At 29.9% G+C, this 70,491-nt stretch overlaps 12 protein-coding genes and 1 long non-coding RNA gene across 13 annotated transcripts; 4 read left to right on the top strand and 9 right to left on the bottom strand.

The window, feature by feature from the left end:
• Positions 1-1,250: 1,250 nt before the first annotated feature.
• LOC113386749 (transmembrane protein 267) lies at positions 1,251-2,371 on the bottom strand. Its single transcript, XM_026624507.1, has 3 exons — positions 2,174-2,371; positions 1,711-2,008; positions 1,251-1,647 (listed from the first exon to the last, which is right to left on the bottom strand). The coding sequence occupies exons 1-3, from the start codon at positions 2,179-2,181 to the stop codon at positions 1,294-1,296; spliced, it is 660 nt and encodes a 219-aa protein (XP_026480292.1). The 5' UTR covers positions 2,182-2,371; the 3' UTR covers positions 1,251-1,293.
• A 1,471-nt stretch (positions 2,372-3,842) lies between these two features.
• LOC113386475 (tubulin-specific chaperone E) lies at positions 3,843-7,905 on the bottom strand. Its single transcript, XM_026624255.1, has 8 exons — positions 7,559-7,905; positions 7,299-7,496; positions 7,030-7,215; positions 6,676-6,962; positions 4,635-4,759; positions 4,442-4,573; positions 4,207-4,363; positions 3,843-4,144 (listed from the first exon to the last, which is right to left on the bottom strand). Exons 1-8 carry the CDS (start codon positions 7,738-7,740, stop codon positions 3,843-3,845), a joined length of 1,569 nt encoding a protein of 522 aa, XP_026480040.1. The 5' UTR covers positions 7,741-7,905.
• A 614-nt stretch (positions 7,906-8,519) lies between these two features.
• On the bottom strand, positions 8,520-28,289 carry LOC113386474 (general transcription and DNA repair factor IIH helicase subunit XPD-like). Its single transcript, XM_026624254.1, is given in 18 exon segments — positions 8,520-8,660; positions 9,297-9,435; positions 9,688-9,758; positions 9,864-10,040; positions 11,854-12,033; positions 12,367-12,465; positions 12,545-12,716; positions 17,518-17,758; positions 17,830-17,898; positions 17,901-17,945; positions 23,219-23,352; positions 23,765-23,861; positions 24,100-24,223; positions 25,370-25,500; positions 25,795-25,897; positions 26,522-26,776; positions 27,807-27,906; positions 28,200-28,289. Coding segments are annotated over 18 exon segments (2,283 nt in total). The 5' UTR covers positions 28,205-28,289.
• LOC113384744 (digestive organ expansion factor homolog) lies at positions 19,327-21,650 on the top strand. Its single transcript, XM_026622506.1, has one exon. It carries the CDS (start codon positions 19,374-19,376, stop codon positions 21,648-21,650), a length of 2,277 nt encoding a protein of 758 aa, XP_026478291.1. The 5' UTR covers positions 19,327-19,373.
• Positions 28,290-28,591: 302 nt separating the features above from the next.
• LOC113384745 (protoporphyrinogen oxidase-like) lies at positions 28,592-30,162 on the bottom strand. The gene is made up of 2 exons (XM_026622507.1): positions 29,968-30,162; positions 28,592-29,895 (listed from the first exon to the last, which is right to left on the bottom strand). The coding sequence occupies exons 1-2, from the start codon at positions 30,119-30,121 to the stop codon at positions 28,634-28,636; spliced, it is 1,416 nt and encodes a 471-aa protein (XP_026478292.1). The 5' UTR covers positions 30,122-30,162; the 3' UTR covers positions 28,592-28,633.
• A 7,317-nt stretch (positions 30,163-37,479) lies between these two features.
• On the bottom strand, positions 37,480-43,643 carry LOC113387009 (protein-glutamate O-methyltransferase-like). Its single transcript, XM_026624769.1, has 8 exons — positions 43,513-43,643; positions 43,279-43,384; positions 43,113-43,209; positions 42,919-43,045; positions 42,671-42,833; positions 39,314-39,503; positions 37,751-38,176; positions 37,480-37,688 (listed from the first exon to the last, which is right to left on the bottom strand). Exons 1-8 carry the CDS (start codon positions 43,584-43,586, stop codon positions 37,531-37,533), a joined length of 1,341 nt encoding a protein of 446 aa, XP_026480554.1. The 5' UTR covers positions 43,587-43,643; the 3' UTR covers positions 37,480-37,530.
• Positions 43,644-43,913: 270 nt separating this feature from the next.
• Positions 43,914-44,710, top strand: LOC113387018 (mitochondrial import receptor subunit TOM7 homolog). The gene is made up of 3 exons (XM_026624777.1): positions 43,914-44,084; positions 44,368-44,416; positions 44,662-44,710. Exons 1-3 carry the CDS (start codon positions 43,985-43,987, stop codon positions 44,675-44,677), a joined length of 165 nt encoding a protein of 54 aa, XP_026480562.1. The 5' UTR covers positions 43,914-43,984; the 3' UTR covers positions 44,678-44,710.
• A 1,849-nt stretch (positions 44,711-46,559) lies between these two features.
• On the bottom strand, positions 46,560-46,858 carry LOC113387015. Its single transcript, XM_026624775.1, has one exon. The coding sequence runs from the start codon at positions 46,844-46,846 to the stop codon at positions 46,673-46,675; it is 174 nt and encodes a 57-aa protein (XP_026480560.1). The 5' UTR covers positions 46,847-46,858; the 3' UTR covers positions 46,560-46,672.
• Positions 46,859-46,884: 26 nt separating this feature from the next.
• On the bottom strand, positions 46,885-49,470 carry LOC113387011. Its single transcript, XM_026624771.1, has 2 exons — positions 49,246-49,470; positions 46,885-47,091 (listed from the first exon to the last, which is right to left on the bottom strand). Exons 1-2 carry the CDS (start codon positions 49,433-49,435, stop codon positions 46,916-46,918), a joined length of 366 nt encoding a protein of 121 aa, XP_026480556.1. The 5' UTR covers positions 49,436-49,470; the 3' UTR covers positions 46,885-46,915.
• A 6,143-nt stretch (positions 49,471-55,613) lies between these two features.
• Positions 55,614-56,296, top strand: LOC113387013 (cytochrome c oxidase assembly protein COX19-like). Its single transcript, XM_026624773.1, has one exon. It carries the CDS (start codon positions 55,951-55,953, stop codon positions 56,200-56,202), a length of 252 nt encoding a protein of 83 aa, XP_026480558.1. The 5' UTR covers positions 55,614-55,950; the 3' UTR covers positions 56,203-56,296.
• Positions 56,297-56,331: 35 nt separating this feature from the next.
• Positions 56,332-57,093, top strand: LOC113386473 (phosphopantothenoylcysteine decarboxylase-like). Its single transcript, XM_026624252.1, has 3 exons — positions 56,332-56,503; positions 56,567-56,770; positions 56,833-57,093. The coding sequence occupies exons 1-3, from the start codon at positions 56,363-56,365 to the stop codon at positions 57,091-57,093; spliced, it is 606 nt and encodes a 201-aa protein (XP_026480037.1). The 5' UTR covers positions 56,332-56,362.
• A 1,676-nt stretch (positions 57,094-58,769) lies between these two features.
• LOC113386472 (odorant receptor 4-like) lies at positions 58,770-61,229 on the bottom strand. Its single transcript, XM_026624251.1, has 5 exons — positions 61,045-61,229; positions 60,754-60,978; positions 59,377-59,575; positions 58,901-59,056; positions 58,770-58,835 (listed from the first exon to the last, which is right to left on the bottom strand). Exons 1-5 carry the CDS (start codon positions 61,227-61,229, stop codon positions 58,770-58,772), a joined length of 831 nt encoding a protein of 276 aa, XP_026480036.1.
• A 5,223-nt stretch (positions 61,230-66,452) lies between these two features.
• LOC113387019 lies at positions 66,453-68,464 on the bottom strand. Its single transcript, XR_003368037.1, has 3 exons — positions 68,387-68,464; positions 68,237-68,314; positions 66,453-66,812 (listed from the first exon to the last, which is right to left on the bottom strand). It is a non-coding gene; the product is annotated as an uncharacterized LOC113387019 (long non-coding RNA).
• Positions 68,465-70,491: the final 2,027 nt, after the last annotated feature.

Genomic DNA, 70,491 nt, shown 5'->3' with positions numbered 1-70,491 from the left:
TATATAAAGTTATTTCTATATCTTATATATATAAAATTGTTCTGTAATGATGTATGTAAAGAGTAAAGACACTCCTCCTAAACGGTTATTCGGATTTTGATAAATATTTCTGAAGTTTAGTAAGGAAATTTTTTAGGACGTATGTGATTATAAAAATATAGTAACATTGTACCAATAAATGGAAAAAATTGCGAAAAACGGCATGTCGTTGTTTGACATTGAAAATAGTTCGACAAATGAGAACCGTCACCTGCTAGAAATTTCAATTCACTTATGAGCCTAGATAATATTAGAATATAATATACAAGAAAAATGTAATGTCTACATTATTATTGCCGAAAAGCAGCTGAGATGTGCCAGAAATTAATATAAGATACAGTATGTACTTGGCAGGTAAAATCATATAATTCAATTTGACAGATTTTTTTTTTTTAACTAATGCAGTCGTGTTTAGCCTTACTTTACTAAAACACAATACAAAAAAATGTACTTATTCAAAAAATTATTTAGAATTTTGTTTCATGTGTCAAAAATTCATTTGTTTGGCAACTAAAAAATATACGTTATCTTTGGAGGGAAGGGGGTTTATTTTGAATATCACCACATATTACTAAGAATGGGATTCAAAAATTCTCAAAAAATCAGTCACGTGATTTAAGGACGCCTCCTAAGGGTAATCGAGTTTCAGGAATTTTTTGGAGCCCCCTTCCCCGTTGGTGATATGTCGTGATATTTAAAATTACCCTCCCATCCCCATTAAACATTACGTGTATTTTTAGTTAAGAAAAAAGTGAAATTTTTGATTTTTTTTGGTAAACGTTCGGATTTTTTAAAAAAATACAGGTAAAAAATAAATACACATGATATCTTGCTATACCCACCCCTCCCTTCCAAAAGTGTTATTTCGGGATTTTTTGTCAAAACCTCCATACTCCAAAAAGCCTCATGTAATCAATGAACGCGACCTTATATATAAATATATATATATATATATATATATATATATATATATATATATATATTTTCATTTTCGGTGTCAAACGATTCAGAACGACTTGGAACGTCGAAAAAACAAAATTAGCATATCGGATTTCTTGACAAAAATATAAATAAACTTCTCTTAGTTAATAAATGCTAGATAAAAATATTATTTATCATATAAAATATGCACCTATTTAAAAATTTAAAAAAATATCAAACTCAGTAATATATTTAATAAATTCTATTAAAATTCAAAACAATCTCATTCCTCGTCAAAATATACATTTAAAATCAATATTCCAATCACAGCCATCAAACGTCACCATCATCCAAAATCAAAATCTTGAACTCATTATGAACCGACTTAAAAAGTGGTTTAATCTCCTTCAAATGTTTGCTGTACCCGATAATCACCGAAGGCACCAAAGCCAACACAACCACATACAGCCAATAAGGAACAGGTTCAGTGCTTCCAAACGGACAAAACCACATCCCCCGTCTGATGGAATCCCTTATATGGTGCGTGAAAATAGACACAAAAATCATCCATGAAACCGTGTGCATCCATTCTACCCGTCCAAACAAACTCAGTAAATAAATGACGACTGGCACCAGCAGTATTGTGGAACAATGGAAGTACGGTCGAGACATGAGATGTGTAGCATCCTGAGAGAAATAATAATATACATTGTGTACTGGGTACAGCAACTTAATATTATTATTACTTACATATAAGCTTGAGGAGTGTGCCATTATGAAATGGTCAACATCGATAATAGAAGATAAGGCAGCACATAACATGAATTCAAATAAGACGACAGCCAAAGCGTTTCTTTTACGTTTGAACAAAATCACAATGAGCCAAGTCATGGAACCGATGGCACTGTGAATGAAATTATCGATAATTGCACGAAGAACGTCACTTGAGGCTTTCATCGTGAAGAAATCTCCAAAAATTGCTACAGTCAACAGGGACAGTATGCAGAAAGTGAACATTATTGTTTGCATCGTGATGAACTTTGTGGAACTAGAAATAATAAGTTGACTCAGTTTTAATCATCCAGACAAGAAACTGTCATATATCTGAGATTGTTTATACATACATAACCTTCAAAATTTCATGAACAAATCTAGTAACAAACAAAAATAGACAAAGACATTATAAATATAATACATAAAATGTATCACTTACTTTTCCATCTTGTGTAGCACAAATTATTTCAATTTCACCAAATCTTGTAATGTACGCACAATTTGCACAAATTGTTTTAGGTTATCTTTTGTTTTCAAATGCGATTTTAAACTTTTTACAAAACAAATGCTTCTTATCAACGACATGTTATTTAAATATATACGTGTATATTAAAATTAGCTTTTAAATACTAAATATTAGTTGAATTTTAAAGAAATACTGAAACCGACATTTTGCTGTGTCAACTGTTGAAGTAACTAACTTGAAGTTAACGCAAAATTGTGGTTCGCGGTTTTTTTGAAATTTTACAATTTTAAAAGAATTTTTTCAAATTAAATTATTAAAATTAATAGATATTATAATAAAATAAACAGCTTTAATAGAATTTTATAATTTACCAAGCTTTAAATCCTTTAATAATATAATTTTAAAGAAATACTAAACCGAAACACACCTGAAGTTAATGCAAAATGGAGGATAACAGTATTTTTGAAATTTCACAATTTAAAAGTATTTTTTTAAATTGAATTATTAAAATTAATAGACATATAAATGAATTAAACAGCTTAAATATAATTTTACAATTTAATTAGCTTTAAATACTTTAATAATTAAATTTTGAAAAAATACTAAAACCGATATCACAACTGAAGTTAACACAAAATGGAGGATAACAGTATTTTTGAAATTTCACAATTTAAAAGTATTTTTTTAAATTAAATCATTAAAATTAATAGATATTAAAATAGAATAAACAGCTTTAATATAATTTTACAATTTAAGGAGTTTACATTTAAGGACTTTAATAATTAAATTTTGAAAAAATACTAAACCCGATATCACAACTGAAGTTAACCCAAAATGGAGGTTGACAGTATTTTTGAAATTCTACAATTTTAAAAGTGTTTCTTTAATAAATTATTAAAATTAATAGATTTATATATATAAATAGACAGATTTAATATAATTTTATAATTTAACAAGCTTTAAATACATTAATAATTTAATTTAAAGAAATATTAAACCGACACACATCTGAAGTTAACGCAAAATGGAGGTTGACAGTATTTTTGAAATTTTACAATTTAAAAGTATTTTTTTAAATTAAATTATTAAAATTAATAAACATATAAATGAATTAAATAGCTAAAATATAATTTTACAATTTAACGAGCTTTAAATACGTTAATAATTTAATTTTAAAGGAATGTTAAACCGACATAGCACTTGAAGTTAACGCAAAATGGCCGTTGACAGTTTTTTTTTTTGAAATTTTACAATTTTAAAAGTGTTTCTTTAATAGAATATTAGAATTAAATTATAATTAGAATACATAAATAAAATAAATAGCTTTAAAATAATATTTCAATTTAACGAGTTTACTTCAATAATTTAATTTGAAAGAAATACTAAACCGAATACTGAAGTTAACACAAAATGGCGGTTGACAGCTTATTTGAATTTAAAACTTTTTCCAAAAAGTTTTTTTTAATAAAATATTAAGCTTATTAAACGATTCAGAATGACTTGAAACTATTTAATTACCAAGTCGGATTTTCTGTTAATGACGAAAATCAATCCATTATCACTTTAAAAATATATTTCATTAGTTAACCATAATAAGCATTTGCATTAAAATTAATTTAATAAATAATATCAGTTTTTCACTTCACCATTCCGCAACAATAGTGTCGTTATCTTGCAAAGAAAAATAATTTAAATTCTTCGTAACATTATCTAGTTGAATTTTACTCCCTGGATTACTAGGGCTGATGTAGTACAAAGTCGGCACATTGTTTCCTGTGTCAAAGCATTTTTGTATCAACCCAAGAAGACTTTGTACAGTCATTTTAACAGGTAGTTTTTTGATAATCTTCTTGGAGTCTCTTGTGTTTGTGATGGTTACGGTTAGGAGTTTTGATTTTGGCAAGGTAGGCTTTTCGCAAAGACTTGTTTCAGGAGCCCCATATCCTGGTAAAGAACAAAAAGCAATATTATTTCATGTTGGTCTGGAATTTTGATTTGTAACTCACTTGTAATCAATGCTGGATAGCTATTAATCTCATCCACAAACTTCTTCCTCAATATCGGGTCATCACAGCTTTGAGCCCATGCCATACCGTGTTGCTTCAGTAAATCATATTCAGCACCTCTTCGTTCTTCATAAAATATTTCAGCATGGTCGAGATGCTACAACAAAAATAATAATCCGTAAAAATCCATAATACATAAAGAATAATCAACAATGAAATTATAATCTTTATTTACCGTCAAACCTAGCACCCTTGACACAACCTGGCTCCATCGTTCTAAATAACTAATACCTTCACTAACAGCATTACCCAAAAAGCCTAACGATTTGAGACTTTTTAATTTGTTTAATTCGCTTATCGACCTCCACTGAAAAAAAAAAAATTATAATAATAGATACATAACACTTTGTAACAACAAAAATACTTACATTGTCTATTTCATTGTAACTTATACTTAAATGTCTCAAATTGACAAAAATATCACATTTTTCATTCTCCTTGCATTCAGGCAATGAGATCTCCTTTAATTTTATCTCGCTTATTAATAATATTTCTGAAAAAAAAAATGAAAAAAATCAATATATATATATATATATATATATATATATATATATAAACTTTCGTACTTCATTGTATTAAATTTACTGTGTTGTCTTGTACTTTGTTTTTTAGTGTGGTTTTTACATAAAAATTTTTATATCTCAAAAATTTCTTAAGAAACATATTAATTATAGTATTTGTTGTTATAGTAGACATATTAAAGTATAACATACTGAAATTACAAGATTCTGCAACAACTTAAACTATTTTTAAAAAATTTACAAAATTCGAGTATTTTCAAAAATTGGCAACTTTACTACTTTATAGAGTTTTTTGAGTACGTTTTTTGTAAAAATGTATATATCTTAAAAATTTCTTAGAAAACTTATCGATTTTAGTATTTGCCCTTATAGTAGACGTATTAAAGTATAATATACTAAAATTACAACATTCCACAATAAACAAAAGTATTTTAAAAAAAATTACAACATATGAGTATTTTCGAAAATTTACAACTTTTCTGTTTTATCGACTTTTTCGGGTACTTTTCTCATAAAAGCGCAAGTATCTCAAAAATTTCTTAACAAACTTATCGATTTTAGTATTTGCTGTTATAGTAAACATATTAAAGTACTGCATACAACAATAACAACATTCTACAACAAAGAAAATATTTCTAAAAAATTTACAACATGGGAAACTTTACAAATATAATCAGTTTTTTTAGTGTAGTTCGTTTATAAAAACGTAAATATCTTAAAAATTTCTGAAGCAACTCATCGGTTTTAGTATTTGTTTTTATTTAAGACGCATTAAAGTATAAGAAACTTAAATTTCAACATTCTGCAACGAACGAAAGTATTTTTTAAAAAATTACAACTATATTAATTTTTCAGTGTTCTATATTGTTCAGGTACTTTTTTCATATAAATGCACATATCTTAAAAATTTCTAAAGAAACTTATCAGTTTTAGTATTTGTTGTTATAATAGACATATTGACATACAACATACTAAAATTACAAGATTCTGCAACAAAAGGAAGTATTTTTAAACATTGACAACTTTTCTATTTTCCGAAATTTTTGAAGTACTTTTTTCGTAAAAAATGTATTTATTTCAAAAGTTTCCTAGAAAACTTATTAATTTTAGTATGTGTTGTTATAGTAAACGTATCAAAGTATAAAATACTGAAATTACAATATTCTACAATATTCAAAAGTTTTTTAAAGAAAGTACAACAAATCTATATTAAATCATTAATTATTCATGTTTTTCGGGTACATTTCTCACAAAATTAAATATATCTTGAAAATTTCTCAAGAAACTTATCAATTTTAGTATTTGTTGTTATAATAGACATATTAAAGTATAATATGCTAAAATTAGAATAATCTACAACAAACGAAAGTATTTTTATAAAATTTACAATTATACTATTTTAATTTATCAAGTTTCTTTGGTGTAGTTTTTACATAAAAATGTAAATATCTTAGAAATTTCTAAAGAAACTCACCGATTTTAGTATTTATTTTCATAGTAAATATATCAAAGTATAACATACTAAAATAACAACATTCTACAACAAACAAAAGTATTTTTAAAAAATTGATGCCAAAAAAGATGCCATAGTATTTTAAGAAATGGCAACTCTACTACTTAACTTTATCATGTTTTTTTGGGTACTTTTCTTATATAAACGCAAATATCTCAAAAATTTCTTAGAAAACTTATTGATTTTAGTAGTTGTTATTATAATAGACGTATTAAAGTAAAACATAATGAAATTACAACCCTCCAGAACAAACAAAAGTATTTTTAAAAATTCAGTACATGCAAAAGTTTGAAAAAATCATTACTCTACTACTGTATATATATATATATATATATATATATATATATAAATAAATAATAAATCTATTATCATCACCTAAATTTTTCAAATGTCCCAACTTTTCCACCTCCTTCCAATCGCATATGTCATTAGCATCCAAATTGAGTTCTTTAATATTTGCAAATAAATTATCGTCTAGTGTTCTCAATGATGTAATATTATTTTTTGCTAATTTTAATTCAATCAGTCCCGGCATCATTTTTGATATACTTATAGCATTGTCAAATGTTAAGTTTCCAAAGCATAAAGCAAATGATTTTAATGATTTGAATTTACCTTCAAATTGTGATAAATCTTTTTCATTGAAATCTAGTATGTTTTTACTAAAAGGATAAAAGAAATATGTGAATATGGTGGTAAATGTATTTAGTAATTATTATAAATTATTACCTCAAGTCTAATAATCTAAGGCAAGGCATAGCTTCAATAATATCAGCTACGGTTCTCCAATTGCTGATTAAATTATGATTCAAACTTAATTCTTCAGCACTCGGGCACAGCCCGTTTAATTTCTTGGTGTTCACATATGAGATTTTTTCACCCGGTAGGCATATGTTAACCAGCTTATCTAGATTACTACAAAAATACATCCATTTTATATAATTTGTTTACAATTATATATTATTATATATTATATTATATATATTTAGGTTACTAACCTTTGTTTTTTTCCAACTTTATTCAACCCGACGACTTCAAAACTAACAGTGTTCAAAACTTTTCTGCACTCTTCTAAAAGTACAGGGTTTAAATACTCGGCATCAGTTTTGTGCAAATATCGTCTTCCTAGAGCATCCACAAACTCTACCCCAACATTTATTTTGTTACGTCTTACTAAAGAACCGGACTTAGGATACCTAAAACAATATAAAGAATTAGTACAAAGTTAATAATGTTTATATACTATGTTTTCTTTTACCTTGTTGTAAAGTATTGTTTTCCATTAACAACTCCATTATGTTTTCCCCGTTCAGCATCATCCCAGTCCATACCGATCCATTCCCCATCGTAGCCTTCGACTTGTCCAATGTATTTAACAGTTCCTACATAATTCTGGCATAAAACTCTAGAGCCCACACTAATATTATAATCTTCTTTCATTGTACAAGAATTCCCTCAACATTTATAGACAATTAGGATATTGACATAACCAAGTTATGAAGTACAAAAATAAATTTTATTACAATACAATACTGTTAGTTAAACTCGTTAAAACGTTGTTTTAGAAAAATACATAAATATTTATAGAAATTGAATCATGTGTGTTGTTTTTGGCAAATTTGATTTGACAGTTTGCACTTGAAAACAAAATGTAGTATTTTTTGTAGTACTGTATGTAGTATTTTGTACAGTATTAGTTGTATAAATACTTTTTACACTATCACAAATAAATATAAACATATATGTTAATAAATAATTGTTATAATTTATGTTTTAAGTGTTTAAGTAAAACATGATGTCATTTGAAGTTGACAGGTGCAAAATGTCGCGGTTGACAGTTGACGCCATTGTGGATTTTACGAATTCAACAAAAATGGCGCAAAATTTAAATTTGTTTTCATAAATTTTAATATAATTAAATGCTTAAAATTATAATATACTAGGTGTGAGTAGCTTTTTGTCTTAAGGAAAATATAAACGCAATAAAATTGTCAACATATCTATATTACTATACAGCACTTAATAGCTTTTCATACAAAATTAAATAAAAAACATAAGTTAAATTTAAAATTCTATATGTACTATTTGTGGATTTTATTGATTCCATTTTTTTTAAATTATTATTAAATCGGATTTTTGGATGAAAAGCATTCTGTTTCATTTTCAATATAGTTTATTATATAAATAAAAAAAATACTCAAAACAAATTGACCTTAATATTAAATAGCATCACGTAGTACTCTCTTTTCTAACTTTTCTCGTTCCATATTTTGTAGTTGTTCCAATGTTAGCAATGATACTCCTAATTGATCACCTTTGGGAAACGGTTGGGCCATTTGTCTTAGCCATCGTCTTGCCAACTAGAAAAAACAGTCAATAATAAAAAAAATTATCTATATATATATATATATATATATATATATATATATATATATATATATATATATATATATATATATAAAGGGAGAGGTTTTTCTTCAGATGGTGAAATAATATGATAAAATTGTTTGTTAGGCATCCATCCAGTAATTAAAAAAGTTTTATAGAAAAAAAAAGTTTTTATTCAGAGAACATACGTTTCGGGTCTAGATTTGACCCATCTTCAGTGCTACAATTAAATATTTCAGGGTTACAATTTAAAACAATATAAAAAATACATAATTACAGACAAAAATAAATAAAAACATGTAAAAAAACATAAATCTAACCAATTTAATAAATTAGTTTCAAAACAAATATATATTGTGAAAGAATATATGAAAAACAACCATAAAATAAACAAATGTAAAGAAACTCACCATACAAATAAATTTGAAAAAAAAAATACAAAAACGCACGAAATTGCAACGAAAAAATAATATAAAACAAAAAATTGATAAAATAACGTCGAGTTATGATAAATTTATCATAAATAAAACTGTTTTTTAATTACTGGATGGATGCCCGAGAAACAATTATATATATATATATATATATATATATATAATGATATTTACCTGAATACATTCTTCCGTACTCAAATTACAATAATTATCAGTCAAATGTTCTTGAATCCATTTAGGTAACTTTGTTCGTTTATCAGATCTTGAAAATCTTTTATCAGCAAATATCATAATACCATAGTCGGTTTTACCACTAAAAAAATAAATATTTAAATGCAACATCAACCACAAATTATTAAAAATATAGATCTATATATTAGGTTGTCAAATATCTCCCTTCCGCTTTTTTGCTCTTGGTTTATAATACAAAAAGGCGGAAGGGAGATATTTGACAACCTTATATAAAAAATATTAATTAACAAAATAAAGAATTAAATCTAAATATGTATTGTTCTATAAATCTTTCAACTACAACTAATATTATTATTATTATTATTATTATTACCGTATAGCTCTCCCCACGCATTGTGCAGCATGCCTCATTGCATCGAATGTTAGAAAATCATTTTCTCGTATCTGTAAATTTAATAATAAAAAAATAAAGAAAATCACTTTTAATTTGACCGTCGTCAATAATATTATTACTACTAGTACTAGTTAAAAATGATTTATAATTTTTACCTGAAACTGATCCCTCAAATACTCCAAACGTGCCTTCAATATCCTAGATTGAGTATAAACATAAGGAATGCCAAACATGAGCACAGCCCTTCCGTAATGATGGTCAAAATCGACTCCTTCGGAAACTTTTCCACGGGCTACTGCTAATAATACAGCACCTCGGCCACTATCACAAGCCTGAGATAATAGAAATATATTAAATTAATATATATATATATATATATATATATATATATATATATATTAACAAAGTCTAATAATCGGGCATAACATCAATAAAAAACATGAATTTCTTTCAAAAATTTATTTTAAATCCATACGTTTCGGCTATAATCCTAGCCTTCATTCAGTGGAAACTAAAAATAAAATTAAAAACTAAAAACAATTGAATTGGAGTGAAAAGAAAAAAATAAAATAGTAATTAGTACTTACAATTAGTTAATCTTAGTGTTAAATTGGAAAATTTTAATAATCCATGGTATCAGGATATGGTAATGCACTACACTATGTATTATAAACATTAACTTGAAATTACACAATATTTTCACAAAATACTAATTTTAAAAAATCACAAATGGATAGTGTGTTATTCGTAGACTAGTTGAAGATATAATGGAGAAAGACATTTTTAAAAAATATTTTTATCAAGATTCTACACATGTGTGGAACGAATTGCGAATCCTTTGCGCGTCGTTTTTATTGTTTGTGAGAAATTTGGAAATGTTTTTTAAATAGAAGAGATTTGTGTCGCACAGCGTGTTGAGTTCATTCCGTTTATTTATTGTCTTATTGTTATAAATAGTTGAAAAAGATCCTTCTATAATTCTTCGTTTAAATAAATTTTGTTCGAATTGCAGTACAGTCGGGTTAGAAAAGTCCATATTGTGTTTTAAAGTGTAAATATGGTCTGCAAGTACAGCTTTGTATTGTTTCGGGCTTTTTGAATTGTTCTTATGTTGTTGTAACCGTTTATTAAAGTTCTGGCTAGTTTCTCCTATGTAAATTAAGTTACAATCTAAACAATTTATTTGATAGACGAGATTTTTGCATAAGCCTCGGAACGCGCAAAGTACAGAAGTCGTGGCAGAAATTACATAATTTTACTTACATTTTTGTTTAAATAAAACTATCATTTTTCTGTTTACATCATACAAAAAATTATAAAAAATGCTTGGTGTTGACAAGTTAGTTGTATAAATGTTAGTGCCAATTTCTAGTGTTGTGTACACTTCTCTAGATGTAACCTACCAACGTTAATATCCACTGATGATGACATTAAATTGAATGTAGAAACGTTTGGAATCAAAGATTATTTTATAAATCTTTGCCTTTTCTTTGTTTGATGTATCGCCCTCAAGAACTCCTTCATATATATATATATATATATATATATATATATATATATATATATATGTATATACGAGGTCTGTTCAAAAAGTACCCGAAATTTTCGTTTTTTCAAAAAAATATTTATTTATTCGTCTACATTAATGTGGTCCCCTTCAAAGTAGTCCCCCCCAGATATAATACACTTATGCCAGCGTTTTTTCCAATTTTCGAAACACCCTTGATATTCACTTTTTGATATGTCCTTGAGCACTCTCAGCGATTTTCTTCAATCGAGGAAAACCGCCGTCCTTTCATGGGTCTCTTCAACTTTGGGAATAGGAAAAAGTCACACGGAGCCATATCTGGTGAATTTTTGCACTTTGCAACACTTTATTTCATTTTTTACGCAAAATTTAATACAAATTCTTTGACTTTTTCAATTCTTCCATTGTAAAAATCGCCGAGCTCAGAAAAACACGTCGAACCTTAGCGACTACCACAGACAAAGTAAACAGTGAATATAGCTGAAAATTTCATCATACTTTAGGGGCATGTATACCAACACAATAAAAAAAAAATTTTGACAATCAGACACTCCAGACCCGCGAAATTTAATTATTAGTAATTCCGGGTACTTTTTGAACACACCACGTATACTTACCTTGACATAATACATGAGAGCATAACTAGTTTCAGCACTGTCTTGTGTTTCTATAAACAATAATTTGTATCTATACAAAGTATCGATAATTCCTTGATCGTACCAAGAAGCCACGACTGATTCCAGATATAAATACGATGGAAAGAAACACACAACACCATCGGGTACATTTTTGGCAACCTGGAACAAAAATGGGAATTGATACAAAAAATAGAAACTTTACCTTTGACCACGTATAGTAATTATTTATACATATAAATAAAAATTTGAACAAGAATGCGATTCTGCTACATCTAGTTATCAAGATGGGAAATAGCGCACGTATAGTGTATTAGATGCATCATCGAGTAAAACATTCCATTCAGCATCGCAATTAATGTGCTTAAGAGCATAAAAGGCACGGTAGACATACATCAATTTATATATATATATATATATATATATATATATATATATGGATATGTTATTTTATATCTTAGTTATAATATTATTTCTATAACTATTTAGACTAACCTCGACTAATAATTGTCCATAATTCCTAATAACAGCTGCATCTTCACGTGTCTCATACCGACTCGATATAGCAACTTGGTCATTGCCTTTTGAAACTATCTAAAAAATAAAATAAAATAATATATATATATATATATATATATATATATTTATATTTAATATTTTATATATTTTTTACCATTGGTAATAGGCAAGGCCTTGCCAAAGTCATCGTAAACGATGACATTATCACAGGTTGAAAATCCAAAATCTTTGGATACATATCCAAAGGTGACAAAGTTCCTGATGTGATGACAACTGATTGAAATCTTGAGAAAACTGGCCTCATGGCTAATGATGAATCTAAACAACTGAAAATAGAATTAAAAATCAATGAAAATTATTAATCAATATGATATAAAAATCTATGGGATCCTAAATTTTCACACATGTACTGCAAACTCTTATTTCATCATTTGAAATATCTACATCGAATTTAAAAATATTACATCAATTATTATTAATGCTCAGACATATGTTCAGGTGTTCCCCAGGGATCCATTTTAGGGCCAATACTATCTATTATTTTTATTAATGCCATATCTGAAATTATTAGCTGTCCACATTTATTATTTGCAGATGATCTCAAACTATATCTCAAAATAAATTCTATTGATGACTGCTTATTATTACAGTCTCAACTTGACTCTTTCCACTCTTGGTGTGTCTATAACAAATTACATTTAAATATATCAAAGTGCAAGATTCTTAGTTTTTCACATAAGCGCGCTACAATACATTTTGATTATAAAAGCATTGATAGATGTAATAAAATTTCAGATTTAGGAGTTCTATTTGATTTTGGTTTGTTTTTCACGGATCATATAACTGAAATTTGTAATAGGGCACACAAATCTTTAGGTTTGATACTGAGAAATTGTTAACAATTCAATTCTAACAATGCACTTTTTTGCATGTACTATTCTATTGTAAGTTCAAAATTAGAATATGGTTCGATTATTTGGTATCCTCATCAAATCAACAACTCTGATGCGATAGAGAAGGTTCAGCGAAAATTTCTGAAATATCTTTATTTTAAAAGATATAAAATTTACCCTGAACGTGGCTTTGACCATAACACTTTACTAAAAGAATTTGGTATTCCTTCCCTTGCCTCACGTCGATTTATCTGTACAATTATGTTCTTATTCAAACTTTGCCATAATACTATAGACCGTCCTATTATTCTTAACCAACTATCCTTCAATGTTCTAAGGCTATCTAAGCGTTCACAATTATTTTTCAATTATCCTACTCCTAAATCTAATATTCTCTTAAATTCGCCTATTCTACTTATGTCCTCTAACTTTAACTTAATTAATAATGAAATAGATATTCACAACAACACTTCACCTAATCAAATAATCTCCATCTGCACAAGTTAACCTTTTTATTTTCTTTCCAAATATCTCATTATTTTATATTATTCTGTAAATAATTAATATTGTTACATTCCGTATTATATGTAATTTTACGTTATGCATTTTATGTTAATAACTATATGTTGTAATTTTGTATATATGTTATTTTATATTCATTGTGTAAAATAATTGTATTTTTGAGTCTTCTTGGAAGAAATCTGTGGGCTATATATTTAACTAGTGGGGTGTATGGCATCGTGCTTTAAGGCAAATTGCTAGAACTTCCCGTACCGTAACAAAATGTTCGAGAAATACTGAATGTTTTCAAATAGATTATTATTAATATTGTAACATTGTCTAATATTTATAAGAGTTACATAAACTAAATTGCAAAGTTGAAATTATTCGTTTAAAGTATATTAGAACTATAGTCAGAATTAAAAATAAAATCTAAATTATTTTCGATATACCAAAAAAAAAAATGAAACAAATTTTTTTTTCCAAAACCAATTATTTTGTTAAGACAAGCAGAAAGTTCTTTGAATCATTTAAATAGGACGCTTAGTTCTCTCAAAAACTGTCATTTTTGCACATTTAGCTCCGTATCTTCGAAATGGCTGGGCCTGCCTTTGCCAAAAACTAATAAACACTTCTCCCAATCATTACTAATTGAATGTTTTTTAGATCATTCAAATCGGATACTCCGTTCTCTCAAAAATTCGATTTCTATTTTCTGCACTCTTTGCTCCGTATCTCCGAAACGGCTGGACCTGCCTTTGCCAAAAACTAATCAGCTCTTTTCACTATCAATAGGAATCGAATGTTTTTTGAACCATTCAAATCGGTTGATCCGTACGCCCAAAAACGTGGGCAAAAATTTGTATCCATACACACACACACACACACACACACATCCATTTTTTCTGAAGTATGCCAAAATGTTCAGAAACCTTCAAAACGTCGAGAAATGTAAAAATTTTCAATTCCGATTTTCGGCCCATTACAATAACTTACCCTACGGGAAGTTAATAATATTGTTACATTCTGCATTATATGTAATTTTATGTTAAGCACATTATGAATTTTACTATTTGTATGTATGTTATTTTATATTCATTGTGTAAAATAATTGTATTTTTGAGTCCTCTTGGAAGAAATCTATGGACCATATATTTAAAAATAAATAAATAAATAAATAAATATATAATAATAGCAATCTGGTTCATTGTTTTTTCGTAATTAAACATTATATGCCCTAACTTTCACCCTCCTACCACAAACCTCTATTTAGTGATTTCGTGATTTTATTCATCGATATTATTATATATCGACAAATCAATCTCAGCGTCCACAAATTAAAACAAGTGCTTGTCAGAAACAAAAATTGTTAATAAAATTTCAATATCAATTACCACAATGGCTGTTCAGAGGGACGATAAAGCCCTAACGATTACAAAAGGATTAAAAAACTACGGAACAGATGAGATGAGTGTGAAGATTTCCAATAATAACATAGTTATCGAGGGGGCTCATCATGATGAAACTGGAAAAGTCGTCGACAAGTTCGTCAGTCAGTACAGTCTGCCACCAGGCCATAGACCAGAAAACGTCGTTGCTGAATATTCGAAGTCTAACCAGACGTTGACGGTCACTTCTAGACCTTCACATGGACCTGATATTAGTGTACCGATTAGAATTGTCGATTAGATAAAGGAATCTTTGGAATATACGATGATTTTGAGCAAACTGTGTTTTATTTTCATAGATGTAAAGCTCTCTTACCCAGCATTCTATGCAAAAATTGACGTTTGTTGACTTTTAAAGTTACCACAATTTAAACTATCGAGTTTGGCTGATTATCTGACCATTTATTTCGTTTTTGCAAATAAGATAAATGATCTTTTGACCATAAAATCCAAAATTTATCTAGCATGGCAGTTAATTGCTTATACATCGTTGAAGAATTTAATTTTTCAAAATTTGGTTCTGGAATTGTAGTTAAAAAATATCCAATCAAAAAATGACTAGGCGATAACTACTGAAAACTAGAAACATCATCTGTTATTGCCATAAGAGGACGTGAATTAAGAATTGCTTCCACCTGTAATAGTACTGTTAAATATTCCTCGAAAGTTAAACAGAAAGAGCCTATTATCCTTCGAAGGTGATATTTCATAATTTTTATACTTCCTTCTCAAATTTTCAAAGAATTAAGTTACACGATAATATAAAATTAATAACAAATACTAAATTCGTATTCTACTCTTCGAGCCCTTTCAAATGATATATCACATGCAAATTAGTGTTCGGGATTTGCCTTGAGGCAAGTTGCACTTGCAGTTAATATGAATTTTAAGGAAGTCATGTTACACGATGATGAAAATTAATAACAAATATTAAATTCGTATTCTCCTCTTCGAGCCCTTTTAAATGATATATCACATGCATAAATCTGTACCAAAAAAGCCTATTGGCAAGTTGCACAAACTCAACTAGATTATTAAATAACTTCCCGTAGGGTAAGTTATAATAATCGCAAAAAAATCGAAATTGAGAATGTTTGCATATATTCACGTTTCAGAGGTTTCTGAATATTTTGGTATACCTTAGAACAAATTGATGTGTGTGTATGTCTGTAGTATGTATGTATTTTTGGATACAATTTTTCGTCCACAATTTCAGGCGCACAAATCAACTGATTTGAATGATTCAAAAAATATTCGATTCCTATCGATAGGGAGATGTGCTGATTAGTTTTTGGCAGAGGCAGGTCTAGCCGTTTTGGAGATACAGGACAAAAAGTGTCATAAACGGTAATTCAGTTTTTGAGAGAACGGAGTACCCGATTTGAATGAATCAAAAAACATTTTACTTGTAATGACAAAATGAAAAATTGATGAAATTTTGGTAAGGCAGGTGAAGAGGTTTTGGAGATACAGAGGAAAAAGTAAAAAAAAAGATATTTGGTGGTCAAAAATGAATATTAGACGTATGCACATCAAAGTATCAGATATTTGATAAAGTTTTTGAAAATTAGTACACGTTTTTTTGTTACAATTTTGTTGGGTTCCGTACAAAGTTTAAAGTTTACTTATAGGGTTCAAGCTAATTTCAAAATTTTCCGAAAAAATTCAAAATTTTCAAAAATATGCAAATTTGTATACTTCAAATATTAAATTCAACCCTTTTGATTCGGATGCCGCCGCTCCGGCGACAAAATTCATATAAATCTCGCAATTCGCGAGTGGAAAAAGTTAAATTTACAATTCGGTGCATTATTCTAATCGTAAGAATTATATCCTCAGATGGATTCACTCGGCACCTCTTGCTACTGTAAACATTCTCAATTGCTTTGAGCGATAAGATCGTCACTGTATATTTTATGAACGATAAAATATATAGTGATTATAATAATATATTTAAAATATATTTAAAATAAAATCATTGATCAATTTTTATTGATTACTGATTTTTTTCCCTCAAATATATAATTCTGGTACGGGAAGTACCAGCAATTTGCCTTAAGGGGGTCTTCCTATGTGATGGGTTGAAAAAATCGATCTTTTTTTTTCATAAATTGCTCCCTTAACATGTCTAGAATACGGTAGTAAAGCGATTTTAGAAAATTCGAAGTCGTTTTAAAGATACAGCCGGTAAAAGAATATAGTAGTAGTAATAGTTTTTAACGGACTTGAAACTTTAAGGCACGATGCCATACACACCACTAGTTTATTATAACTTTTACCCTTACCTGAAATACAAAATCGGGTTCGAAACATTCGGAGTCTTATCATCGAATGGTTCAACAATAATAGTAAATCCATGTGTATACGTGGAAACCAATGTAGCTAAATGTGTGATCAAAACCAGGGCTCCAAAATCAGTCATATCCGTCACTTCCAGAGTCCGAAGCAGAGAAGCGAGTCTTTCTGCACAAAATCTCAGAGGCTTTCTTTCGATGCATACTTTTGACTGGATGTCTTTGAGAAAACCTGAGGTAAAAGATAATAAATAGTTTCTGTATTATGTTTAAGAAATTTTTTTGTAAAAAAATGTAGTATACCTGCTGGTGATTCCTGCACGACATGCTGCACCCGAAGCCTGGTTTTGATGTATTCGACAAATCTTTTCAGAATCCTACAAAGTGTTCTGCGTTTCTTATATTACCAGGAACGACTTCTGCAAATGAAAAAGGAATATGTTATTATAAATTTGTTCAAAAATATGCTAAATTCAATTCGTAAAATTATATCCTTCTAATAGAGAAAAACAAGTAATGTACAATAATAAAAATCTGATAGTAGAAAATTGTGGGAATTGGTAATATTAGTATTGTTTTAGTGTGTAACTTTCTGATTAGATATTCTTATACTTAATTACATTATTAACTTTCCGTAGGGTAGTTATAGTAATGGGCCGAAAATCGAAATTGAACATTTTTTCATTTCTCGACGTTTTAAAGGTTTCTGAACATTTTGGCATACCTCAGAAAAAATGGATGTGTGTGTGTTTTGTATGTCCGCATTTTTCGTCCACGTTTTCGGCCGCACGGATCAACCGATTTGAATGGTTTAAAAAACATTCGATTCCTATTAGTAGGGAGATAAGCTGATTAATTTTTGGCAAAGGCAGGTCCAGCCGTTACGGAGATATAGAGCAAAGAGTGCAGAAAATTGAAATCGAGTTTTTGAGAGAATTGTATGATCGGCGATTTGTATGATCGATTTGTAAGATCCAAAAAACATTCAGTTCGTAATGACGGGAAACAGTGGTTATTAGATTTTGGCAAAGGTAGGCCCAGCGGTTTCGGAGATACAGAGCAAAATGTTAAAAAATGGCAGTTTTTGAGAGAACTAAGAGCCCGATTTAAATGATTCAAAGAACTTTCTGTTTGTTTCAACAAAATAATTGCTTTTGGAAAAAAAATTTTTGTTTCTAATTTTTTTTTTCAAAAAATATTTTTGTAATTTTGGATTAAAAATACAAAAAACTACCCAGGTTAAGCACAGTCTGAGCGCCACTCTCTTACAAATGTTTACCCATGTGCGTTTAGACTGTTTATGTACTTTTTCAATTTTGTGAAAACTATTTAAAAATGTGAAAATGCCGCCAAGCTAAGCACAGTGTAAGTGAAAATGTCGCACAGAATGATTTGCAAATGCGTTTAGACTGTGACTATACGGGAGCACTTTTTCAATTTTGTGTAAATTAGGCAACTATTTTTTTTTTAAATTGAATTCGAAATGAAATGACGATTGTTAATGTTCTGTAGATAAATTGTTATATGATTTACATTTGATTTGGTACAGTATTTGTAATAATATATTTGAAAACGTTTAAAATTTCTCGAATATTTCATTACGGTACGGGAAGTTCCAGCAATTTGCCTTAAGGCACGATGCCATACACTACTACTTAAAATTTAAATTATCATTTATCATGTTAATGCATTTCCTTTAATGTTTCAAGATACATCCGCTAGCAGCGCTGCCATCGCAAACAATGACAGTCGACCCGCCATATTTGTTGTTCTATATAAACACAAAGTTGAGGTTAAGTTTGACAGATCTTACCATGTGCTAAAATCAAAATAATTAATATTTAACAATGGGTTCTAAATTTCGTGGCAAAAATACAAATTCCAAACACAAACCAAATAAATCAAAATTCAAACGACATAATGGTAAATCGAAACCAAAACAGAAGCAAAATCAAAACAAACACAGTTCAAGATTTTTGGCAAAAGTGCAAAACCAAGAGGCTGAGGAAAGGTTAAAAAAACAACGCATGAGAGACTTAGAAATACAAAATCAGCAAAGTGATAGCTCTGAGGAGGAGCAGGTTGAAAATCCATTGAATATGCTTCTTTCGTCTTTTAATAATAGAGAGGTAAAGGACAGTAAGGCTTGCAGTTCTGATGAAGACTCCATTGGGAGTGATTCTGATGATGACGAAAATTTAGATGACGAAAACTTAGATGATGAAGAATTAGATGACGAAGATATGTCTGATGAAGATAACAAAGATGATAATTTAGAAGATAACGAGGATGCTGAAATGCACTCAGACAACGATGAATCAGATAATAAAGAAACCCAAGAAAAAATTGATCTTCCAGGTTCTGCAGATGCTACGGAAGATTTACCAGCGTCCGACAACTTCAGCATGCACCTAGATCACGAATTAAGCCCGGAGTTACTAAATATCTTGTCAAATAAACCTGTAAAATCATCAAATCATGAATTAACATGGCCTGCGCTGGGTAAGTTATTTGTAGATATTCCAACATGTGATAAACCGGTTGATAAAACCATTAAAACCCTTGACGATGATGTTACGTATGCAACAGAAGGCACAAAGCCTGAACGTATTGATTTAAATAAATTAGACTGGTTAAAAATTGGTTTGAAACAACAATTGATACCACATGTGGTAAAAGAAGTAACACCTTTACAATCGGAACTGTTTTCTATAATGAATAATTACCAAGATTTGTATTATCCTAACCGCACTTTACAAAATGGTGAAGAAGTGAGGTACACGTATTGTTTGCATGTTTTAAATCACGCGCTTAAAACCAGGACTAAAGTTTTGCACCATAATTCCAAAATTTTGCAAAACAAGAATGAAGTTCCTGATCGGTTTAGAGATCAAGGTTTTGTGAGGCCGCGGATTTTGATTGTCGTACCATTTCGTGATAGTGCTTTAAAAATTGTTAAAATTTTAACAAATTTGCTTGTCCCGAATAGAGGTGGAGGTGTGCAAAATAGTTTACGGTTTGAGCAAGAGTACGGGGGTGAAAGTATAGCTTTTCCTAAACACAACCCCAAACCCGAAGACTACGAACAGTTGTTTACAGGAAACACCGACGATACGTTTAAACTCGGCGTGGCGGTTACCAAAAAAAGTATAAAACTGTACGCTGATTATTACGGTTCTGATATTATAATCGCGTCCCCCTTGGGTCTACGTATGTCCGTAGGTGCACCCGGAGAGTCTCACAGAGACTACGACTTTCTTTCATCCGTAGAACTACTTGTAATGGACCAAGCAGACGTATTTTTAGCCCAGAATTGGGATCACATTCTCCATACAATGGAGCACATGCATTTACAACCAAAAGAGTCTCACGATACAGATTTTGCACGTGTACGCATGTGGGCTTTGAATGGTCACACCCGATTGTACAGACAAACCATACTTTTATCATCACACGATATACCACAGTTGCGTGCTTTTGTACGTGGACGGTGCTCCAACTACAGGGGCTCAGTACGTGTAGTAAATCCTGTAATCGGAGGCTCCATACGCGAAGTTGTAGTCACATTACCTCAAGTATTCCATCGAATAACTTGTGCTACAGCTGCTGAAGCTATTGACGCACGTTTTAACTATTTCACCAAAAAAGTCTTGGGGCAGTACCGGAGCCCTGCAATGGCCCAGTGTTTATTATACATCCCCGACTACTTCGACTACGTACGTTTACGCAACTATTTCAAACGCGAAGAAATAAACTTCACACAAATCTGCGAGTACACGAAAGACTCCAAGATGGCACGAGCAAGAGACATGTTCTTCCACGGTATAGCCCCCATAATGCTGTATTCAGAACGAGCACACTATTTCAGAAGATCTCGTATCAAAGGGATAAGACATATAATTTTCTATCAGCCTCCAGGATGGCCACATTTTTATTCTGAGATGTGCAATTTGATGCAGGAAGCTAACCAGAATCGCAAGACTGGTGTTGATAATAATATGACTGTTACGATTTTGTTCACGAAACATGATTTATTGCAAGTGGCTGGTATCGTTGGAACGGAGAGGGCTGGACAGTTGACACATTCGAATAAGGATGTACATATGTTTATGACTGGGGATTGAGAAATCATTAATGCAATTGTATATATATATATATATATATATATATATATATATATATATGATTATTTTGTATATGTAAAATATAATTTAAGAACAAATTTAATCTTTTATTAGTTGAAATTATGAATTTATGTTTTCAGGATAAAGAATGGAGTTTCAGTATTTAGATTTAGAACTAGTGGTGTATGGCATCGTGCCTTAAGGCAAATTGCTGGAACTTACCGTACCAAAAATTATTTTTTCAAATAAGATTAATTTTTTTTTAAACCTCGAAAAAATTTGATTTTTGATAAATTTTTAATCTTTGAAAAAATTGACTTTTTTGAGAAAAAATGTTTTTTTATTTTGAAATATTTTAGAAATTCTGAACTTTTTTCAAAGCAATCGTAACTGCATAGAGACGAAATAACGAAGCGCATAAGCGCCGCGCCGCCGTCTAACGGATAAGCATTGGTACGGAACCCATAGGAATGTAAACAAAATTTATACTTAGTGTTAAAATCTCCATAAAATATCTGATAATTTGATGTGCATATGTCAAAATATTTCATTATAAAATTGAATAATCTAACAAGATTTTTAAAATCCTATCAAAGTTTTCATTAGTCATTAAAACCGATAAAATTCATTATAATCCTAAATTTTTTTTATTCTATATTTATATTTATATTTTTCAAGGATCTGCTAAAAATTTCAATAATAAGCTAAATAATGCTAAAAATTTCAATAAAAAAAATAATTTGCAACTAAAATTCTAGTTTGTGATAAAAATCATAAATCTGCTAACAAAAAATCGTGATTCTGCTAGAAAATTCATAAACTTGTTAAAAAAAAAATTAATAAGCTGTTAAAAAATCAATTAATCTGCTGAATAAATCATAAATATGCTAAAAAAATAATTAAACTGATAAAAAACTCATAAATCTGCTAAACGAAATAATTAATACTATAAAAAAAATAATGAATGGCTAAAAAAAACATTAATTTACTAAAAAAATTATGAATCTGCTAGAAAATTCATAAAGTTGCTAAAGAAAATAATTAGGCTGATAAAAACTTCATTAATCTGCTAAATAATGATCATTTTTGGTCGCTAAAAGGCATATTTTTTTTTTTTTACTAGATCTCCGAATCCGCTAAACCTGCCTTCTCAAAAATTCAGTTCTTCTCTTTAAATACAATGTTTTTTGAATTATTAAAATCGGACGCTCCGTTCTCTTAAAAACTGAGTTACTGTTTTTGGCACTTTTTGCCTCGTATCTTCGAAACGGCTAGACCTGCCTTTGCCAAAAACTAATCAGCATGATCCGTGCGCCCGAAAACGTGAACGAAAAAATGTGGACCAGAAAAACACACACTGAGGTATGCCAAAATGTTCAGAAACCTCTGAAACGTGAAGATATGCGAAGAAAAAAATTAATTTTCTATTTTTGGCCCATTACTATAACACTCTACGGAAAGTTAACAAGTATAATTATAACGACTACACGATGTATGTCCCAAAGGAGCGTCTTAATAATGTTTTATAATATATTTAAATTTTATAATATATTTATATATAATCGTACCTTTGAGAATTTCGTCCGGCAGTACAGGATTACTTAAAACCAAATCAGTCTCTCGAGCAACACTTGCATCTTTTAAACCCTGCACTAATCTCTGATATTCATCGGTCAGTCTTTTTGCATCATCTTCACGCATTCTAAAAAAAAAATAGATATCATAAATAAAACTTACATTCATACATTCATAGAAATTAAATCAAAAAAATATATATTTACTATAACAAATAAAAATTTGAACTTTACAAAAATATTATAGGATCATTAACAAAATTGTGGTAATTTTTTCATTGCTTAATTTATATTTATTCATTATGTATATAATTATAAAATCACAATTGTCACAAAATTCTTTTCTAGACAAAATTTGAATATCAGATCGACATAATATAATAATATATATTTATAAGAATATGTATTATTTTAATTATTGGTGCTTAATAAAAAAAAAAGTAATAATGGATTTTATGGTTTACTAATACTTAATTATATTTACATGTTTGTTTCATTAACTTTTAACTGTAATAAATAAAATAAATAAAAATTTCTTACTCTGCAATTGTCTTCTCCAAAATTTGCAAACTGGCCGTACTCCTTTCAATAGTTCTTCGATTTATTCTAACACTCATAGAATCGATACAAACATTATCTAGAAATAAACAAATTATCAAATAAAAGGATAATCATTAGAAACATTCTGCACATTTACAACAATTTAAAATGTTTTGAACATTTTTTCAATTAAAAAAACTTATAGAAATCTTATAAGAAAGTATCTGTTAGAATATGTTTGTTTTCTTTTTTCAAATTCAACTATTGAATTAATATATTAATTTTATGTTTGTTTTAAATTTATTTGTTAAGATTTCTATATATAAAATGTTTACCTATGTTATGAGCTTCATCAAAAACTACAACAGATTCTTTAGCAAGTTCTTTCGAGACGACATCAGCAATTTTTGGATCTAGCAGATAATGGTAACTGTATACGACTATTTGAGCATGCAATATCTGAAATAGAAATTCATTTATATAATAACTTCTCTATATTATAATAAAAAATACTGGTACTAGCAAAAATTTATGTAATTACATATGTAGGACTTATGGTAGAGTAAAAGTAAAAGTTAGCTCATAAAAAATAATTAGATTAATAAATGAAATAGTTTAAATTAATGAGAACTGTATATTGTTTTGCAAAGATCTTATTTGGATAAAAAATCTTAAATAATAATCATTTATGATTAATTTTGCCTAGGTGCAGACTACTGTACTATTGTAATCATAGATAATCAAGTATAAATAGGTTGCAAACACGATGGCTTTGAAATTACATCAATTTTAATTCTTTCAGCATATCATAGAGGTCGCCACCAACCGTAGCACGTAAATTTACCTTTAGGTTCAATTCTAGGATAAGATTTACATAAATATATAATATAGATAAGATAAACCAGATTAATTTGACTAAATGAAATGAGAACAATTAAATTAGAGTATAAAATATAAAATATCTATAAATAGATAAAATATCTTGAATAATGATCATTTATGATAAATTTTGCCTAGGTGCAGACTACTGCACTATTGTAATAATAGATAAACAAGTATAAATAGATCGCAAACGCGGTCGCTTTGAAATTACAACAATTTTAATTCTTTCCGCATATCATAGAGGACGCCACCAATCGTAGCACGTAAATTTACCCTTAGGTTTAATTTTAAGATAAGTTTATTTAAATGTACAATGACTAAACGAAATGAGAACAAAATATACGCGTATAAAATATAATTTCAACAAAATCACAAATATGTTGTAAAAATATATAATATTTTTTTCATTCAAAAAAGATATATTTCAATATATAAAATTTGCACTTGAACGTCTGAAGTGCGTGAAATCTAAAGAAACTATAAACTATTTTTTTTTTTAAAATGCAGAATTTGAAGCACACTAGCGCCATCTGTGATATGCTGAAAACACTAATATGGAGTAAAGCGCATTTGTTCTATTTTTACACCCCATGATTGTAATAAATAAACTTCAGTTATTCAGAATTAAGCCCTATCATATTTCATTTCTATTAGTTAATATTTACATTTAATTCAGTTATATATATATATATATATATATATATATATATATGTTTATCTTACCGCAAATCTAGCTAAAAAATATGGACACCAGCTCTTATTCTGTCCATATTGTTTGAGATCATCTAAACTATAAACTCCATTCGGCAATTGAGACTCTTTTCCTTCAAGACTGAAACCTTCATAGTAATCACCTGAAAAAAAAAAAATAAATAATAACAATAATAATAAATAGACAGAATTTTGCATAATCAGAATCTGTGGCAAAAATTATAAATCTAAGGTAATTATAATAAGATTTTAGTCACAGTTTAATAATTTCAATGTTTTTTTCAATGATTGTTGTGATTGATTGCTTTTTGAAGGGCGAATTATAAAATACTTTAATTTTGTAACTAATAATATTTATTTTATGTTAATTACAAATTATAATCGTATTTATAATAATTTCAATGTAACTAAATGTAAATGATATTTTGAATACTTACATATAGGTGTATTTTCATCAACATTATGTCTATCACGAACATAACTAGCTGTTAAAGAATGACATCTTCCATCGACAATTTTACCTTCACGTTCTTTACTAACCTGTAAAATATTAAAATATATATTAGGGTGGTCCTTAATATGGACATTTTCGAATTTCTTTGCTCCCAAGGGCTTAAATGCTTCCAAATCAATATAAAAAAATTTTCTAAAAGTTTTAGCTCTTAATATTAACATTTAGATAGTCCGCAATTCAATTAAATGTTTCGTATTTTTATTAAGTAAATTCTTGCGCCATCTGTGATAGCATTTGTAAACTCAAATCTTATGGCAATTAAAAATATTTATAAAACACTTAAGCTCTATTTAAATCCATGTGGACTGTTTAATGAAATATTTATTCAAGATTAATTTTGCATCAAAATATTTATTTAATTGGTGATTTTGACACTCAAATTTTCAGTAATAAATTGCCATCAAAATTACAAGTCTGCTATCACAGATGGCGCAAGAATTTACTTAATGATATATGGTAATAATGAATATAAGAAACTTTTAATTGAATTGTGGACTATCTACATATTAATATTGGGAGCTAAAACTTTTAGAGATTTTTTTTAAATTAATTTGGAATCATTTGAGCCCTTGGGAGCAAAGAAATTCGAAAATGTCCATATTAAGGACCACCCTAATATATAAATATATGTAGTTATATATTTCTCTTACCTCAGGATGTATACACAAATTCTTCCTAGAGCTCAAAACCAATCCAGTAAAATTCAAAGTTTCTTTGGTACAACTTTCATAATACTCAAAAAGATTCTTCAATTCTTGTACAACCTTTTCAATTTCAGGAACAGTTCGAGAACAATATATTAATTTTCTTACAGAATGTGGGTTTTCAATCATATAAGCCACGATTAAAGATAGCAGAGTTGTTGTTTTGCCTGTTCCTGAAGGCATTTCTAATAGACAATGACCCTGGAATAAAATAAATAATAAAATGTAATAAAATAAGTAAATATAGTTAATAAGATTTTATATAAACTTTAGGATGTAAATTTATTTAATGGGATAAGAATGAATGTATTAAATTACATATTGATGTATTGTAAATAATTTAAAATTCTCAAAACATTCAAGATTACTTGGGTAAAGATTAAAATAAATATTTTTACAAGTTATTTACAATACTTTTAAAATTAAAAGTCATTTCAACGTTGTGTCAAAAAGGTTAGGTTCCAAACAAGAAAAATTGTATCAAAGATATTTATATCTATTAAAAATCTTATATGATATTACAGAGTCCGCCAAATAACTTTATTTTTTTTTTACAAACTACTGAATATTTTCTAAAATTTCTTTTTCTATTTGAAAGTACAATCCTTTCAGTTAATAATGAAATTAATGCAGTTAATAATTTAATTAAAAAATGAAGAAAAAAAGCCTCATCTGACCATTGAAAAAAAAATGAAAATGAAAATGAAAAATGTTAGATGACATACCCTATATTAATAACAATTGCAAGATAAAAGTGTAAAAAAAAGTTCTATACATATAGCACTTCAATAATTAAGTCATTCCAATGTTGTGTCAAAAAGATTGGGTTAAAACAAGAAAAATTGTATCGAAGATATTTATATCTATTAAAAATCTTTCATGATATTATTAAAAACAATAACAAGATAAAAGTGTAAAAAAAAGTTATTTATATATTACACTTTTGTAATTAAGTCATTTCAAAGTTGTGTCAAGAAGGTTAGATTAAAACAAGAAAAATTGTATCGAAGATATTAATACTTATTAAAAACCTTTTATGATATTATTAACAACATATACAAGATAAAAGTGTAAAAAAAAAGTTATATACATATAGAACTTCGGTAATTAAGTCATTCTAACTTAAACCAGAACATTGTATCTATAATACTTATACCGATTAAAGTTCTTTTCTGGTATTATTAAAAACAATTACAAGACAAAAGTGCAGAAGATTGTATAGTACTTATACCTTGGCATCCAGGCCTCTTTTAAGTTCCAACATATAAGCATACTGTTCAGGATAAATGTAATCGTATGGAAAGTATACGATTAGGCCTTCCACGCTCAACCTAAAAATAAAACAGAAACTTAGCATCGTAACTGAACTTATCACTATAGCATATATATATATATATATATATATATATATATATATATACACATTCAATATTTTAATGTTAAGTGTATCGTTGGATATTTAGATAAAAAATGACTTTTATAATAATTGTACATCTACAAAAGCATTTTATATGCTGCTTCAATTACTTTTATATAAAATACATGAAAAATATATGATTTAATATAATAAATATATTTTTACAACTAAAATGCAACTTATAGGTAGTCATTTAGTAATTCTTACTTCATTTTGTTGATTTATAGTTATCCTTAATTATAATAACGGAAACATTTATCCTTATATTTATACACAATATTTAAATCAAATTAACACTTTTTATTTATTTATAATATTATTTATCAAAATTATTCATTTGCACACAACTTGTAAAAGTGTATTAAAATTTTTAGGTTAAGTTTTGGATGTACTGTCAACTTCACGAAGAAGAAACGTCAAAATGGCTAAAATAAAAACCGTTAGAATTCAAAATTTAAAATGTAAATTTGTGAAATATAATATATGATGTAAATGAATAGAATTTTTGTGTTTAGTTTCGAAAACGATATTAGAACATTAAATACAAAATAATATAAATAAAAATCAACACAATTTGTTCAATATTTATATATCTCCTTTATAAAACCTTATCACATAATACAATAAATACAAAATTTACTTTATACAACTCTTTTTTCCATATATGTCTCCACTTCATTTTTGGCAGACAGTATAGAATCATTAACCGAAACCCCATCAAAAGAAGACCCACAAACAGACAAACACAAATTATGATCCTTAATATAATTCCTTATACGCTGAACCCGATCATTATGCCCCACCAAATACTGGGGAATACAATCATCCAAAACATTAACAAAATATCTCGAAGGCAGAGCTTTAAGTTTCAAAATACTCGTTGTGTGCGCCTCTGCAACCGTGTATAACAAATCATTTGTCGGATACAATCCAAAATATTTCCTAAACCATCTACCACCCAGCATCACGGTTAAAATAGTTTTACCAGGTGTTGGGACACGACAACTATCGAATATGACACCGAGTATTGGAAGGTTTTCTTGTGGAGGCACTAAGAAGCCAAAACCTTTCTCATTTATAACCTCGCAATCGTATTCTAGATTTACAACAGCAATAGAGACGAAAGGGATTTGTTTAAGTTCTTGTGATAATTGTGGGTGCTGATCACCTAGTAGTACGGCTAAACGGTTTGCTGGTAAAGAGCTGATGATATGATCTGTTTTTATTTCTGTGTCACCATTGACAACAATTTTTGCTGAATTAGGTAGGAATTCTAGTTGTGTGATATTTGCTTTTAAACTTATTTCAGTGTTTTTAGCTTTAACATGCTCGCATAAAGCTTTAGGCAACATTTCTAAACCGCCTTTTAAAGAATACAAACTCCACTTTTCCTCACGAGCCTTTTTTATCAACTCATTATCCACTTTGTCTTTATTTTTATCAAACTTCAACATATCTAAAAGCATACCTTTGATTATACCTCCATGCTTTTGTTCATTTTGAAACATATCTTTCATAATTAGTTTAACGCTGATTTCTTTAGCATCACCTCCACAAATACCACAAATCAAAGGACTTATTGCAAAGTCTGCAACTTCTTTACCAAAACGTCTTTTTGCAAAATCATATATAGACTCATCATTTTTTCTGTTAACCTTTGATGGTGTCACAAATTCTGTCCATAAAGAGTAAATCAAAGGCTTTGTGAACGGTTCTTGTTTACGGAATAGATATAACAAACTCGAAGGCAACTTATGAAGTTTCTTATTGACATAAATCATACGATTACGAGATACCGGGTCGGTTGATTTAGTCGGCATAATCAGGTGGGTGATATTTAGTTCTTGTAAGAGTTTCAAAGTGTTTTTACCAGATATGCCAGATGGTCTGAGGGTTCTTGGACCTACAAATCAAACTTAGTTAACAATAGAAATAAAAATAGTTGTGTTAGAAATAAAAATACATGTGGTTATACCGTGTTCAAAAATAAAATCATCGTGTATATTCGATCTAATCCAGCCTCCGACTCTTTGAGATGCTTCTAAGACTTGCACTTTATTTATTTTATTCCTGGTCAAGTAATAAGCGGCTGATAAGCCGCTTATACCACCACCTAACACTACAGGCATAGTATATAAATATATTTACACTTTTCAAGTCATTCTAATTATAAAATTGGTTTATAAAATTTTCAAAACATTTGTGTTTTGACATTTTGCAACAGGTGACAGTTGGGCAACAATGGCGGATGACAGTTTTCACTGACTGATTTGACTCGTTATAATTTGAATTTAAAGTAAATAAACTACATAAATATATATGTATACAGTAAACTAGGTGTAAGTGATAATCTGCATTAAGGTAAATAGAAATATGAATAAATATATGTATTTATGTATTTATAAAAAAATCTCTTGGTTGATACTTGGTTTGGTATGAAGTTGTATGTTATTGAAAACTATATTTAAATACATGCTTATTTGTCTATGTTTAACAAAATATAATTTTTAAGTATACGTGTGGCTAGTAGAATCACAACTTGCTTTAAGACAAAATACCATTTACACTTAATTGATTTATTAGACTCTATAACAAAATAAATAATTGTTTAAAATATTATTGACAGGTGACAGTTGCACAACAATGGCAGATTTCACTGACTGATTTGACTCGTTATATTTCGAATTAAAAGTAAAGAATAAACTACATAAATATATATGTTTATTGTAAACTAGGTGTAAGTGATAATTTGCCTCAAGATAAATATAAATATGAACAAAAATATGTATTTATAAAAAAATATTTTGATTGATACTTGGTTTGGTATGAAGTTGTATTTAACAACATGCTTATTTGTCTATGTTTAGCAAAATATAATTATTAAGTATACGTTTGGCTAGTAGAATTAAACTTGCTTTAAGACAAAATAACATTTGCACTTAATTGATTTATTAGACTCTATAACAAAATAATTAATTGTTTAAAATATTATTGACAGGTCACAGTTGCGCAACAATGGCGGATGACAGCTTTCACTGACTGATTTGACTCGTTATATTTGGAATTAAAAGTAAATAAATTACCTAAATATATATTTATATTGTAAACTAGGTGTAAGTGTTAATCTGCCTTAAGGTAAATAGAAATATGAACAAAAATATGTATTTATGAAAAAAATCTTTTCGTTGATCCTTGGTTTGGCATGAAGTTGTATGCTTTTGAAAATTATATTTAACAAAACATAATTTTAAAGTATACCTGGTTGCTAGTAACTTTAAAGCTAAATACCACTTGCACCTAAATTTTTATTAATTTATTTTCATTTATTTAGTTCTATAATAAACTAAATCATTGTTTAAAATATTATTATTATTATTATTAAACTTTACCCTGACAGCTAACGATTCAAAATGGCTTCCGTTCACCTTCTGTCACAAAAAAGAGTCCTTTATCCTTCAAAAATGTCGCAATCTCTTCTCGATCCGGATCTCCGGAAAGTAATACAGGACACAACAGCCATCAGAACAATATACACATCGACTTTAAAACATCTAAACAGTTTAAAAACCGACAACCAAACTTTGCGCAACGAACTAGAATCATCGCGCCAGGACGCAAAACAATTACGAAACCGCTCATTAAAATTTATTAACATCATAACAAATTTGAAAGATAACGTATCGAGTTTAGAAAAATTGATTAAATCCCGAGATGAAGAACTTGTAGAGTTAAAATCGAAGTTGGAAAGTGCTTCAGGGATTGAGAATAAACATCAGGAGGTTGTGGATAAATATGAAAAGGTTATTAGTGATTTGAAAAATGAACGCGACAAAGAAATGGCGGCGTTGAAGAATGAAATGGAGACGAAAATGCAGGATGCTGCTGTTGATTTGGAAGTAACAAAGGCTACGAGTTTTGCACAAGTTAGCGATTTGGCGGAAAAATTGGAGGAATTGAAGGCCGTCGAAAGCAGAAAGGTAAGAAATGATAATTTTTAAGGTTATGGATAGACAAAGAAGTTTCTCTCATTTCATTTTGTACGTTAGTAGAGTTCCTTTCTTTCGTATTTTAGTATTTTAGTAGTTTCTTTTTTGTATTTTAGATCGATCGCGAGTAGTGTGTGTATATGCTTTTATTTTATTTGGTTTTCTTCTCATTTTAATTTGATCATTACATTATTTCTCTTATTTCAGTTTGCTCGTCAGTAGAGTCCTTTTCGTTCATCGATATTTTGCTCGTCAGTAGAGTTCCTTTTTCCCACTTTGCTCTTTACTAATACTCTTTACTAATTGTTTATACACTTATTTTATTTTATTCGTCAGTAGAGTCCTTTTTGTTTATCAATATTTGCTTGTCAGTAGAGTCCTTTTCCCTCTTATTTCAGTTTGCTCGTCAGTAGAGTTCCCTTTACCTTTGTTCCCTTTGAATTTGTTTGCATATTTATTTTAATTTGTTTGTTAGTAGAGTCCCTTTTACCCAGCAATATATTGCTCGTCAGTAGAGTCCCTTTTTTTTTTCAATTTGCTCGTCAGTAGAGTTCCCTTTTCCGACCAGCAGAGTCCTTCCTCTTATTGCAATTTGTTAGAATACTTATTTTTTAGTTTGTTCGTTAGTAGAGTCCTTTTTGTTTATCAATATTTGCTCGTCAGTAAAGTTCCTTCTTTCTCTTATTTCAGTTTGCTCACCAGTAGAATTTCTTTTCCGATCAGTAGAGTCCTCTCTCTTATTGCAATTTGTTTGCATACTTATTTTAATTTGTTTGTCAGTAGAGTCCCTTTTGTCCAGCAGTATTTTGCTCGTCAGTAGAGTCCATTTGTCTCTTGATTCAGTTTGCTCGTCTAGAGTTCCCAATTTCGATCACTAGAGACCTCTCTCTTATTGCAATTTGTTTGCAAACTTATTTTTTAGTTTGTTCGTCAGTAGAGTTCTTTTTGCTCATCCATATTTTGCTCGTCAGTAGAGTTCTTTTCCCACTTATTTCAATTTTTGATTCCAAAAAATAGCAACATAATAATAAAGATTTTTTTCCCATCTTGCTCGTCAGTAGAGTTCTTTTTTCCTCTCATTTCAGTTTGCTCGTTAGTAGAGTTTCCTTTTCCTTTCAATTCAGTTTGCTCGTCAGTAGACTTCCTTTTTCCTCTCATTTCAGTTTGATCGCCAGTAGAGTTATTTTTTCCAGGTCTCCTGTTATAAAAGTTGCTTTTTTCTCTTAAGTTACCCTTAGTTATTGTAATCGTCCAAAAACCGAAATTGAAAATTTTTGCATATCTTCACGTTTCAGATGTTTCTGAACATTTTGGCATACCTCAGAAAAAATGGATGTGAGTGTATATATGAATAAAATTTTTCGTCGACGTTTTCGGACGCACGGATCAACCGATTTGAATGATTAAAAAAATATTCGATTCATATTAATGTGCTCATTAGTTTTTGGTAAAGGCAGTTACAGCCGTTTCGGTGATACGGAGCAAGGAGTGCAAAAAATTGAAATCGAGTTTTTGAGAGAACGGAGCATACGATTAGATTTATTCAAAATACATTCGATTCGTAATGATGGAGAGAAGGGGTGATTAGTTTTTGGCAAAGGCAGGTCCAGCCGATTCGGAGATACGAAGCTAAATGTGCAAAAAATTGCAGTTTTTGAGAGAACTAAGCATGCGATTTGAATGATTCAAAAAACCTTGTGCTTGTTGTTGACGAAACGATTGCTTTTGGGTAAAGACTTTTTGTTCTTAATTACCAAAAAATAATTATATTGAATTTCATACTTCGATTATTTCATTATGGTACGGGAAGTTTCAGCAATTTGCCTTAAGGCACGAAGCCATACACCACTAGTTTCTATTCATTCTGTTCGCCAGTAGAGTGCATTTATTTACTATTATTATTATTATTATTATTATTATTATCTAACTATTTCTATTATTGTTATTTTGTTATATTTTATTATTTTTCTAGTATTATTTTATTATTCAGAAATTTTATTTATATTATTTATTAATTTTATTTTTATTATTATTTGCTTATATTTTACACTAAATCATATTACGGATATGATTTTCATGTAAATTTTATCCTTTGCTCTTTTATTTATTTAAATTTATGTTATTATTTATCAATATTACTTGATGTTAATAAATTAGCAGTTGTAATAATTATTGAAATTAAAAAAAAAAAAAGTAGAGTGCATTTTAATTCTATCGACGACTTTAAGACGACTGATTACGTCAGTACTCAAGTAGAGTTATTTGTAACCCACAACCACAGTTTCTATCAATATTGTATGACACATATCTAGTGCCGAAACGTATAAAACAAATAAACAGATCTATTTTTCCCCCAGTCTGCTCAACTAGTCCTCGACTACGAAGAAAAACTCCGTCTATCCCTCGAGCGCCAAGAGTCTCTAAAACAAGAACTATCCGCCGCCCGTGCAGGCTTCACCGCCAACTCGACAATCTACCAGAGAAAAACCATGGAACTCGAGTCTCAAATTCGAGAAATGGAAAAGAACCAGCAAATTTCCAACATGACCATCAACAATAATTCGCATTCATTTTCCATCGATTTCTACGAGAGAAGGATCCAGGAATTAGAAGGTAAGCTGAAGGAGTACGAGGTGAAAGCGTTGGCGACGCAGGAGACTCCGAGGAAAGTTAATAGTGCAGGGGCTGGTGGAAAGTCGGCGACGTGTACTCCTAGGAAAGGTAAAGAGTTTTTGAGTACCAAGGAGGAGAGGCTGCAGTCGCTGGGAGAGAATGTTAGGGTTGTTAAGAGGAGGAAACTTTTTTCGATGAGTGAATATAATTTTTGAATATATATATATATATATATATATATTCATATGTATATAAGTATAAACGAGTTATTTAATATAACTTCATTTTCGTATTTTGAAATATTTGTTTTTGTTACATTTATATATCTTATATATATTAAGTATATATCATTAAGTTTGTTTACAATAAATCCTAAAAATTAATTTAAAAAAATAGTAAGTTTTTAGTTGTTTAATCTAGACGTTTTGGATACTATATACGTTCCATCATTAGGCTTTATTTAGTCAAAAACAATTTTTTTATATGAAACAATATTGTTGGGTAACTGATATAAATAAATTGTTTTAATATAAAGCCATATTTTTTTCAAGTTAAAACGAGTCGGTAATTTTTAATTATGCTAATCCGGTAGTTAGGGAAGAAAGCTAAAAAATTTAATGATGTTAATATAACAAATACGATTTAAGAATGTAATAAAAATCTGTTTTTTTGAATGAGATTTTTTTAAAATCAGAATTACTTACTAAGAATTTCATTATTCCGTTATATGCTCATTTTATTGTTATATTATATCTTATATTTTTGGATCTGGGTTTTTTCAGCTTCCAAAATTAATATAAAATTTTGTTCAATTTTTTTCATAACTATTTAAAAATAATTAGCAATTACTACAAGTAGTCAAGAAGTTCTTTTTCATAATTTTTGTTGATTTTCGTAAAATTGAAAATAGAAATTTAAAATTGGAGGGTGGTAGGCTATTTTAACTTGCCTTTCTTATATAAGCATACTAGTTGTAAATAACATTTTCAAATATTTGATGGGTACAAATTCCGAGACATAGATCTAAATCCTGACAAACATTGATTTTAGAAAAATCAGGGACACAAGGGTGGAATTCTGGGATTGTCCCGGCGAAACCGAGACCTTACTGAAGATGGGACATGTGTAATTCCGAAACGTCGAGAATAAACAACTAACTTAAACTAAACCATCTTAGTGTAAACTCACTGTTTTTATGTATTTTCTGGTTTACTGTTCAAAAATAAACAACAAATTTGTGAGTCAGTAGTTTTTTTTTTACTCTCATGTCGAGTATCATTTTGCTTGTCAGTAGAGTCCTTTTTAGTAGAATTGTTGTTAGTCTAGTGTCGAGTTTTAGTTTGCTAGCCAGTAGAGTCCTTTTTTGTATTTTATACGATTGCAAGTCAGTAGAGTTCTTTTTTTACTCTCGTGCCGCACTTTGCTTGTCAGTAGAGTCCTTTTTTATATTTACTTCGTTGCTATTTAATTTGTAAGAAAGTAGAATTGTCTTTTTGCTCTCGTGTTGATTAGCAGTTTGCTTGTCAGTAGTCATATTTAATTTGCTAGACAGAGTTCTTTTTTTGCTTTCGTGTCGATTATAAATTTGCTTGTCAGTAGAGTCCTTTTCTGTATTTTGTACGTTGTAAGACAGTAAAGTTTTCTTTTTTCTTCCGTGATGAAATTTAATTTGCTTGTCAGTAGAGTCCTTTTTTGTATTTTATTCCTTGTTATTTGATTTCATAGTCAGTTGAGTTCTTTTTTTACTCGATTATCGGATTGCTTGTCAGTAAGGTCCTTTTTAGTAAAGTTTGCTAGAGAGTAGAATTGTTTTTAATCTCGCGTCAGTAAAGTCCTATTTTGATATTTGTGCGATTGCCAGTCAGGAAAGTTCTCTTCTTTGCTCATTTAGGCATCACTTTGCTCGTCAGTATAGTCCTTTATATTTAATTTGATACTCAGCAGAGATCTTTTATTACTCTCGTACCAAGTATCACTTTGCTTGTCAGTAGAGTCCTCTTTAGTAGAACTTGCCAGTCAGTAGAATCCTTTTTACACTCGTGTCGATTACCAGTTTGCTTGTCAGTAGAGTCCTTTTTTAATATTTTTTACGTTGCTATTTAATTTTCTAGTCGGTAAAATTCTCCTTTTGTCAGTTAGATTGTCGGCAATAAAATTTGCTTGTCAGTAGAATCCTTTTTAGTCCCATGTCTAGGTCCAGTTTGCTCGTCAGTAGAGTCCCTTTATGTATTTAAGTATTTTCTACATACTTTATTTTGCTTGTCAGTAGAATCCTTTTAAAAGTCGTGACGATATTCAATTTGCCAAAGAATCAAATTGTACATTTATTATGATTGAAAATATTTTGAGTCACAGATGCAAGAAACACAAATTGTAAACACACTTTTTTAACTAATTGTTCATATTTTTACCTTAGTTTTCATGTTTAAAAAAATCCAAAATAAAAATAATTCCCATTTTAATAACCTTAAGAATATATAGTAACCTCAAATAATGCAAATTACTTCAATAAACTTACGTTTCGTTCACGGCATCGATTTTTCATTTGTTTTATTATTTTCACTTTATGCATACAATCAAAGCAATCGTACTCGACTCGAGCGTTACGCTCTTCCGTTGCATTTTCACAGATTAACACTCTAGTCGCGCCTAAAGAAGTTTTACTTTAAAAAAATCAATTTTTTCTCGTAACGTGATGTTTGGTGGCGGAGGGAAGGGGATTATTCTGAATATCCTTGAAAATTCGATCAAGTGATTAATAAACACCCTCTAAAAGTATGTTTTAAGAAGCCGACTATAAGTAAAACGATTACATATATACATAGAAAAAAATTTATTTATAAAAAAAACCATTCAACACTTAAACACCCAGAGGATAGGTTCCGAGACATTCATTAAAATCCATTTAACAAATATTATACCAAAAAATAATGCTGTAATTATTTCATAGCACATTGTATAACTGCATATTCACCAGTGCCCATCCAACCTTCTCCTTCGTGTTTCGATGTTATTGCATCGAATTTCGTCTGTTCAATTCCGCACATCACATCACACTTTATGGTCCTTAAAGTACAAACGGCAGTTGGAAGAAAACCTAAAATTAAAAAAATAAATTAATAATAATTAACCTTTTATCAACTAATCTATTACCCTTACCTTCCAAAGCTGTCTTAAAATCAGTATCAACAGGCCGATTTTTATCAGCCAACAATTTCCTATGGTTCAAATCGCCTTTGAAAATAGCGATAGCAGCCTGGCTCAATTTATCATACAAAGCTTTATTCAATCCTTGCATCTTCGAAAACTCATAAGGGCTCGTCCAGAATTCATCAACGACCATTTCGAATCTTTTGGAATCCACATAAGTCGTCAAACGTTTACCCAGACAACTAACATTAGGATCGCAATCGGATAAAAGTGAATCTATCACAAAACGGTAGTCCCTACTTGTCACATCTGATATATACCAGGGTATTGCTTTTACATAAAATCTGATTTTGTGGGCGAATTTTCTGTCCAGCAAAAAATCAGCGAAGCAGAGGTCTGTGAAAAACTCGTAACCGGAATTGTCTAAAATTATATCTGGGAGGGAAAAATAGACGATGAATCAATGTATGTAATTAGGTTGTCAAATATCTCCCTTCCGCTTTTTAACTTCCCGTAGGGTAAGTTATTGTAATGGGCCGAAAATCGGAATTGAAAATTTTTACATTTCTCGACGTTTTGAAGGTTTCTGAACGTTTTGGCATACCTCAGAAAAAATGGATGTGTGTGTGTGTGTGTGTGTGTGTATGTATGTATGTATGGATACAAACTTCCAGTCACGTTTTAGGGCGCACGGATCAACCGATTTGAATGGTTCAAAAAACATCCGATTCCTATTGATAGGGAAAAGAGCTGATTAGTTTTTGGCAAAGGCAGGTCCAGCCGTTTCGGAGATACGGAGCAAAGAGTGCAGAAAATAGAAATCGAAGTTTTGAGAGAACAGAGTATCCGATTTGAATGATCTAAAAAACATTCAATTAGTAATGATTGGGAGAAGTGTTTATTAGTTTTTGGCAAAGGCAGGCCCAGCCATTTTGAAGATACGGAGCTAAATATGTAAAAAATGGCAGTTTTTGAAAGAACTAAGCGTTCGATTTAAATGATTCAAAGAAGTTTCTGCATGTCTTAACAAAATAATTGATTTTGGAAAAAAAAATTTTGTTCCATTTTTTTTTTTTTTTTTTTTTTGTATATCGAAAATATTCAGATTGTATTTTTAATTCTGACTATAGTTCTAATATACTTTACAAATAATTTCAACTCTGCAATTCAGTTTATATAATTCTTATAAATATTAGACAATGTTACAATATTTCGTTACGGTACGGGAAGTTCCAGCAATTTGCCTTAAGACACGATGCCATAATTGCCTCAACACAGAATTCCACTTACAGCTAGTTTGCTCTTGGTTTATAATACAAAAAGGCGGAAGGGAGATATTTGACAACCTAATATTTATAAATATAAATATAAATATAAATATAATTATATAAATATTAATATAAATATGAATATAAATATAAATATAAATATAAATATAAATATTAGGTTGTCAAATATCTCCCTTCCGCTTTTTTGCTCTTGGTTTATAATACAAAAAGGCGGAAGGGAGATATTTGACAACCTATTATAATGAATCTGTTGCGATATGTATTAATGTGTAGATTATCATACCGATGATGGTTTGGCCACAATTGTCATCATTATTTTTCCTGACACAATTTAAATAATTCCATATCATCAAGGAATCGTCAACGATTACTTTGTCGGTTAGATCCATAAGGGATGCTAATGGATCTGTAGTTTGGGAATTATCAGCACCTGCTGATATTGATAAGTCGCAACGGTTGCCCCATACACTCAACTAGAAAAATATTATAACATATATATATATATATATGTATATATATATATATATATAATATACTAGATGACCCGACAGACGCTGTCCTTTTAGTCAGTATTATACAAGGACGGTATAGAGTCCGACACACCCAGACAAAAGACCAGTCTGGGATGCATAAAGGCATTTCCTTCGCGATACAAAAAAAAATAATCCTATACTAATATTTACCGTTCAGTTAAAAATAATAATTATTGTTTTTCGAATTACTATTTACACCAATATATGAGTGATGCTAAATGTAGAACTGCTTCAAATAAAATCAGATGATTCTCAATTCCCACAGTTAACACTTTAATTATCCCTTTAACAAATATTAAAATATGTTCAATAAAATTGTATATTAAAAATTATACACTGCAATTTATAAAACAAATTTATTTCCAATAGCTCAATTTATTTTAATGCCAAGGGTTATACATTTTTTTAGTCTGTAGAAGGGAATGTATAAATGAATGATTTTTTGTTTATTCACGACAAACATTGATTTTCAAAATTTATCAGACAAAAATTCATCGTTTGCCTTTGTGATTTATAGCATAAGATATACGTATTGGAAATTGAAGTATTTTAAAAGGTATAACAAATTCAGAAAGAATTAATATATAGTATCCGCGGTATAGGTACAATATCACCTTAGATTTTTCTACCCAAAATAATTGCTTCAATAATGTTGCCTATAATTTTTATAATTTCGTACCATATTTTAACTGGCTTTCAGTAATTTTAATATCTAAATTACATTTTTCTCACTGATAATTCAATATACATTATTACTTAAGTTCATATTTGAAGTGAATTAATTTGTCAAATCCTGTTCACGTGTGCTCTATTCAACCTACGATCAACAAAATTATTGCAGTTAATGGAGAGGAAAAAAGCATATGCCCAGTGATTCTTTTTACTGTGTTCCAATTTATATGATATTAGATTAAATGTGATTAATTGTAATTTTGGTGCAAAAGGCACTCATAAAACTATTTGATTTAAATGAAAAAACAACAGACTCTTAACAGTAGTCATTTAAAAGCTTATTTTGAACACTATAAAACCGCGTGGATTATATAAAATGTTACACCTCGCCACTAGATGGGTTTTTACAACAATTTTTTCTTATAATTAGTTCTTCTATCGATATCCGACGTTATTTTGAAAAACCAAAAATTACACCAATGAGAAGGGGTGTCATTCACCGGGGAGTCTAAATTATTTTCAACTTGAGAGTAAGATGAATCTTATTTCAGAATTTCATGCAAATTCATAAACAAATTAGAATTTCTGGCAAATAACAGTTCTCATTTGTCAAAATATTTTCAATGTCAAACATGACATGTCGTTTTTTGCAATTTTTTCCATTTATTTCTACAATCTAACTATATTTCTTTAATTCAGAAAATCCTAAAAAAATCCCTTAACAAACTTCAGAAAGATTTATCAATATCCGAATAATCGTTTAAGAGGAGTATATTTACAACGTTCGTTCTCGTAAGAAACGACTTTACCGATTTTTACCAAATTTTATATCCGTATTCAGTAGGTCTTATTTTTTTTTTATACCTCCAAGTAATAAGGGTTGTTCACCCTTAACTTCTTTTTAGTAATTTTTGCACAATTTTTTTTGTTTCTGCTTTTTTATAATGTGGCATTAAAAAATACATACAACTCTAGGTTTTTACTTTTTTATCACCAAATCCTATTTTTTTATATACATTTTAGTAATTTAATCATTTTTTGTCATTGTATATTTTTGACTCAAGTTTAGTTCAGATTTCTGAGCATAAATTTTTCTTCAAAATACAATTTATAATTATTAAGGGTTGTCCAATCCTAATACGTTTTTTAATTTTGGGATATCAATTTTAATTGAAGCTTTTCTGACCTTATTTTACAGAAAAACAATTTATTTTTTTATGAAGGGTTGTTCGCCCCTCTCATTTTCCCATTAGTGCAAATATTTCCCTAATTAAAAAATTACTGAATTAATTATAAAGCGCCGTAATAATATATCAAAATCTTGCAACATTAAATGTGCCAATTTAATTTAAATATAATCAGTTTTAGATTCGGTTTGCTTTTGCAAAGACTATTATTAAGGGGCATTTATATGTGGCGTGCTTTGCAGTGGGTGAACTGTTCATATATTTTTGTTAGCTCCACATTTGCAACCAGTTAGTTATTTTTAACTTCCCGTAGGGTAAGTTATTGTAATGGGCCGAAAATCGAAATTGAAAATTTTTACATTTCTCGACGTTTTGGAGGTTTCTGAATATTTTGGCATACCTCAGAAAAAATGGATGTGTGTGTGTGTGTATGTATGTATGGATACAAATTTCAAGTCACGTTTTAGGGCGCACGGATCAACCGATTTGAATGGTTCAAAAAACATCCGATTCCTATTGATAGGGAAAAGAGCTGATTAGTTTTTGGCAAAGGCAGGTCCAGCCGTTTCGGAGATACGGAGCAAAGAGTGCAGAAAATAGAAATCGAAGTTTTGAGAGAACAGAGTATCCGATTTGAATGATCTAAAAAACATTCAATTAGTAATGATTGGGAGAAGTGTTTATTAGTTTTTGGCAAAGGCAGGCCCAGCCATTTTGAAGATACGGAGCTAAATATGTGAAAAATGGCAATTTTTGAGAGAACTAAGCGTCCGATTTAAATGATTCAAAGAACTTTCTGCTTGTCTTAACCAAATAATTGATTTTGGAAAGAAAAATTTTGTCCCATTTTTTTTTTTTTTTTTTTTAGTTTTTTGAATATTGAAAATATTTCAGATTTTATTTTTAATTCTGACTAAATTTCTAATATACTGTAAACAAATAATTTGAACTTTGCAATTCGGTTTATATAAATCTAAATATTAGACAATGTTACAATATTTATAATAATCTATTAGAAAACATTCAGTATTCCTTGAACATTTCGTTACGGTACGGGAGGTTCCAGCAATTTGCCTTAAGGCACGATGCCATAATTGCCTCAAGACAGAATTTCACTTACAGCTAGTTCTACTAAACATTTTATACTAGAATATTTTGTAAGGCAAAACAACATTTGCCGGGCCAGCTAGTATATATATATATATATATATATATATATATATTTATACATATATCAATTATCCTTACCCTCAGCAACTTGAAAAACTCATTCCTCAGCTCATCCTCCCCAATGCTAGTTTTACCCTGAATCTCATTCATGTACTTGGAAACAACTATAATAGGATAGTGTGCTTTTACTAACGAATCATCTTTTTTCTTTCGAAAGATGTCATAATCGCGTAAGCTACATCTACAAATTAATAAAAAAAAAGCGACTGACTAGTTTACCTCATGAGAGTGATTTAACACTTATGTTTATTACAGTTAGCACTAACGTTAAATCGAATGCTTCTTGTATTCTTCGGTAAAGGTAACATTCTGCATACAGGAACACCGTTGTGTAGAAGTCTTGGGACTCGGTGAAGGATTCTAGGAAGTTGTTCCATGTTTTTACATCGGAACCTGGAAAAAGATAATAAAAGATTATTATGTTATGTACAGTCTGAGAAGATTATAGTTATGCACTTACCATGTCCTTTAATCGGTTGTAGTTTTTTGTTAGTTTGCAATTCGTTTTTGAGTTTTGAAATGTGTCCTATGATTTGTTTAATTTCTTCTGCAGAATCCTGCAAAAAAAATACAAAGATAAGAGACAATTCTTTTCGACTTAAACTAAGTAATCCTTTACAACTTACTCCTTCATATTGCTCGATAATTTCACACCGGTCTATAACCAAATGATCTAAAAAATTTGTTAAAATAATAGGAGCCCTTTCTTGTAACGTGTGATAAGCAAAACTCCTACAAAAAAACACAATAATTACATAAATAACACATTTTATATATTACATCAGTATTATCTAGTATTAATATACTAGTAGTAAGTAGTACATTATCTATTATTATTATAAAATTGCATCACTCCTTACTTTTTATACTGGGCACTTAAATAAGCTCCTTTTGGTGTCGCTATATCCTTTAAACACGTTACTACTTGAGACATTTTGGTAATAAATTAAGTAACTTTAATAGAATTTAAATACTAATTAATTTAGAAAAATTTTGATAAGGCATGATGACAATTTGAGGTTATGACGAAAGTGAGAACTGTCACTTTTGGGACAACTGTCAAAGGGGTAAAAAATTAATTAAAATTATAATAATAATAAAATTATAAAATATAATTTAAAAACAGCTATAAATTACTTATTTCTTTAGTTAATTTTTGGTTATATCTACATAAATAAATACAAATATTATTTATTTTATATCTCCTATGGTAACACGTAATCGTTTTCCTCCGTCCATCTTTTGTTCAAGCCAACTTCAAGGCAAACAAAAAAATTACAAGATAAATCGACATATAAAAGTTCGACAGAAATTAATTAAATAATATTAAAAATGGGTTTATCTCCTGCAGCAAAAGAACGTGCATCGATTGTATTTAATATTTGTAGAGTGACTTTCCATTATGGATTTATTCCGACGATATTATATCTCGGTAAGTTGAATAGAAAATTCATAACCTCAAAATCGATAGATAGTAAATAAATGATTAAAAACTTACCTAAAAGAGATTATGTTGAGTTTTCTTGGTGTTTCACGTCATTCTGAATCGTTTGACGTTAAAATTGTAGAGTTTGTGTGTGTGAGGCAAAATTTGAATTTAACCTCAAAATCCTTGAAAAAAAATATAATTGTTAGTATTGAAATTCACACATTTGAGGAAAATGCCACTTACACCTCTTATAAATAGTTGAACTAATGTTTTCTGTTTTGTATAGGCTTCAAAAAGGGATCTGACAATGGAATGCCGCCTTTGAGGATTTTCAAGTAAGTGCAATTGTATTATTTCAAATTATAAGAAACAATTCATGTATTCGATGTAGTCCTGCTGTATAATCCTGTATATTGTATGTTCGTCCAAAAACATCTTTATCCTTACAGAATCCTTCAACAAATTATATTAAATAAAACTAAATAACCCCTAAAGATTTTTTTTTCTTTACTCCGCCTACCCCCTACTAACTTAATTAATAATTAACAATTATCATCTAAACTTTTTTTCATCTTTCTAGTTTACTATGGCAATAATTAAATCAATGATGTCTCCCGTGTAGCACAAAATCAAAGAAACACAAATACATTGTTACAAGATTATAGTTATTTATTTATAAAAGACACACATGTGCATACTTATACAAAATATACAAAAATGGACGGATTGACGATGCATCTATAGTTTATATTAATTATTATTATAAATTTTATGTCGATTGTATCGTGATCTAATTACTAATAAATTTAATATGTAGAACTATGAGTGGATTTTAACTACATAGATATAAGATCATAGATATAAAGTTAAGTAATTAATCATATTTGTAAAGATGTGTATAAAAATAATATTCCTAAACTGACAGTGAGATTCTACAGTGATCTTAGACAAGGCACTAGTTTACAAATACATTTTTTCTTTGTATTGAATACATTTAATTCTATCTTATTAAAGTATTTTTTTCTAATTAAGGAAAATATTTTGGTTTATTTTGAATGCTAAAGAGAGTTAAAACACTTCAAATTTTCGTTGTAAATATTTTTGAAATGAAAATTAATTAATACTAAGTAACTTAAGTAAAATTGATATTCTGTTCCAAAACAATTGAACAAAACAAATTGCAACTTCCAAGGAGAATCTCAGGTTTACCTGTTTGATTTTTATTCAATTAAATTAATAAATGCTTAGAAACGAAAAATGAAGTTAGTTTCTAAATATTCCATCAATTTTTTGGAGAAAAGCTCTTTCTTCAAATTAAAAATATATTAACAATATCATATAAAGTGTAATAATAATAAAAAAAATCAAATACAGACAAGTTAACCATTGGGTTGCCATCTAAATACCAAGTAAAATGAAAAACTTGGAGCACAAAAGTTTGAACTCCACATTGAGGCATTAATTATTAACATCTCACTAAAACTGTCCTGGTTTCTTAAACAAATCGGCAACGCGGCACGACGACCCGGACATTTTGGCACCCGGGTCGTCACGCCGATAATGTGCCTTTAAAAGCTGGGAACTAAAAGATGATACATATATCTTTTAGTTCCCAACTAGTAAAGGCGCATCATCGGCACGACGACCCGGTATGTTTGGCACCCGGGTCGTCGCACCGATGATATTGCTTTAAAAGCTGGGTACTAAAAGATGATACATAATATATAGGCCTGTAAGATGTCGTTTAGTTATAAAAATTGGTCTAGATTAAGTTGCATATTTTACATAAGCCTGTAGTGTTTTCTATTTATACATCTACATATAACACTATATGCCTATGTATTATATGTTAAATAACTTAAAGTTTATTTTTATAATTAAACCACTTCCCTTAGGTCTAATATTTGCTTGTGGTTATTCTATCCATAAGTATGAGATTTTTCTTATCAAACAAAATGAAAATTTTGGTTTCTTAGGCAAATAGGCAATGCGACGACCCAGTACGTTTTGGCGCCAGGGTCGTCGCGCCGATGATGTGCCTTTGAAGCACAATAACTGAAGCATAAAGTAATATTTTAAAGGATTTGCATGAGATTCTTCTTGTTAGATACAAAATAAAAATTCTGGTTTCTTAGACAAATAGGCAATGCGACGACCTAGTACGTCTTGGCGTCCGGGTCGCCGCGCTATGATGTGCCTTCAAAGCACAAGAACTGAATGATGAAGCCGATAGTACAATCGAAACTTTTAAACAATTTTAGTATAGTAGTTATTTAGTAGTTTTTTAATTTTATGCTACTGAATTATACTGAATATTGTCAAAATGTCGAGTATTTGCTGTGCATTCAGACGTTTTACACATAAACTGTAACGTCACTCGTATGGGTCAGAAAGACCCTGTTATATAACATCGTTTTTTTTTACATTTATCCGCCTGACTGCAGAGCAACCACATGGCTTTTGACAATATTCAGTATGGAAAGTTCTTCATAACATGGCCTAGTAATATTTTAAAAGATTTGCATGAGATTCTTCTTCTTAGACGTTTAGACAAAATCCCTTACCATTCAAAACAACCAACATACCTTCCTTCAAGCATACGTAATCTTCTGTTCATACGTCTTACTGTGCCAATCGGATTCATCAGGCAGAGCATGATGTCTCACCTTGCACAAAACAGGGCCGTACCTCAACAGAATCATTATGACTCCTACGATGAACAGAGCCAGCATGGCAACGGCCGGATATAAAATTATAAAAGCCATAGTAATGGAATCTTTTCGTCTTTGTCTTGATTAAATTTCTTCTTAATGGAATCTTTATCTTTGTCTTGATTAAATTTCGCTTTCGCGTTTCTGCAACTCTGTGTACTGCGTTGAAATGTGTTCGGGGTAGTGATGGTGCACGTTTGTGATAACCGGTGCCTTGTAGCCTGCCTCCAGTTCGGTGTAGTCTAAGGGCGGTTGTTTGTGAGGGGTTGCTGACCAGATTGATACTAACCAACGGTTACCTGGAAAAAGATACGGGGGGTAAATTTAGAACAAATGTGCTTGGTTTACTCTAAAAATACACATGCTGTTTGGTGAAGGCGAAGGGTTAATTTTGAATATCACCACGTATCACCAAGGCCGAGGGTGGTCAAAAAATCCTTAAAATAATGGGGCGCATGGCATCGTGCTTTAAGGCAAATTGCTGGAACTTACCGTACCAAATATTATTTTTTTTAAAAAGACTAACATTTTTGAAAAAAATTACTCTGAAAAAATTAGATTTTTGAGAAACTATAAATTTTTGACAAAAACTTACTTTTTTTTGAAAAAAAGGACTTTTTGAAGAAAAATTTATTTTGAAATATTTGGAAATTCTGAACTTTTTTTCAAAGCAATCGTACTGCTTTAACTGCATAGAGACGAAATATCGAAGCGCGTAAGCACCGCGTCGCCGTCTAACGGATAAACATTGGTACGGAACCCATAGGAATGTAAACAAAATTTATACTTATTGTTAAAATCTTCATAAAATATCTGATAATTTGATGTGCATATGTCTAATGATCATTTTTGACCGCCAAATGGCTTTTTTTTTTACTTTTTCCACTAGATCTCCGAAACCGCTAGACCTACCTCCATGAAAATTTGATTTGATTCAGTTTTTTGAATTATTCAAATCGGACGCTCCGTTCTCTTAAAAACTGAGTTACCCTTTTTCGCACTTTTTGCCTCATATCTTCGGAACGGTTAGAATTGCCTTCACCAAAAACTAATCAGCACGTCTCCTTAGGAATACGAATCGAATGTTTTTTGAATTATTCAAATCGCTTCATCCGTGTTCCCGAAATCGTCGACAAAAATTTGTATCCGAAGACACACACATACATCCATTTTTTCTAAGGTATGCCAAAATGTTCAGAAGGTTTTGAAACGTAAAGATATATAAACATTTTCATTTTCGTTTTTTTGCGATTACTATAACTTACCCTACGGGAAGTTAAAAAATCATTTGTTTGGCATTAGAATATTCACACATTTTTTACTGTTCTCCAATTTGTATGAATTTTTAACTTCCCGTAGGATAGTTATAGTAATGGGCCGAAAATCTAAAATGAAAATGTTTGCATTTCTTCACGTTTTGAAGGTTTCTGAACATTTTTAAAGGGCATACCTCAGAAACCAAATGGATGTGTGTGCGTGTGTGTGTTTTGTATGTCCGCATTTTTTCGTTCACGTTCTCGGGCGCACGGATCAACTGATTTGAATGGTTTAAAAAACATTCGATCTCTATTGATAGGGAGATGTGCTGATTAGTTTTTGGCAAAGGCAGGCCCAGCCGTTACGGGGATACGGAGCAAAGAGTGGAGAAAATAAAATTGAGTTTTTGAGAGAAAATAGTATCGGATGTGAATGATCTAAAAAACATTCAATTTGTAATGATTGGGAGAAGAGGTGATTAGTTTTTGGCAAAGACAGGTCCAGCGATTTCGAAGATACAGAGCCAAATGTGCAAAAAATAGCAGTTTTTGAGTGAACTAAGCGTCCGATTTGAATGATCTAAAAAACTTTCTGCTTGTATTGATAAAACAATTGCTTTTGAGGATAAAAAATTCTAACATCTTTTTTTTATTTTCCATAAAATATTTTTGTAATTTTGGATTATAAATTAAATTACCCAGGCTAAGCACAGTCTACGCGCCACTCTGGTACAGATGTTTACCCAAGTGCGTTTAGACTGTTTATGTTTAGAGCACTTTTGAAATTTTGTGAAAACTGTTGAAAAATGTGAAAATGCCGCCAAGCTAAGCACAGTGTAAGTGAAAATGTCACACAGAATAATTTGCAAATGCGTTTAGAATGTGACTATACGGGAGCACTTTTTTAATTTTGTGTAAATTAGGCAACTATTTTTTTTTTTAAATCGAATTCGAAATGAAATGACGATTGTTAATGTTCTGGAGATAAATTGATTCATGATTTACATTTGATTTGCTCAGATATAACAAGATAGCAAAAATAATGAAAGTTACAGCATTTTTAATAATATATTTGAAAACGTTTAAAATTTCTCGAATATTTCATTAAGGTACGGAAAGTTCCAGCAATTTGCCTTAAAGCACGATGCCATGCACCACTAGTTTATCTATCTATTATTTATATCCTTTATCCCTTACCCGTGTGTCTATCTTGCCAATAAGAATGATGTTTCGAGCAGCAGCAACAGACGATGTTTAGTATAAATAGGAATGCAGCTAAAATCGTGCAAACTGCAACGGTTGCATAGAATGGTGAAAAGTCACCGTACTCTTTCTTGTAAAAAGGATTTTTCAGATAGGCATCCCGTTCGTCGAACACAGACGACATTGCTCACTACATGGGCGAGAGGTGATTATTTTAAACGCCTGGAAAATAATAGACACAAGGGTTAATAGAAATAGGAAAATATTATATACATATCTAACAACTTAAAAAATAAAAATCAGAATAAAACACAACTGACGGATCACATTAATCAGCTCAAATATAACATTGATTTTTCCAATCCCACGATCCTACATTTCGAAAATAATTTATTTAAAAAAAGATTTAGCAAAGGATGCCCTAATATCTTTACACAACGAGACGGCCAAAAATAAAAGATTAGACAACAATTCGCTTTGCATTGACTATAAAATAATCCTTGACCATTTTCAAAAACGCCACCATATCTGAATGAAGCGTGTATTTTATTATTTTATTATTTTACCAAAAACATATGTTTGCCAGTCTTTTTACACTTTCGCAAAAATTTGTATACACAATTCATTCAGTATTTAGACGTTAGTCAATCTGTACACACTAGAATGTAACCAAAAATTGTCAAAAAAAATAATTAGTTTAAATGTTCCAGTTATTAATAGCTTGGTTTATCACAGAGTAATAGTGTAGTGTATTTTTGTATAATTAATTTTCAGACAAAACCACCAGCCTTTCGATTTTACTAATAATTGCAAATTCAACACATTCTAGAGACTATTTGCAGAATCCTTCTTTATTCAACTATATAAAAACAGCATAAATAAAAGGAATGATACTTCTTAACGTCTCTAAATATAAATCGATGCATTATTCATAGTATTTTCAAGTATTTTTTAACCTTCGATATTTTTTTTAAAAATGCGATTGTTATTCCGATTTTATTAATTTTCAGAAAATATTTTACAATTTTTTTTTCACGTTACTCAAAGATTCTTATAATTATTTTATATACTCTATTTTGCAATGTAAGAAAAGAAAAAAAGGACTCTACTGACGAGCAAATTCTAAAAAATTGTAAGATAAAAAGGACTCTACTGACAAACAAACTGAAATAAAAAACATAAAAAGAGGACTCTACTGACGAGCAAATTCGAAAAAAAATTGTAAGATAAAAAGGACTCTACTGACAAACAAACTAAAATAAAAAATATGAAAAAAAGGACTTTACTGACGAGCAAATTCGAAAAAAATTGTAAGATAAAAGGGACTCTACTCACGAACGAACTGAAATAAAAAATATGTAAAAAGGACTCTACTGACGAGCAAACTTAAATTCAAGGTATGAAAAGAAAAAAGGACCCACCTGACGAGCAAATTCGATAAAAATTTTAAGATAAAAAGGACTCTACTGACAAACAAACTAAAATAAAAAAATATGCTAAAAGGACTCTACTGACAAGCAAACTTAAATTCAAGGTATGAAAAGAAAAAAAGAAACCCTCCTGACGAGCAAATTAGAAAGCAACTTAGAAGATTAAAAGAATGAACTTTACTGACGAGCAAATTCGAAAAAAAGTAACATAAAAAGGACTCTACTGACGAACAAACTGAAATAAAAAATATGAAAAAAGAACTCTACTGACGAGCAAATTGTTTTTTCGAAGACATGAAAAGGGACTTTACTGGCGAGCAAATTTAAAAACAACTTAGAGGATAAAAAGAGACTCTACTGACAAGCAAATTGTGTTTTAACAGATATGTACTGAATGATGACACACATACAGTGCCGAAATGTACAAAATAGAAAATTCAATTATTTTTTGTCTCTTAATTTTAGTCAAATATGTCGCTTATGATTTTTTTTAAATATTTTAAGCCAAATAGTCAAAGTGAAAGTCAATAAATAATCGCACTGTTTATTCTGTACGTTTCGACACTGAATGTGTGCTATCAATCAGCACATTTTTAAAATATCACACCGGGAAAAAACACAAAGCATAATAATAAATCACAATAAAAAACACAAAATAAAATATTTAAACAAATAATGAACTGTGTTTTTTTCTGGTGCAATATTGTTAAAATATTGCTGTATGATGACACACATACGGTATCGAAACGTACATAACAAATAATTCAATTATTTATTGTCTTTTATTTCGACTATGTAATATATATAAAGTTTTTTTTTATAACAGTCAAGTCGTCGAAATAAAAAAATAAGTTAAGAAAAATTTTTTTTTGTTGTACGTTTCGACACTTGATGTGTGCCATCATCCAGTTATCACCAAGTTAAAAGCATGAAACTTATACATATTAATAAAATGAATTTTTCTGATGGAATTTAACACAAAACCAAAATTATTAGAAAAAGAAAAAAGTTTCCATAAATATTATTATTTCCATACGTTTCGACATGTAATTCTATGACATCATCAGTGAAATATTTAAATTTATATAGTAGCATTTGAAAACCTAGACTGGGCGTTGGTTTAGAATAAAACCTAATTTAATTAAATAAAACCTAATTTAATTAAAACTCATGTTTAAATATAAATAGCAATATAAATAAATTTATTTAAATTAAATTAAACTACACTACTTTTAATACAAACCAAACCAAACCTAACCACAAACTTCAAGCAAAAACACCAAAAAAAACGTAAAACAAATTTCACACAAATTTGAAATAATATAACAAAAATTTCTAATTATTAATATAAATTTAATATTAAATATTATTATTACATTTGCACTACGTACAACTTTTTGGTATAAAAATGGGCGTTGTCTTGTACACGTAAAATTTCGTTTTAATTTAATTATTTCCACACATAAACGTTATTTTATTAGGATTATCGAAATATTACTAATTATTATTATTTATAATATATTATTATTATTATTATTCAACATACATGAGTGTTTTCTTCAATATAATGCCAAGCCGAATAGTAGTTTGTAATAAATAAACACACAACACAGGAATTACAATCAAACTGTTATATCGGTGTGGTTTACACCAATACATGGAAAAGATTGAGAATCGTTTATAATTATGTATTTATGTATGTATGTATGGATAGGTGTGTGTGGGAATAAATATAAGAAATATTTTTGATGCCAATGTATGCGTTTTGTGGCTACGTGCATCACCTGTGATGCAGGCAGGATAGTGCGACGGCCGGTGTCCAATTTACATACATCTTTATGTGTATAGTAATGTATTGAGGCAAATTGAAGCAACTTATCAAAAATATTATATGAAAAAAAAGAGTGTGCGTAAGGATCACACGTGATTGAAGTAAAACTTATTTGCTACTGTACAATATGGCATTTAAGTAAAAATAAATACATCACATAACAATTTTGAATAATGTTCATTAGTAATACGGTAACACTCGTGATGCACACATTTATTAATGCAACCATCATTATACACATTTTGTATAATGATAAATTATAACTTATATATTTATAATAGCATTAAAATGTGTATAACATTTACAAACAATAGTGGAATTAGAGTGATATTTCAAATATGACACGATCGGTTTGTCATTGTAATTAGCATTTAGGACTTGAACCTTCATTAGAGAAATGAAGTAGTTGCTGATTAACAAATTCTATAATATTCGTTCACACAGAGGATTATGTTAAACAGCGCCTAAACAAATATTGTTTTCTAATGTAATTGTGTTTGAAGAACTTCATTTAATTAAAATTAACATACATTCATTGACTGCTTGTATTTTTTTTCAACTTTTTCGCTGGCTATATAATCTCATTTTTTGAACAGCTGTAAATCTGTCTGGTCTAAAAAATATTTTCCATTTTAATAACTTTAAAGATTAAAGAAAAACTAAAAAAAACTAAAAAAGGTAAAAAAAACTCTACTGACGAGCAAAAGAAAAACAAAATAATAAACTAAAATAATATAAAAAAGAAACTCTACTGACGAACAACAAAAGGACTCTGTATCACTGATGAACAACAATAAAAATAGATTCAACAATTAAAAATGATTAAAACAATATAGATAGATTCAACAAAATGAATAGGAACAAACTTCTAGTGACATACAGATAATAAAAGAACAAAAAGAACTCGACTGACAAGCAAACTACTACTATTTATGGATCAATTATTTTTAATATAAGACAAATTGTAGCAATAAAAAGAGATAAATAATAATCGATTGCTAAAATTGACACATTATTTCAAATTGACCAACAAAATTTGCTTTTTGAAGTAAAACTTCTTTAGGCGTGACTAGGATGTAAATCTAATCGAGTGCCAATGATTCGAAAGAAAATCTTGTTTGATTTTGTTCGTCAGCAAAGTCACGATTTACACAATTTTATAATTTACAATTTGAATAGAGTTCCCTTCTCCTTTTTAATTAGCTCGTCAGTATTGTTCTATAAATCTTGTTTTAATTTGTTTGTCAGTAGAGTCCATTTTTATTCATCACTATGGTATTTGGTTAGTAACTTTCTTTTCTTTTAACTTCCCTTAGTTATAGTAATCGCAAAAAAAAATCGAAAATAAAACTTTTTTAATATCTTTACGTTTTAGAAGTTTCTGAACATTTTGGCATACCTTAATGTGTGGCCACAATTTTTTGTCGACGATTTTGTTAACACGAATCAATCGATTTTTATGATTAAAAAAAACATTCAATTCCTATTGATAAGGAGAACTCTTGACTAGGTTTTGGCAAAGACAGGTCTAGCAGTTACGCAGATACAGAGCAAAGAGTGCAGAAAACAAAAACCGAGTTTTGAGAGAACGTAGTATCCGATTTGAATGATTCAAAAACCTTGAATTTGTAATGATTGGAAGAAGAGGTTATTAGTTTTTGGCAAAGGCAGGTCCCGCCATTTCGAAGATACAGAGCTAAATGTGCAAAAAATGGCAGTTTTTGAGAGAACTAAGCGTCCGATTTGAATGCTTCAAAAATGCTTTCTGCTTGTATTGACAAAACAATTGCTTTTGAATATAAAAAATTATTACATCTTTTTTATTTTCCATAAACTATTTTTGTAATTTTGGTTTAAAAATTCAAAAAATTACCCAGGCTAAACACAGTCTAAGCGCCACTTTGATACAAATTTTTACCCAAGTGCGTTTAGACTGTTTATACACTGGAGCACTTTTCCAATTTTGTGAAAACTATTGAAAAATGTGAATATCCCGCCAAGCTAAGCACATTAGAAGTGAAATTTTCGCACAGAATTATTTGCAAATGCGTTTGCAATTATTTTGCAATTATTTGCAAATGCGACTGTGACTGTACGGGAGCACTTTTTCAATTTTGTACAATTTTGGGCAACTATTTTTTTGAAATTGAATTCGAAATTAAATGATGATTGTTGGATGTTCTGAAGATAAATTGTTTTATGATTTACATTTGATTTGCTCAGATCATAACAAGATAGCAAAAATAATGGAAGTTACAGTATTTGTAATAATATTTGAAAACTTTTAAAATTTCTCGAATATTTCATTACAGTACGGAAAGTTCCAGCAATTTGCCTTAAGGCACGATGCCATACACCACTAGTTTAATTTTATTCTAGTTCATTCATTATCAGTATTTCTTTTGTTTCCTATGAAATTAAGTTTGCAGTAAAGTTTCTCCAATTTTTTCTCAATTATTAATAAGCAACGACACCAGCTCTCACATTATCAATTCGTAAACAGTTCAGTTCTAAATTGATTTTAATTCCTAAACGAGTCAAGTCTATTTCGGTTTATATGTGCCACGTATATATGGTATGAATGATGTACTTATTTTCACACTAATTGGTTCTTCAATTGAAATAATAAATATACGCATGTATATATCGTATATATTTAAAAATCGCAAAACTCAATTAGCTATTTATAATTGGAAGACAAATAAGAAAATTTGGAATGGAAAATTTTATACACGAAAATAGATAAATAATTAAAGTATATATATATATATATATACTGTATCATAATATATATATATATATAAACATAAATATGAAAGCGATTTTGAATCTTCGCGCCAGAAAGTATTTCTGTTTTGTAACTAACTTCATGTGGACGCCATGTTTGTTTTTATTTGACATATTTGTAAATTCTTTTTTTAAACTTCGAGGAGTAAACAATCAATTGAAATAAAGAAATCCTGGCGTAAGATAAATAGGCGTTATTGTTATTATATATGTATTATATATATTTAAATTTAAATACTAATAATTTTAGTGTTGACAGTTCAAACAAAAACGCAACAGGCAACTTTGAACAGTATTGCCATATGTCACTTTGAACGGCGTTGATATATTTATTTAAACGTAATTTTCATGTAATTATTGTGCAAAATACAGTAAACAAATAAAAACATCGACAACAAAAACAAAATTACATAAAATAATCACGATTTGAAATCATACTTCTCAATATTTACTTTTCGCAAACATAACCTCAAATTCTGACAGTTAATACAAAACTCACGTACAACCTCTTGCACTGTGTTAAACAAAACAAATAAAACAAATAAAACCACAACCACAATTCGGATTCACAAATACCATGTAAACAACCTTAAACATCATTTTCATACAAATTCTGTATCATTTACCATTTATCTATTACATAACCTAACAATGTCGTCCATGACATTCGGTCAAAAGTCTTTCATTCCAACGGCGCCCCAAAAGGGCAGTTTTCCTCTAGACCACGAAGGACAATGTAAACTGTTTATGATCAAATATATGCGTTGTCTCAGAGAGAACAGAAACGATAATTCTAAATGTCGTGACGAGGCACAAAGTTATTTGGGTTGCAGAATGGACAACGAGCTGATGGCTAGGGAGGATTTTGCTAAACTTGGATTTGATAAGAAGGAAATTAATTGATAAAGAAATAGTGTAAAAGACTGTAATAGATAATAAGAAGATATTAGTAAATGTAGCTATAAACATTCTTGTGTCTGCATTGATAATATTAAAATTCATGAGATAATTGTGTTTATTATTATTAGTGTTATACTTTGTTTTTACTTTATTACAAATAAATATGGACAGTGTAATCATGAAAGACAGTATTGATAACAAGCATATTTTACTAGCTTGTACGGGAAGTGTAGCAACAATAAAACTACCTTTACTAATCGAAAGGTTGTTTCAAAAAGCCCAAGACATCAATATACATATAGAAGTGAGTACAGATGTCAAACTTGATACATCGGTATAAGTAAACCACAATCCTGTTATTTTGCAGATATCAGTTATAGTAACAGAATATGCAAAACACTTTTTTGACCAATCAGAAATACCCAAAACCGTCAAAATATACACAGATGACCACGAATGGAAGTTTTGGAACAAACGTGGTGATCCTGTATTACACATCGATTTAACAAAATGGGCAGACGTTATGTGCATTGCACCCTTGGACGCCAACACCTTGGCTAAAATATCAAACGTAACAAAAACAAACCATGACTCTATCATAACTCTAAGTCTTATATCTATCCTTTACCCTAGGGTTTATGCGACAACCTCCTAACATGCACAGTTCGAGCCTGGAACACATCCAAGCCTCTTCTGTTTTGTCCAGCAATGAATACGAGAATGTGGGATCACCCCATAACCGCTCCACAAGTAAAGACTTTAAAAGATTGGGGGTATATAGAAGTGCCTTGCATTTCTAAGACTTTGGTGTGCGGTGATACTGGTAATGGTGCTATGGCTGATGTTAATACTATTGTTGATGTTGTAATTGATGAGTTGAATAAAAAATTATGAAAGAATCACGTTTTTATCAATACTAACCTCCAAATGGTAATTATGACTAAATCACATTGGTTTAACTTCATGTCTGTTTTGTTTCTTTAGTGTTGCCATATAACATCAAACATATACTGAGACTAACTAGTATAATTATATTATGCATATTAAATAAAATAAATACAATAAATGGTTATTACAAACTAGTGGTGTACGACATCGTGCCTTAAGGCAAATTGCTGAAACTTCCCGTACCGTAATGAAATATTTGAGGAATATCAAATGTTTTCTAATAGATTATTATAAATACTGTGACATTCAATATTCGTTTTATATAGACTAAATAATAATAAAAGCTTATAAATTGGACTGAAGTACCTTATTTCATATTTTCAAGAATTATATCAACCGAATTGCAAAGTTAAAATGATTTATTCGAAGTATATAAATGAGCTATAGAATACAAATCATTTTTGATATTCACGAAAAAACAATTTTTGAAAAAAAAAAAACGGAATTTTAAAACGATTTTTATTTACTTTGTTTGAATCATTCTAATCGGATTCTCCGTTTTCTCAAAAACATTAATTTTAACACATTTTGTTCTCTATCTCTGAAACGGCTGGACCTGCCTTTGCCAAAAACTAATCATCACTTCTGCCAATCATTACAAATGGAATGGTTTTTGGTTCATTCAAATCGGATACTCGGTTCTCTCAAAAACTCGATTTCTATTTTCTGCACTCTTTGCTCAGTATCTCAGAAACGGCTGGACCTGCCTTTGCCAAAAACTAATCACCTCTTCTCCCAATCATTACAAATTGAATGTTTTTTAAATCATGCAAATCGGATATTCCGTTCTCTCAAAAACTAGATTTCTATTTTCTGCACTCTTTGCTCCCTATCTTCGAAACGGCTAGACCAGCCTTTGCCAAAAACTAATCATAACGTCTCCCCATCAATACGAATTGAATGCTTTTTTAACTATTCAAATCGGTTGATTATTACCTTTGAAACGTGAAGATATGCAAAAATTTTCCTTTTCGGTTTCGGAGTCTAAAGAAGTTTTACTTCAAAAATTTTGAAGTAATGGGGTATCATTTGAAAGGTCATTTTTAATAGAATCCAAATACTTAAGTATTCTAATATTTGTTAAATTAAAATTTATCGGTTCAAATCGGTCGATCCGTGCTCCCGAAATCGTCGATCAAAAATTGTATCCGCACCTACACACACAACAAATTTTTCTGAGGTATGCCAAAATTTTCAGAAAGCTCTGAAACGTAAAGATATGCAAAAATTATATAATATATAAATAATATAAAATTAATAAATTTAAAAGTAATAAATAAAACTTACTCTACGGGAAGTTAATATAATTTATATTATATCCATATCGATTTCAAAGTCTAAAGAAGTTTTACTTCAAAAATGGTATATTATATCTTTTATGGCATGTGGGGTATCATTTGAAAGGTCATTTTTAATAGAATCCGAATACTTAAATAAGTTTTCGAATTTCTGATCACAAAAGTAGTACTTTTGTTAAATTAAAATTTTTCAGTCATAAAATTCTCCTTCGAAAAGTTAATAAATTTAAAAGTAATAAATAAAACTTACTCTACGGGAAGTTAATAATTAATTTAAAAAATGTACTTACATTAATAAACTATAATTTTCTATACACATTTTCCTTAATCCTTCGGTCCTTGATAGACAGTTTGCAAAAGCGTGAAATAAGACCAAGATGTACTCATGACCTGCAAGAAATAATATAAAAAAAATGTAATAATAAATAATATAACTCAAGTTAATATTTAGTTACCTTTCCAAAACTTGTTAAAGAAACCACTGAGAACCTCAAAGCAGTCAACTTTTGTGGCTTTTGTGCTCGAGCCATCAAAATTTGTGCAGATCTCTTGAATTTGCGATCACAATTATTCCAATCGCTCTCGTAAATGGATTTCGACAAAGATTCACTCTTAATAAAAAAAAACAATATTTCTAGTACCTTTAATTGATCTTATGCTTGTTTCTTGTTAGTGAATATGTAAAAGTGTCTAGCCATTTGCGCTGCGATCAGGCGTATTTTACATATAAACAAGCAAGGGTGAATGTTATGATAACAGAATTCTAGATGATGCAGTCTTTATAAAATTCATCCTTGCTTGTTTATATGTAAAATGCGTCTGATCGCGCAGCAAATAGATAAAAAATTTCACAGTTTCACTAACAAGAAACAAGCATAAAATAATGCTATTTTATGAGGCAGAATTGCCCCTCAGTCTATTATCCTGTTACCTTTTCTATTAGTTGATGTCCAGCATCACAAAGTTGATAAATCTGCACCACCATAGATATTAAAAATATCAAAAACATAAATAAAGCGACTCCTGTTACTGCAGTTGTTTGAAAGCCGACCAGACAAATCAGGACAGAACTTCCTGAAAAGTTCATGAAAATCGAGAAGCTGAAGATTTTCTCTAACTCTTCACTAATCCTGCAAAAAAAGAAATATTGTAATTGGATGAAATATAATTAATTATGTCGCTATATAACGTTGTGCTTTTGTAAATCACCAAAATCTGGTAGGAGGCTTTTGACCCGCCATTTTGAGCTTCATAATGTAAAAAACAGTTGATGGTGATACATGGCTTACAGAGCACCGACGTTTTTTGTTTAAAGTTATATAAATAGCAGAAAACGTCAACAAATTTTCCAATTTTAATCTCAAACTAGTGGGGTGGGTGGCATCGTGCCTTAAGGCAAATTGCTGGAACTTCCAGTACCGTAAGGAAATGTTCGAGGAATACTGAATGTTTTCAAATAGATTATTATAAATATTGTAACATTGTCTAATATTTATAAGAATTATATAAACTGAATTGCAAAGTTGAAATTATTTGTTTAAAGTATATTAGAACTATAGTCAGAATTAAAAATAAAATCTGAATTATTTTCGATATACAAAAAATTTAAAAAAAAAAAAAAAATTGAGACAATTTTTTTTCCAAAATCAATTATTTTGTTAAGACAAGCAGAAAGTTCTTTGAATCATTCAAATCGGACGCTTAGTTCTCTGAAAAACTGTCATTTTTTACATATTTAGCTCCGTATCTTCGAAATGGCTGGGCCTGCCTTTGCCAAAAACTAAAAAACACTTCTCCCAATCATTACTAATTGAATCTTTTTTAGATCATTCAAATCGGATACTCCGTTCTCTCAAAAAGTCGATTTCTATTTTTTGCACTCTTTGCTCCGTATCCCCGAAACGGCTGGACCTGCTTTTGCCAAAAACTAATCAGCTCTTTACCCTATCGATAGGAATCGAATGTTTTTTGAACCATTCAAATCGGTTGATTCGCGCGCCCGAAAACGTGACTGGAAATTTGTATCCATACATACATACACACACATCCATTTTTTCTGAGGTGTGCCAAAACGTTCAGAAACCTTCAAAACGTCGAGAAATGTAAAAATTTTCAATTCCGATTTTCGGCCCATTACAATAACTTACCCTACGGGAAGTTAACAAGTTCTATTTTCTATAATTATTTACCTATTGTATGAGAGAAACAAAGGACTAACTTCAGACTCATTCTTAACCGACGCCATTTGGTTTTGAAGTGAACTTGGCAATAGATCCGACAAAATGGAGGAAAAAATTCCTTTACTTACCCGATTAATACTTTATGTCGTTGTATACAATCGACCAACTCCTTGTGCATCAAAACATTTCTAGATTTATTATTAATTTGATTTAAAGCATCCCTATTCGATGCTCCGTCTTGGAAACCGATTCGGGCAACCCTTTGGGCTAACAAATCAAAATGCATACAGAGATGTCCTGTGAGGAATGAGAATAGTAAATCGGCTCCTAGAAGGGCATTCATAGCAACGTAACTAAAATAAAGAAATTGATGTTAATGTAATAAATACTTCAGTTTTTTTATGTCTTTTATCCCTTACCCCGATGCGACGTGGTACAAATACATAAAAGGATAAATATCAGGCCGAAAAGAGTCGAATGGCGTCCACACTAAATACGGCAGTAGAAGTATCACTTCATTTTTTGCAAAATAGTAATAAGCAGTGGTGCACAAAGCGCATACATTGAAGATCCAGATCAAAAACTGCATCAATGTCGTGAACATCACGGATTTGCGAATCATACTTTTTATGGTTTTGGTTATTATCGAATTGAATCTGGAAAAGAAATAGTAAAATACGCCTGATCGTACAGCAAATAATTTTCACACGCTGTTATCGTTCATATCTTATATATAAAAATGGAGCTCTCGATCAAATGATTCCCTAAAACTCGAAAACGGCTGAACCGATTTGGCCAGTCTTAGTCTTGAAAAATTCGTGCTAATCAGTAAGTTGTCGGAAAGGTGAGATATTATTTCAAAATCGTGTAAAAACTTTACATTTTTAATTTGAACATTTTTGTAGAAGCGTAATTTGAATAAAACAATGGACGGTGGCTAATACGATAATAATTATCTATTGATAAATTATTATCTATTACTACCTCTCATCGGCATTATTGTACATCTGTTCCAACTTGGAAATGATATCACCGACTTTTTGCTTCTGCAGTTGCACCGTGGCCACTTTAATAACCCCCAAAATGCAAAAACCGACACATGGGGCTACTTCGGTCAATTTCAAAAAGTTCGTGTAATTGTTTAGGCCCTTCAGGAAATAAATCAACTCACCCAAGATGCACATGTAGATGACAACCATACATAAAACGTAACTGAAAATAGATAAATAATAAAATATAGAAAAAAACTAGTGGTGTATAGCATCGTGTCTGAAGGCAAATTGCTGGAACTTCTTGTATTGTAATAAAATATTCGAGAAATATTAAACGTTTTCATTATTATGAATACTGTAACTTTCATTATTTTTGCTATCTTGTTATATCTGAGCAAATCAAATGTAAATCATAAATCAATTTATCTCCGGAACATTAAATTCGATTTTTTGTTTGAAATCAAATTTAGATCTGAATTTTCAAGAGAGAACTTTTATCAGTACTGCTTGATATAAAGCTGACTTTAGCAGATTGCCTTTAATAAATTTATTTTATTTTAATAAATCTAATTAGCATCCCGAAAAAGCTATTTTTATTTAAAATCATATTGAGATCTAAATTTTTCATTTATCATTACTGCTTGATATCAAACTATGCAAGAATCTATAAACTCTATTAAAAATCTGTTATACTGCTCAATAACAATAAGGTGTGCAAGCATGTATAATATCAAGTGAAAATCTGATCGCTTGATACCGAATCTTTGATATCAAGTAAAAATATAGTATCATACTGTTCGATACCAAGCTGTCCAAGAATCTATGACTTCAAGTAAGATTCTAGTGTCATACTGCTCGATATTAAACTATGCAAGAATCTGTGAACTCAATTAATACTGCTCAATAACAAGTTGTGCAAGCATATATATCAAGTGAAAATTTGGTATTATACTGCTCGATACCAAGATGTCCAAGAATCTTTGATATCAAGTAAAAATCTGGTAACATACTGCTTGATACCAAATTGCTAAAAAAATTAAGATCTCAAACGAGAATTTGGTATCAAGCTGCTTGATATCAAACTGTCCAAGAGAGAAATTGATGGCATACTGCTCGATGCCGAGCTGTCCAAAAACTTTTGATATCAAGTGATTTTTGGTACCAAGCTATTCAAGAAATTATGATTTTAAGTGACAAATTAGTTGGGTATCAAGCAGTATGATCTCAAGTGAAACTCTGCTATCGTGCCGCTTGATACCAAGCATTCCGTTAGATGTTTTTCAATACTTACATAAATTTCAAAAAATAATTAACACCGAAACGTCTTTTGGTTTGTCGAACACTCAAACCGATGGTTAAGAAAATTCCGTTGCACAATGCAAAAGATTTTGCGAAGGATGGAACTTTCTCGATTTTGGAGTCCATTTTATCAGAATCACCTTAAAATAATAAAAAATATAATAAAAATATTTTTGAATAATAATAAATAAATTAATCAAAGTAGATTCTACTCTATTGCCTGAAAGAAATTGTATCGTCCCATATTATTCCGAGCAAGAAAGAATCTTACGATAACTGCACCATCGAATATTCTGTTATCATAACTTTCTTCTTTGCTTGTTTATATGTAAAATGCGCCTGATCGCACGGCAAATAGATAGACATTTTCACTACTTATAAACAAGCATAAGATTTTAACGCTATGTTATGAGCTCTGTTACGGCAGAATTGTCCCTTTAATTAAATATTACTATATATTATTTTGTTTATTATAATTATTTAGTATGATGGATCTGCCTTTTACAATGAATAACATAATATATGTAAAAATATATTAAGTACTTACCGCCGCGATTTTATTTAAATTACTGTTTGATTTTTTTCGGTAACTTTACTAATATAATAAAATTAACATATTATAAATATCTTATAAAGGACACATTAAAACAAGGGCCGGTGGTAAAAATATTTGACAAAGTCCAAACTAAATAAATGTATAAACTGAAACACGTGCAGTTTTTTTGCCACCGGCTCTCCGTCTACGCCATAATTTATTATAATGATGTTATGAATTTAGGTGCTTTACATAATTTATGTGTGTACTTAAAACAAATCAAATTTTTCTCAAATTACACGTCTTGACCGTTTTACGTACACCTGCGAGAAAAATGGAGAACTTTTCTATATAATCATCAAGTTATTTCGGACTTGATAGAGATTGAATAAAAAATGAGAACAAAATCGGTTACATGATGTGACAACATGGTTAATAATAAATGTCGATTATTATTTGTTAAAGTATAGTGTAATCAAGTGTAAGTAAAGACAGAAGTGTAATCAAGAGTAGGAATTCCAGAATTCTAGATCCTCCCCCCACGAAGTAATACCTAACGGCGGTTCTTGTGAGACTAAAAGGTAATATATAATAAAACACGAATATTGAAATTTGAATTTCTTTAAAAGAAAATATTATAAAGTCCGGATACGTTTCGGCGATAGTCGTGAGTCATCCTTCAGTAGAACTAAATTGAATTTAACTAAATAATGTGACAAGTAAATATGAAAATTACGAATAAAAATTTAGTACTTACAGTCAGATCCTCATTTTAAAAACCGCAAAAACAATATTCCAACTTGTTCAGGAAACATCTAAGTCGTGTAGTTTTGTTTTCTTTGTGTGCCCACTTTTTAGTGCACTACTTTATGATGATGTAGAAGCTGCATTAAGTAAAAGAATTAAGGGGGTAATTCTGCCTCATAAAATGGTATTGCCATGGCAACGCCGTTAGTGAAACTTTAAAAATGTCTATGTATTTGCCATGCGATCAGGCGTATTTTACATATAAACAAGCAAAAAATGTTATGATAACAGGATTCTAGATGATGCAGTTATCACAACATTCTTTCTTGCTGTGTTTATTATGTAAAATACGCCTGATCGCACAGCAAATGAATAGACATTGTCACATATTCACTAACAAGAAACAAGCATAAGATAGAGCTATTTTATGCCCGATAAATCAGATTCAATAGTAAACACATTTGCAAGAGATATCTATCTGTTTACCTGTCAACCCATGTGCTTGTCTACCTGTCTACTAATAATTTTATTAATATATATAAATCTATAATATACAAAGATTTGTAATGAATTTGCAATAATTTTGCTCCGAAATACGTCTCCAAAATGTTTTTTGAATCACTCTAATCGGGGGTACCGTTTTCTCAAATTGAATTTGCTGTTTTTTGCACTTTTTGCATCGTACCTGCCTTTAACAATAACTAATTAGCACTTCACACGAATCGATTTTTTCTTGAATCATCCTAATCGGTTGTTCTGTTTACTTAAATATAATTGCCTTTTTTCACTTTTTGCACCGTACCTCCGAAATGGCAGGACCTGCCTTTAAAAGAAAACTGATCAGCACATCACGCCGTCAATACGAAAGGAATGTTTACTGAATCATTCAAATCGGTTGAGCAGTGGTCACTAAAACAATGGCGAACAATTGTAACGAATTGAATTGCTATTTTTTGCACCTTTTGTTCCCGTATATCTAAAACAGCTCGACCTGTCTTTCACAAAAACTAATCAATACGTCTACCTAACAATATAAATCGAATGTTGTTTGAATCATTCAAATCGGTTGAGCAACGCTCCCGAAAACGTAGACAAAAAATTGTATCGAATCGAATTGCTATTTTTTGCACTTTTTGCACCGTATCTCCGAAACGGGTAAACCTGCCTTTCACAAAAACTAACCAGCACATCTCCCTATCAATACGAATCGAATGTTTATTGAATCATTCAAATCGGTTAAGCAGCGTTTTCGAAAACGTCGGCTAAAAATTGTATCCAATCGAATTGCTATTTTTTGCACTTTTTGCTGCGTACCTCTAAACCAAGTAGACCTGCCTTTTACAAAAACTAATCAACACGTCTCCTTATCAATATAAATCGAATGTTTATTGAATCATTCTAATCGGTTAAGCAGCGTTTTCGAAAACGTCGGCTAAAAATTGTATCGAATCGAATTGTTATTTTTTGCACTTTTTGCACCGTACCTCTAAACAGCTAGACCTGCTTTTTACAAAAACTAAACAACACATCTCCCTATCAATACGAATCGAATGCTTTTTGAATCATTCAGATCCGTTGATCCGTGCGCCACAAAACGTCGACGGAAAAATGTATCAAATTGAATTGTCATTTTTGCACCGTACCTCCGAAACGGCTAGACCTGCCTTTTACAAAAACTAATCAACACGTCTACCTAACAATATAAATCGAATGTTGTTTGAATCATTCAAATCGGTTGAGCAACGCTCCCGAAAACGTAGGCAAAAATTGTATCGAATCGAATTGCTATTTTTTGCACTTTTTGCACCGTATCTCCGAAACGAGTAAACCTGCCTTTCACAAAAACTAACCAGCACATCTCCCTATCAATACGAATCGAATGTTTATTGAATCATTCAAATCGGTTAAGCAGCGTTTTCGAAAACGTCGGCTAAAAATTGTATCGAATCGAATTGCTATTTTTAGCACTTTTTCCTCCGTATCTCCAAAACGACTGGACCTGCCTTTCACTAAAACTAATCAATCATCTCAATAGGAATCGAATGTTATGAATCATTCAAATCAATTGAGTAGTCACAATTTTCTTTTAACAAAGAAAACGAGTCTAACATAAAACTATTTTTATTATAAATACATTTCTATCGGGTTAAAATACAAGAATATCCAATTCTTATAATAATAAATACATATATAATTATATAATCATAGCAAAAATTATGTAAAATCGTACACAAAAATATAATATATACTCCTGGCCTAGTCACCCTAAGCTAACCAAAAAAAAAGGGTAAAATCATCATAATCAACAACAGTATATAAAAGACGAATCAAACGAGACAGTTCACACGTAAAAAAATATTTCACTCGTTTTTGTTTTTGATCAATTTTGTTTGGCAAATTACAACCAGCGCAGTTTTGATATTTCATAATTGAGATAAAGTAAATTTAATCGTTTGGCTCGATAATAATAATGGTCTGATGGGTTGGGGGGGACTTTAGTTTAGTCTCTAACACTATCAGGATCATCACATTATCAGCGCTCTTCGATGATTACAGTTTCTTGAGGATACAGTTTCAGTTCTTGAAGTGTCGATACTGGGTCGATTGTTGTTAACTGAAATATAAACGATACAAATAATAATGCATAAGTAACTCTAGTTAGAATTAGAATTAATATCTAGTATATCACAAGATTCTTCCTTGCTTGTTTATATGTAAAATACGCAAATAGTTAGACATTTTCACAGTACCAAGCATAAGATAGCGTTGCTATGACAACGCTATTTTATGAGGCAGAATTGCCTAGTAAGTTTAGTTTCCAGTCGGTCCGAAGTATTATTAAACTAGTTGGTTTGGTATTTAGCCTTGAGGCAAGTTACATGAACTTCCCGATATGTGTAATTAATCGACTTAATTAATAAAAAATAATTTAATTTATGAGTGATTACAAGTATTCCAAGTGGATTTGTTACACATGATTGAAAACGAACGAACACTTTGACTCGGAGTATTTTCTAATAGCAAATTTTCAAAAATCACCAGTTTTTATAATTGAACCAGTTTCCATAGGACTTTAATGGTTTACTATGTTCATTAAGATCAAGTACTAAGTAAATCGTCTAATTTTAATTTTAACAAACGTCAAAAAAACTACTCATTTTCTTAATCTTTGATTAATTTTTAAAATGAAACTACTTGTCGTAAGGCCGTAATATTTCAGTAAGTTCTATAAGACCATGATATATATCGTCAAAAAAAAGTTCCATAAAAATCGGCTTCAATTTTTTTTTCAACAGTTAATTACAAGAAAACGGCTCGGTAGATTTTCACCTAAAACTAATCAGTATCATTTCCAACCAATACCTTTCGAACAGTTTTTGATTTTTTCAAATCGATTCGGTAGTTTGAGATTAAATGTGGACGAAAAGTTTAACACTTTTTTTCAAATTACAAAGACGCGGCTCGGCAGATCGTCTCACGAAACTGACAAATTATAGTCCTCATTGAGATACATCAAACAGCTTTTAAATTTATGAAATCGGTTCAGGCGTTTTTGAGAAAACGTCGATCGAAGGTTTAATTTTGTCAAATGTCAAATAAACGATACTAATTTTTGCAAACTTTGACGATTTTTCAAAGTTAAACCAATTGTCGAAGGGCCGTAATATTTTAGTATGATCTACATTCTACAAGACTCATCAACAAAAATCATGAAAATCGTCGATTTTTTTTTTTGAAACATTATTACAAGAAAACGGCCCGGCCGATCTTCACTAAAAACTAATCAGCACGATTCCCAATCAAACGTCGATTTACGGCAAAAAATTTGTTCACACACACACACACATACACGCACGCAGACACACACACGCACATACTTCTTCCAAATGTTGGTCTCATTCGATTCTGAATGGCTTAAAACGTCGAGAAAACATAAAATTAGCGAGTCGGATTTTTTGATGAAAACATAAACTTCTCCTTCGGGATGTTAATTATTTATTAAATTATGCATGACTTATTGAACTTATTATCACTTACATCTTTCCTTGGCCAGCTCGAAATAAATTTATAATCCTCGCTTGGGTATCCAAGAACTATCATGTAATCCAATAATACCTGAAAAAGAAACATACAAAATTATAAACAACGTATTCAATGAGTTAGTTCGAATCGTCCCATTTAAGTTACTTTTAATTCTGTCGTGATTAGAAAACGCCTCTCGGCAAAGCTACCGGTTGGCAGTCGTATCCTTATTTTTGTAATACCTGAAAATAAAGAAAAATTATATTAGTTTATATTTTTAATTGGCAGATTAAATATATATATATATATATATATATATATATATATATATACTAGCTGCAAATGTGGTTTTGCCATAAAAAATATTTCTAGTATAAAATATTTAGTATGAAAATAACCAACTGATTGCAAATGTGGTGCATAAGCGAAAAGGGCAGTTAACAAAAACTATAAGAATAGTTTACCCATTGCAAAGCGCGCCACATATAAATGTCTCTCAATAATAGTCTTTGCAAGAGCCAAGCTAATCTGAAACTGGTTCTATATACATTGAATTTGCACATTTAATGTTTCAAGATTTTGATATATTACTACCGTGCGTTTGCATTAATACAGTAATTTTTGAATTGCGAATAAAAATCCGATTATTCATTTTCAAATTTTGAGATGCAAAGTTGGCCCATTCTATAATAACTGAGTTAATAAAGTGCAAAAGGTTACAAGAATAAAATTCTGTTAACCAGATTCTGGTAAGAGTTTTATACGATTATGTTATATCTAATATCTGTAGGATTCCAATCAGATTTTGTTGAAAATTGTGAAAAAAATCTGTTGAAGGTATAAGAAACTAGTTGGTTTGGTATCTTGCCTTGAGGCAAGTTACATGAACTTCCCGATATGTTTAAATAATTGACTTTCAATAAAAACTAAATTAAATTATGAGTGATTAAAAGTATTCCCAGTGAATTTAAAAACATAATTGAAAACGAACGAACACTTTGACAAGGAGTATTTTTTAAAAGTAAATTTTTAGAAATCAACAATTATTATAATTGGACCAGTTTCCATAGGACTTTAATAGCTTGATATGTTCATTAAAACCAAGTACTCTATCGTTATACCAAGTAAAATCGTCCAATTTTAATTTTCGTCAAAAAACGTCAAAAAAACTACTCATTTTCTTAATCTTGGACGAATTTTTAAAATTAAACTTGTACGGCCATAATATTTCAGTAAGTTCTATAAGACCATGATATATATATATATCGCCAAAAAAAGTTTTATAAAAATTGCCTCAATTTTTTTTTTCAACAACGAATTACAAGAAAATGGCTCGGTAGATTTTCACCTAAAACTAATCAGTACCATTCCCAACTAATATCTTTCGAACAGTTTTTGATTTTTTAAAATCGGTTCGGTAGAATGAGCTTAAATGTGGACGAAAGGTTCAACACTTTTTTTCAAATTACAAAGAAACGACTCGGCAGATCGCCAACAAAACTATAGTGCTCATTGAGATACAAAGAATGGCTTTTAAATTTCTGAAATCGGTTCAGGCGTTTTTGAGCAAACGTCGATGAAAGGTAATTTTGACAAATGCCAATGAAACGATACCAATTTTTGCAAACTTTGACGAATTTTCAAAGTTAAACCCATTGTCGTAGGGCCGTAAAATTTTAGTATGATCTAGAAGACTATGGTATCTACCGTCAAATAAAAAATCATAAAAATCGTAGAAATTTTTGTTTTTAAACTTTATTACAAGAAAACGGCCCGGCCGATCTGTACCAAAAACTAATCAGCACGGTTCCCAACCAATATCTATCGAACGGTTTTTGAATTTTCAGAATCGATTCAGAATTGCGGGCTAAAACGTGGACGATTTTTTTTTACTTTATTGCTATTTATAATGAACGGCCGATCGTCCCACAAAGTTGACAAACGCTAGTCCTCGTCGAGATACATCGAATGCCTTTTAAATTTTTGAAATCGGTCCAGCCGTTTTTGAGAAAACGTCGATTTACGGCAGAAAATCTGTTCACACATACGTACACACACACTTTTGCCAAATTTGGTCTCATTCGATTCAGAATGGCTTGAAACGTCGAGAAAACATAAAATTAGCGAATCAGATTTTTTTATGAAACCATAAACTTCTACTTCGGGAAGTTAATAATTAATGTAACGACCGGACCAAGTTGGCTTTTGATACCAGTTTGTATAAATTTTGTTATTATTAAATCTAATAATTTTAATATCTAAAAAGCTAA

This window comes from Ctenocephalides felis, unplaced genomic scaffold (genome assembly GCF_003426905.1).
Source record: "Ctenocephalides felis isolate EL2017-DRISC unplaced genomic scaffold, ASM342690v1 CF-g0.4_SCAFFOLD_03571, whole genome shotgun sequence".
Taxonomy (NCBI): Eukaryota; Metazoa; Arthropoda; class Insecta; order Siphonaptera; family Pulicidae; genus Ctenocephalides; species Ctenocephalides felis.
This window is presented reverse-complemented; position numbering and strand designations above follow the sequence as displayed.

What these genes read in the sequence shown, in the direction of transcription:
- LOC113386749 (XM_026624507.1), bottom strand. An exon ending in CACACTCCTCAAGCTTATAT is followed by an intron (nt 1,648 to 1,710) that starts GTAAGTAATAAT and finishes TATTTCTCTCAG; the next exon opens with GATGCTACACATCTCATGTC.
- LOC113384745 (XM_026622507.1), bottom strand. Translation starts at nt 30,121, where the DNA reads ATGCCTGTAGTGTTAGGTGGTGGTATAAGCGGCTTATCAGCCGCTTAT. An exon ending in TGATTTTATTTTTGAACACG is followed by an intron (nt 29,896 to 29,967) that starts GTATAACCACAT and finishes TTTGATTTGTAG; the next exon opens with GTCCAAGAACCCTCAGACCA.
- LOC113387015 (XM_026624775.1), bottom strand. Translation starts at nt 46,846, where the DNA reads ATGGCTTTTATAATTTTATATCCGGCCGTTGCCATGCTGGCTCTGTTC.
- LOC113387013 (XM_026624773.1), top strand. Translation starts at nt 55,951, where the DNA reads ATGTCGTCCATGACATTCGGTCAAAAGTCTTTCATTCCAACGGCGCCC.
- LOC113387011 (XM_026624771.1), bottom strand. Translation starts at nt 49,435, where the DNA reads ATGTCGTCTGTGTTCGACGAACGGGATGCCTATCTGAAAAATCCTTTT. An exon ending in TTGGCAAGATAGACACACGG is followed by an intron (nt 47,092 to 49,245) that starts GTAAGGGATAAA and finishes ATCTTTTTCCAG; the next exon opens with GTAACCGTTGGTTAGTATCA.
- LOC113386472 (XM_026624251.1), bottom strand. Translation starts at nt 61,229, where the DNA reads ATGTTCACGACATTGATGCAGTTTTTGATCTGGATCTTCAATGTATGC. An exon ending in TTGTACCACGTCGCATCGGG is followed by an intron (nt 60,979 to 61,044) that starts GTAAGGGATAAA and finishes TCTTTATTTTAG; the next exon opens with TTACGTTGCTATGAATGCCC. An exon ending in GACATCAACTAATAGAAAAG is followed by an intron (nt 59,057 to 59,376) that starts GTAACAGGATAA and finishes TTTTTTATTAAG; the next exon opens with AGTGAATCTTTGTCGAAATC.
- LOC113387009 (XM_026624769.1), bottom strand. Translation starts at nt 43,586, where the DNA reads ATGTCTCAAGTAGTAACGTGTTTAAAGGATATAGCGACACCAAAAGGA. An exon ending in CAAGAAGCATTCGATTTAAC is followed by an intron (nt 42,834 to 42,918) that starts GTTAGTGCTAAC and finishes ATTAATTTGTAG; the next exon opens with ATGTAGCTTACGCGATTATG. An exon ending in TTGTGGCCAAACCATCATCG is followed by an intron (nt 38,177 to 39,313) that starts GTATGATAATCT and finishes TTTCCCTCCCAG; the next exon opens with ATATAATTTTAGACAATTCC.
- LOC113387018 (XM_026624777.1), top strand. Translation starts at nt 43,985, where the DNA reads ATGGGTTTATCTCCTGCAGCAAAAGAACGTGCATCGATTGTATTTAAT. An exon ending in TCCGACGATATTATATCTCG is followed by an intron (nt 44,085 to 44,367) that starts GTAAGTTGAATA and finishes TGTTTTGTATAG; the next exon opens with GCTTCAAAAAGGGATCTGAC.
- LOC113386475 (XM_026624255.1), bottom strand. Translation starts at nt 7,740, where the DNA reads ATGAAAGAAGATTATAATATTAGTGTGGGCTCTAGAGTTTTATGCCAG. An exon ending in AAAGTTGGAAAAAAACAAAG is followed by an intron (nt 7,216 to 7,298) that starts GTTAGTAACCTA and finishes GTATTTTTGTAG; the next exon opens with TAATCTAGATAAGCTGGTTA. An exon ending in CAAGGGTGCTAGGTTTGACG is followed by an intron (nt 4,364 to 4,441) that starts GTAAATAAAGAT and finishes TTTTTGTTGTAG; the next exon opens with CATCTCGACCATGCTGAAAT.
- LOC113386473 (XM_026624252.1), top strand. Translation starts at nt 56,363, where the DNA reads ATGGACAGTGTAATCATGAAAGACAGTATTGATAACAAGCATATTTTA. An exon ending in ACATCAATATACATATAGAA is followed by an intron (nt 56,504 to 56,566) that starts GTGAGTACAGAT and finishes GTTATTTTGCAG; the next exon opens with ATATCAGTTATAGTAACAGA. An exon ending in CCTTGGCTAAAATATCAAAC is followed by an intron (nt 56,771 to 56,832) that starts GTAACAAAAACA and finishes CCTTTACCCTAG; the next exon opens with GGTTTATGCGACAACCTCCT.
- LOC113384744 (XM_026622506.1), top strand. Translation starts at nt 19,374, where the DNA reads ATGGGTTCTAAATTTCGTGGCAAAAATACAAATTCCAAACACAAACCA.